Here is a 72,089-nt window from a genome sequence, read left to right as displayed (position 1 = left end):
GACGGTGTGACTCATGCATCTCGTATATTTGTGACTTGATCATTGTATGCCCTAGCGACATCAGGGCCGTGGCTCCACAGGTACATCGTGGTTGGCCATATCGGATACCGAAAATACTTGGTTTTAGTACTGTGGGCACTTAGGATGTCCTTGGGTGAAAATTTCAGAACCTTTTTGGTACGAGGAGATGCTCCAACGTCTAGACTGAGTGGATACACGAGCACTAGAGTGCTGAATACCAGTAGGCCGTGTCTCCCATTATGTCGTGTGGCCTTATCCACCCGAGTGAGGGGGTCATAAGCTAGGCTGAGTTTGACCAGCTCGCAAATGAATCCGCTATCGATGAGCCGGGTAGGTATTGGCAGGCTACTAGTCAGGCGGATAGGAAGGTCTATTCCGCTCACTGGGCTGTGCGGCTTGAGAGGCGGCAGTCAGTGTGGAGTGTACTAGACCCCGGTGATATCCTTGAGAGGAACTGTATTGATATGTATACTTGATGAGTACTGGCATGCTTACTTTGCATCTCACATATGACATTTGGCTACATAAGCCTCGCATCGTATGGCCTTGGTATGGCCGATAACATTCATGCCTTGCATCACATAGCTTTGGTACAGTTAATAACAATCATGGACTTACCACAATTTTCGTATTACTCTGATATTGTACACTTTGCTCTTGCCTTGCACACACACTTACACCACCCTCTAAGCTTTTGTAAGCTTATGCACGACCGTTGCGTGCATGTGGCATTGGATCGTAGCAGCGCTGAGCGCACATCAGATTATTTTGAAGTTTTTAATTACCTTCTATTTTCCTTTCTGCATTGTACTTAAAGTTTTTGATATAGTGGATATGTGGTAATGTTTTTTTGTGACTTGGTTATACTTGTGGTTATGCTCCATTACAAAAAAAATTCATACTAAAAATTCTCCTTGTAGGATCCCAGGATCAAAATCTGGCATGTGAGTGCCGGGATCTGAGAATGGGGCACTACGGAGGCTGTTGGCACCGGATTCGGTGTTCGGGAATTTTATGAGCCCGTTTTTCAAGTTTGGGGCGTGACAGAAGTTGGTATCAGAGTATAACTTGGGAATACCTGAGGATCACATCACATATCTACTATGAATTTAGAATGAATAGGTTTTGAGTCCGAGTGACTTAGCGATTTTCCGACATAGACCCTTGACATTTATGCCTTCGAGAATTCTCATGGCTGATAGGCCCTTATTCCTTCTTGTAAGACGTGATGCCTAGAAGAGCAACCCGAGCGAATCCTGCTCCACCACCTGCAACTCTCGCTCTACCACCTGCGATTCCCGCTCCACCACCGGATATTTCTACTTTCCAGCCTGAGGATGTCACTCCTCTACCTAAGACCGGTGCGGATTCGACCGTACCTGTGAGTGCCGCCTAGCTTTAGCAGATGTTGTAGGCGATGACCGCTATTCTTCAGGGGTAGAGTAGGCGTCCCACTGTGACACCAGTCAAGGCTGAGCAGGAGCGTGCGAGCACCCTTCTCAAGGACTTCCAACAGCACGATCCCCTGCGTTTTCGAGGCGAGCCAGACCCTACTGCAACAATGATATGGTGCTTCGAGGTGGAGAAGATATTTGACACCATGAGATGTATGACCCAGCAGCGAGTCCCATTAACCGTATTTCTTCTCCAGGGTGAGGTTCAGCATTGGTGGGCATTTGTCCCCGATCGGTAGCGGCCAATTTTTTTAGACTTGAGAGGACTTTGTAGACCGGTTTGACCGAAAGTTCTTTCCCGAGCATATGTAGCATCAATGTGCATTAGAGTTTGAGACTCTGGTCCAGGGAGACATGACTATGTCCTAGTATGAGGCACGTTTCATCGCGCTATCGAGAATCACGACGTATCTTGTTGATGATGAGGGGCAGAAGGCCTACCGTTTTGAGAACGGCTTGCGTCTTGTCCTCAGGAGCCATGTGATCGGACACATGCTTCCAACATTTGAGCAGATTATAGAGAGGGCCCAGATCTACGAGTCAGATTGGGCCAGTTTGCAAAGAGCCCGTGACCAGAGGGGAGATCAGAAGAGGAAGGCGCCCTCTGGTAGTTCCCACCAACATCGTCGTTCACAGTAGTGGCGCACGACCTGCCTAGCATTTCAAGCACCAGTAGCACCCTCAACACCACCTTCAGGACCATTCACAGGTACCTGCTTTGGATGCGGTAGCACAGGACATCGTGTGCACTAGTGTCCCCATCCGAAGGAGCCGAGGGCACCACATCCACCTCCGCGATAGCCACCACAGCAGCAGCAGCGACTGTAGCACCAGCCTCCGGAGCCTCCCCTACAGTAGTAGAGGCAGTAGATCAGGCCGCCACAATAGTAGCAGCAGCATTAGCAGAGACCTTAGAGGGGACCTGCACCTCTCCATCTGGCCCAGGGCAGATTTTATGCTACCCAACAGGACCCTCATCATTAGGAGGGGTCATCGAGGGTACTCTCCCTATTTCTGCATGCATTGCACGTGTATTGTTTGATTTTGGTGCATCGCATTCCTTTGTGGCCAATGATTTCTGCCGATCGATCGGTTGCCGATGGAGTCTGCTCGTGAGGGTTTGTAAGTATCGACGCCCTTGGGGAAGACTGCAGTGTTAGACCGATTTTACTCATCTTGCCCCGTTCTGATTGGGGATATCTTTTTGCCTGCCGATCTATTCGTATTGCCGATGTTTGAGTTTGATGTCATCCTGGGCATATATTGGCTTACCGAGTACCACGCTATATTAGACTGCTCCACGAGGACAGTCACGTTCTGTATACCCAACATGCCAGAGTTCCAGTTTGTTGCTAAACCCAGACAAAAGCATCTTTCTTACCTGTTATCATATGCCATTGAGGAGTCAGTTGCTTTGTGTATTGACTAGCTGCCGGTCATTTGTGGTTTTTCCAATGTGTTCCAGGAGATTCTGGGGTTACCACCTCATCGGCACACCGAGTTTCAGATTGATCTCGTGCCCGGTACCATGCCTATTTCGAAGGCACCGTATCGTATGGCACCGTTGGAATTACGAGAACTGCAGAAGCAATTGGATGAGTTGCTTGAGCTAGGCTTTATCCGTCCGAGCAGTTCGTTATGGGGAGCACCGGTACTCTTTGTGAAGAAGGATGGCTCGTTGAGGCTCTGCATGGATTATCGCAAGCTCAACAAGGTCACGATCAAGAACAAGTACCCACTCCCGAGGATCGATGAGTTGTTTGATCAACTGCAGGAGGCGCAGTTCTTTTTGAAGATAGACTTGTGGTCCGGTTATCATCAGGTTTGGGTCCGAGATGAGGATATCCCGAAGATAGCCTTTAGGACCCGTTATGGTCATTTTAAGTTTCAGGTCATGTCCTTCGGATTTACCAATGTACCTGCAGTATTCATGCAGTTGATGAATGAGGTCTTTCGTTCGTATCTCGACCAGTTTGTTGTGGTGTTCATTGATGACATTCTGATATATTCGAGGACCCGTGAGGAGCATGAGCGGCATCTGGAGATTACCTTATAGACCCTCCATGCACACTAGCTTTACCGAAGCTGGATAAGTGCGAGTTCTGGCAGGAGGAGGTGAAGTTCCTCGGTCATGTGGTGACGAGGCAGGGTGTCACTGTAGACCCCTCGAAGATTGATGCCGTGCGTCAGTGGGGCCAGCCCATGAACGCATCTGAGATTCGTAGTTTCCTTGGTTTGGCAGGCTACTACCGACGTTTTATTGAGGGATTCTCTCGTATTGAAGCCCCGTTGACCAGGTTGACCTGGAAGGGTGCAGAATTCGTGTGGAGTGTGTTCACTCCCCAAGTATAGGGTTATGATGTAGTAATAAACTCGGTAAGACCGAGGTCGAATCCACAGGGACTGAAACTTGTACGTTTCCTGAAACTAGGTAGAAATAGAACTAGACTAAGATGTGATCTAAACCAAATAGAATTTCAGAAATAATTGTGGAATAATTATCTAAAACTTTAAGGAATTCAGAGGAAGGAAACTAGGGATTCAGAGGATCCACTTGTAGAGATCAGGGAGATCTTTTGCCTGCATTAGGAATCATGGGAGTTGGCCAGGCACGTCTCTAGAGAGTCAGAGGATAAGGTTAGAGGTGTCATATCTTCCACGAAAGAGTCAATCATGTTAATGTCGTGGAAATCGTCAACATCCTCTGAGTTGCTGCCGTTATTGAAAAAAATATTTGACTCCAATGTCAAATTTCCAAAAGACATAGTCATGACACCATTCCTGCAATTGATAATTACATTTGACGTGGCAAGGAGTGGGCGACCAAGAATGACGGGAATCTGAGTGCTCATGTTATTGATGGGTTCGGTGTCCAGGATGATAAAGTCTACAAGGTAGTAAAATCTATCGACCTGGACTAACACATCCTCAATTATCCCTCTTGGTACATGAACAGAGCGATCAGCAAGTTGTAGTGTGGTTAGGGTAGGTTTTAATTCACCCAAACCTAACTATTTGTATACCGAGTAGGGAATCAGATTGACGCTCGTTCCTAAGTCAAGAAGTGCGTGATCAATTCGATGGTTCCCGATTACACATGATATGGTTAGGCTACCGGGATCCTTGAATTTCTGCGGCACGTCTTGCTTTAGGATGGCACTCACTTTCTCAGTCAGGAAGATTTTCTTTTGAATAATTTTTCGTCGTTTGGTCGTGCATAATTCTTTTAGGAATTTGACATATGAAGGTATCTGTTTAACGACATCAAGTAGAGGAATGTTGACTTTCACTTGTTTCAACACCTCTAGGATATCCTGAGAGTTAGAGAGAGGTTTTCGTGAAACCAACCGTTGGGGGAATGGAGCAACTGACTTTTCTAGAAGTTCCGGTTCTACTTTTTGTGGGGCATCACTGGATCCATCATTGTTGTCCTCTTCTGGTTCTTGAGGCTTTTCGGGCCTAACCGGAAGAGTTTTATTAATGATCTTCCCATTCCTAAGAGTGGTGATGGATTTAGCATGCCCCATCTGATTTGAAGAGCTGGGATCATTGATCTCGTACTGCGGTTTAGGATTAGGGAGAGGTTGTGCAGGAAGCATCCCCTTTTCTATAACCGTCATACGAGAATCTATCTTTTGCATAAAATCCGTAATTCCCCGCATTGCTTGAGCCAGTTCTTGTATGAGATTTTGAACCGGTTCCTCTTGAGGTTTCACTTGATTTGGATTTTGATTGAAGAAACCTGGAGGAGTCGCCGTTTGTCCATTCCTCCAACTAAAGTTTGGATGATTTTTCCAGCCAGGATTGTATGTGTTGGAGTTAGGTCCAGTAAAAGGTCTTTGATAGTTGTTTACGGCATTAGCTTGTTCATTCAACACTCCTCGAAAGGCAGGTATTGTAGGACAGTTTTCAGTTGTGTGAATGTTGCAATCATAGATGCCGCAAACAATTTCATTGACCTTATCCTTCTTTCCTTCCATGGCCTCAACTTTCCTTATGAGCGTAGTCACTTTACACTTGAGATCATCCTCTTCTTTCAAGAGATATAATCCACCTTTCTCCTTTAATTGAGTCGGCCTAGACGTGGTGTTCGCCATTGGGTAATAGTCCCATGATTGTGTTTTTTCAGCGAGACTATCGAGGCAATCCCATACTTCGTCAACATCTTTATTAATGAACTCTCCATTACACATTGTCTCGACCATTTGCGCATGGAAGATGTCAGTCCATCATAGAAAAAATTTGTAATGCGCCACGTTTCAAATCCGTGTTGTGGGCATGAACTGACCAAATCTTTGAACCTTTCCTAACATTGGAAGAATGTTTCATCTTCCTTTTGGGCAAAGTTCATGATCGCTTTTCTGAGGGTAATCGTTTTATGATATGGGAAGAATTTTTTTATGAATTCCCTCTGCATGTCGTTCCATGTGCCAATGGATCTAGGACGCAGTGAATGTAACCACGTCTTAGCTTTCTCTTTTAAGGAAAAAGGAAAGAGTTTCAGCCTAATTGTATCCTCATATACATTAGGAAAACATAATGTAGCTATAATTTCATCGAACTCTTTCAAATGTAAATATGGACTCTCTGATTCAAGTCCATGGAATTTGGGAAGGAGTTGGATAACTCCTGGCTTGATGTCCATTTGTCCTGTGTTTTCAGGAAAAATCATGCATGAGGGCATACTCACTCCCGTCGGTTGTAGAAAATCTCGTAAAGTACGAGGCGGGGGTGCCTGTTGCACCTCATTCTCATCTTGGGTATCCTCCACCATGGGTGGAAGTAGAGGAGGTTGGTCTTCAGCCATAACTTCACTTAACTTAGGGGATTTCGAATGGTGTCTAGTCCTGCGATGGATAGTCAACCCCTTAACCACTCCTCCTTCAGTCAAGAGACGTCGAGTGTTGTCACGGGCCCACTTGGGCATGAAACACTCGCAGCCCTCAATTAAATTCAAAGCCTAATCCTAAGAAAGGAAAAAGAAAATCTAAAAAGAAAGAGAGGGAGAGTTGGAAAGGAATTACCAAATTGAAGCTCCTAAGTTAAGGACCTGCAAAATAAAACAAAAATAAGTTAGATTCTAAAAAGGAGAAAAACAATCCTTTAAAAGAAAGATAACAGTAAACTGATTTCTAAAGGAAAGTGGAAACTACTAAAATAAATTAGGAAAGTCCTAAACTAGAAAATAAATTACTAAAAGAGAACTGAAAAATAGGAAGTAGAGAAGGAGCTTACCGAATTAGAAATTTCTATTTTAAAGGCCTACAAAATAGGAAGGTTAGTTTCTAAACAAAAATTCTAAAAATAAATGAGGAAACAAATTAGATTTAAAAAGAGTTAAAAATAGAAAGTGAAAAACAAAAGAGAAAAGTTTCTAAAATTAGAGGATTTTTCTAGAAAGGGAAATAACTAACCGAGTTTCTAAAAATAAACTGCTTCCTAAAAATAGAAAAAATACTAGAATTAAAATTTTTAAAATTTAAACCCTAATTCTAAAAGATAGAAAAAGTAAAGAGATTAGGAAGGAATTACCAATTTATGGACTTAAGTCAGGATCCTACAAAATATGAAAACAAGTTAGTTTCTAAGAAATAAAAACTTTTAGCCTAAAGTTAGTAAAATCCTAATCCTAACCTAATTCTAAAACTAATTAATTTCAGAGAATCGTAACCGTCAATCCCCGGCAACGGCGCCAAAAACTTGTTCACTCCTCAAGTATAGGGTTGTGATGTAGTAATAAACTCGGTAAGACCGAGGTCGAATCCACAGGGACTGAAACTTGTACGTTTCCTGAAACTAGGTAGAAATAGAACTAGACTAAGATGTGATCTAAACCAAATAGAATTTCGAAAATAATTGTGGAATAATTATCTAAAACTTTAAGGAATTCAGAGGAAGGAAACTAGGGATTCAGAGGATCCACTTGTAGAGATCAGGGAGATCTTTTGCCTGCATCAGGAATCATGGGAGTGGGCCATCATCATCGCAGATAAACCTCATCTGGACCGACCATTTGTTTCAGAAGGTCAAACCGACCGTACACATGAGGCTTTTCCAAATCGATGCTTGCATACACAGGATAATACCATTCAAACGCAGGTTGAACGGTGATATGGAAAATCAGGTGGGCCGCTTCAGCGTCGATCCAAAACTGACCATATCCGAATGGTTTTGTGAGTAGAATACAGTGGACGTCATGGATCCCTCGAACCAGCAGTGAAGTGGTCCCCACCAGCAGTACAGCGCTCTAACCTGCTCCTGATCACCGTCGGATTGATTATCCAGACCATCCACATGCTTCAACAGATGGTCATAGCTCTAGCCAAGGTGGAACAGAGGCGCGCACATCCGAGCGCTGTACTGCTGGTGGGGCCCACTTCACTGCTGGTTCGAGGGATCCATGACGTCCACTGTATTCTACTCACAAAACCGTTCGGATATGGTCGGTTTTGGATCGACGCTGAAGCGGCCCACCTGATTTTCCATATCACCGTTCAACCTGCGTTTGAATGGTATTATCCTGTGTATGCAAGCATCGATTTATAAAAGCCTCATGTGTATGGTCGGTTTGACCTTCTGAAACAAATGGACGGTCCGGATGAGGTTTATCTGCGATGATGATGGCCCACATGAAGTCACCCGCAACTCCCTGTTGCAAACAGAGACGATTTCCGTTTCCTTTTATAAGGTCGGTCAAAACCGACTTTGACCGCTCTTGACGGTCCGGTGCACAGCGGGTGTACACTGGCTGTGCACATTCGACTTTTGAAGTGAGGTCTATCTTGATGTTTGTGGGAAATCGGATCCACTCGTCCCTTTTCTCATCTCATTTAATGAATAGAGTCCAAGTTTGAAGCATATCTGAATATCAGGTGGGCCTCAGATCAGTAATTCGTGGGCTGATCTAACCGTTGGACCACTTTTTTAGGCCACTTGAGCTTCAATTTCTCAGGTTTTCTTAGATCCTTGGCGTGCAAATCTGTCGATCTTGGTCTCCTAGGGTCCGTCGCTTGAAATGGTGCCTTCAGATCGTTAAATCCATGCTTTTAGTACCCTTTCCTAGTCCAGGCTCGTGAATATGCCCTACATCACAAACATGATTAAATCAGGCCGTTAAACAATACTATGTTTGTAAATCCTTGTAACAACTGGGGTCTGATATGCAATATTCGACCCTCAACAGAGTGATGCTTGTGAGCAGGCATTTGTGGAGTTGAAGGACGGCCTCACGTCCGCTCCTGTCCTCACTGTTCCCTCTAGGAGTGATGGATTTATTGTATTTACCGATGCCTCATGAGTCGGCTTGGGTGTTGTCCTGATGCAGCATAGGAAACTGGTGGCTTATGCGTCTCGCCAGCTTAAGGTCCATGAGCTAAAGTACCCCACGCATGATTTGGAGCTGGCGGCAATTGTATTTGCCCTGAAGGTGTGGAGGCACTATCTTTATGGGGTGAGGTTCGAGCTCTTCTCCGACCACAAGAGCTTGAAGTATCTATTCTCTCAGTCCGAGCTGAACATGAGGCAGATGCATTGGATGGAGCTCCTGAAGGACTATGATTTTGATCTCCAGTACCACCCAGGCAATGCGAACGTGGTGGCGGATGCCCTCAACCGTCAGCCACGAGGCCTGGTGGCGCAAATGATGATTCAGGAGTGGAGGATGCTCGAGGATATAGTAGAGTACGACTTCGAGTTTGGTCTGCAGTCTTCTATCGTTCAGTTATCGAGCCTGTCGATTCAACCCTCACTTGTCGCAAGGGTGATCAAGGCCCAGCAGATAGACAAGTCATTACAGGATTTCTGAGCAGAGGCAGCATCTGAGAGTCAGACAGATTGGCAGATTAGTTCTGATGGTAGACTTCGCTTCAGAGGCGAATGCAAGGGAGGGCTCATAGTGGTGGAGCCCTCCATCACACGTGTCCCTCTTCTCTCTCTCTCTCTCTCTCTCTCTCTCTTTCATTTTTCCTATTGTATGTGATGATGAGGTCGTGTGGCCCACCCGGATGGACCCCACCAAGAAGTATGTATTTTATCCAAGCCATTTGTAGATGGGGCCCACTTTATATATGTGTTGTATCCACACCATCCACCATTTGGTGGCCCACCTTTGCAGGGCCCACCTTAAGCATGTGTTATGCCCAAACCGTCCAGCGTCCAAGGACACTGGATGTAAATTAAAAAAAAAATATCAGCTTGGTTCAAGCTTTGGGGTGGCTGCTCATGCAGGACCCTCCTTGACGCATGGTTGTAATCCACATCATTAATCCTATTCTTCAACTCATTTTAGGCGTTGAGCCGAAAAATGAAGCCAATCCGATTATCTAGTGGGCCATAGTAAAGGAAATAGTGTCTTTACCGTTGGAAACCACCCTGATGTTGCCATACACCAAAATATACTGAATATTGGGCTCATTTAAACTGTCTTAAGCCGTATGATTGAATGGGTGGGGTGGATTCTCTGGATGCAAACCGTACCACGGAAAAACCTCAGAAAAACCCCTCTTCTTAAAAAAAAATATGTATAAGGCAGCAGGTGCTGCTGACGTTGCAGTAGCGTCCTGCCGCGTTTGATGGTCAGACAGGCAGGGACCCACGGTCCTAGCCATGGGCCCCACCATGATGGGTGTTGATGATCAACACCATGCATTTGTTAGGTACCCTCTGATTAGTGGGCCACCCCAAAAATCAGCTGTAGGTGGGACTCAGGTGGCCCACGTCATAGAAAATAGTGGCATTAAACGTCTGCCCTTGAAACTCTTTTGGGTTGTCACAGAGGCTCTAGATCATTGTGAAATTTGTTTTTCCTATTCATCCGGGTCTGTGCGACCTTATTAACAGATTGGATGGAAAACAAACGTTATGGTGGGCCCCAGTGGGACCCACAATGATGTATGTGTTTTATTCACACCGTCCACAGCATGGGATGGTGAAACCCACCATGGTTTGTGTGTGTTATCCACACCATCCATCCTTATGGGACCCACCATGATGCATGTGTTATATCCATACGTCCAACCATTTTGAAAGCTTATTTTAGGACTTGAGACTAAAAATAAGGCAGATCTAGGATTAGGTGGACCACACTATAGAAATCAATGGGTTTGACCGTCCACCATTAAAACCCCTTTCAGGTGATTGTGACCTTATGATCAGATGGGAAATAAATGTTATCGTGGGCCATGGAAATTTTAATGGTGGAAATCATTATCACCACTTATGTTGGGTGTGGCCCATTTGATATGCATGGGGCCCAATTGGTGTGGCCCATTTGATATACATATGGTCCATGTGATGTGACTCATTTGCCATATGAGGGCCCATTGTGATGTATTCAAAGGCCCATGGGATATGGCCCATTGCAATGTACATAAGGCCCATTGATGTGGCCCATTTGATGCATCTTAAGCCCATGGGTCAAGGCCCAATGAGATGTATATAGGTCTATTGCAATGTGTAATTTCACCGTGGTATATATAATGATGTTTATGGCGGGCTGTGCCTTGGGAACAATGATGGTTTGACGTCCACATTGTAAGAATAATGTTGGTTAAATGTCTACATTATAACTCTCCTTATGGCCCATTGATAGGCTCGTACTTGTTGTGTGTAGGCCATCTAGGCCCATCTTCATTATAAGGATAGTTCATCACTTTATAACATGCTTAGTGTAGCTCCCTGATTCATGCTCATACGCATCATATGTATGCTTGATATGAGAAATATTTGATCATAGCATCAGCCGTTGGGCTGAGACATTTACGGGACTCCTTATAAGACAGAGTGCCTCACATGAGCGCGCAGTACGCGCCGAATTGCTGCATGATTTGACGGTGTGATTCATATATCCCGCATGTGTGACTTGATCATTGTACGCCCTAGTGACATTAGGGCCGTGGCTTCACAGGTACATCGTGGTTGGTCGTATCGGATACCAAAAATACTTGGTTCTAGCACTATGGGCACTTAGGATGTCCTTGGGTGAAAATCTCAGAACCTTTTTGGTACCAGAAGATGCTCCAATGTCTAGACCGAGTGGATACACGAGCGCTCGAGTGCCGAATACCAGTAGGCCGCGTCTCCCACTGTGTCGTGGTCTGTTGGAATGGGGTGTAGCCTTATCCGCCCCAGTGAGGGGGCTATAAGCTAGGTTAAGTTTGACCAGCTCGCAAATGAGTCCGTTATCGACGAGCCCGGTAGATATTGGCAGACTACTGGTCATGCGAATAGTGAGGTCTATTCCGCTCACTGGGCTATGCGGCTAGGGAGGCGATAGTTAGTGTGTAGTGTACTAGACCCTGGTGATATCCCTGAGAGGAACTGTACTGATATGTGCACTTGATGAGTACTGGCATGCTTACTTTGCATCTCGCATATGACATTGGCTACATAAGCATCTCATCGCATGGCCTTGGTATGGCCGATAGTATTCATGCCTTGCATCACATAGCTTTGGTATAGCTGATAGCATTCATGGACTTACTGCATATTTTTGCATTACTCTGATATTATACACTTGGTGCTTGCCTTGCGTACACCTTACACCACCCTCTAAGCTTTTGTAAGCTTCTGCACGACCGTTGCATGCATGTGGCATTAGATCGCAGCAGTGCTGAGGCAGGAGCGCACATCAGATTATTTTAGAGTTTTTAATCACCCTGTATTTCCCTTTCCGCATTGTAGTTAAAGTTTTTGATTTAGTGGATATGTGGTGATGTTGTTTTGTGACTTGGTTATGCTTGTGGTTATGCTCCATTACAAAAAAAAAAATTCATACTAAAAATCCTCCTTGTAGGATCTCAGGATCGGAATCTGGCATGTGAGTGTCGAGATCCAAGAATGGGGCACTACAGTAGCTGTAAGCACCGGATTCGGCGATCAAAAATTTTGTGAACCCATTTTCCAAGTTTGGGGTGTGACATCATGCAAACGCCAATTACAGGTCGCGGGTTGTCGGAATTCGATCGGGAGGACCGAGGAAGCTTACGGAACAGTACGACTATGATACAGGCCTTACAACTCTCCCCTCTTAATAAAAATTTCATCCTCAAAATTTACACAATCATCACAATTAGACATAACTCATAGGGAAAGAGGAAACATGACATCATCATATAAAATCGGAGACAACATATAAGATACAACATATACTCAATCATCAAAGAGATGGGGATAGCGCTCTCGAATCTCACGCTCACGCTCCCAAAACACCTCATTAACAGAATGGTGACCCCACTGCACCTTTACTAAGGGGATGACCTTGGTCAGGAGGACCTGCTCCTTCCGATCGAGGATACGAACTGGCTACTCAATATAAGAAGCATCCTCACGAATCTCCAATGGCTGCCAATCAATAATAGCAACGATGTCTGACCCAAACTTCATCAGCATAGATACATGGAAAACGTTGTGAATGCCAGACAACTGATATGGCAAGGCAAGCTGATAGGCCACGGTGCCAACGCGCCTAATGATCTCGAAAGGTCCAATGAATCTTGGGGCAAGCTTGCCCTTCGCTCCAATTCGAACTATGCTCTTCATGGGTGAGACCTTGAGATACACTCTGTCCCCTACTGTAAACTCCAATGGATGATGCCGAGGATCAGCAAAACTCTTCCATCGGCTTTGTGCTATGTGCATCCTCTGCCTGATGATATCGATAGCCTCTAATATCTACTATACAAACTCAGGACCTAGGAGATACGCTCTCCAACCTTGGTCCAACAACTTGGAGATCTGCATGGTCTGCCATATAGTGCCTCAAAAGGAGTCATGCCAATGGTCACCTGATAGTTGTTGTTGTATGCAAACTCAACCAATCGCAGATGCTCATCCCAGCTACCCCCGAAGTTAATCATGCAGGCCCAAATCATATCCTCAAGGATCTGGTTGACCCTCTTGATCTGGCCATCGGTCTGTGGATGATACGCGATGCTGAGCTGTAAAATAGACCTCATCGCTCTCTGAAAGCTCCCCCAAAACTGAGACGTAAACCTCGAGTCTCGGTCAGAAACGATCGAGACTTGAATGTCATGTAGTCTCATAATCTCCTCAATGAATAACCGTGAAAGCCGGTCCATAGACTAAATCGCACAAATTGCAAGAAAATGTGCCGACTTCGTCAGACGATCCACAACAACCCAGATGCGTCACATCGCACTGAGTCCTCGATAAGCCTATAATGAAATCTGTCGACACATGCTCCCACTTCCACGTCGGGACGCTCAATGGCGGCAATGAACTAGGAGGTCTCTGATGATCGACTTTGACACGCTGGCATATGTCACACTCAGCTACAAAACTAGCGATTTGACACTTATTAACGTCTAAGTCTGATCATCCAAAACGTCCATCTACGTGGACCCTATCAGATGTATGTGTTGTATCTGCACATCGTCCATCCACGGTGGGGCCCACCTTGATGCAATGTTGTATATCCAGCCATCCATCCGGATGGTGAGCTTGTCTTAAGGCTTGAGCTGAAAATAAGACAGATCTACCTATCAGGTGGACCACACTGCAATTATCAGTGGGGGGTTGAACGGATACCATTAAAATCCTTTTGGTATCGTAGAAGTTCTGGATCAATGTGAAACTTGTTTTTCCTCTTAATACAAGTCTTGGTGACCTTATGAACAGATTGGATGGAAAATAAACATTATGGTGGCCCCTAGAATTTTAAACGGTGGAAATCATTATCTCCACTGCTATTTTTGGTGTGGTCCAGATAATCTTCCGATATGATTCATTTTTGTGGGTAATGCTCTAAAATAATCTCTAATAATAGATGAATGGTGTAAATGGTCCAGCTAGGACGATGGGCCCATCTTAATGTACATAAGGCCCATGTAATGAGGCCCATTGTGATGTATATGCAGCCCGTGTTTGAGGCCCAACGTGATGTATGAGTGGCCCATGTAATGAGGGCCCATTGTGATGTATATGAGGCCCATATTTACGACCCAATGTGATATATTTGTAACCCATTTGGCGAGGCCCATTATGTTGTGTATGAGGCCCTTATGTGAGGCCCAGTATGAGGCATATGTGGCACATTTGGTGCGGTCTACTATGATGTATATTAGGCCCGTGTGAGTGACCCATTGTAATGTGTTTTAAGCCCATGCAATGCGGCCCACTTGAGACATATCAGGCCCACGTGATGCAGCCCATTGTAATGTGTATAAGGCCCATGTGATGCAGCCCATTGTAATGTGTATGCGAGACCCATGTGATGAGGCCCATTGCGATGTATAAGACCCTTGTGTATGGCCCATCGTGATTGTATAAGGGCCATTATGATTGTATGAGGCCCATTGAGATTGTATGTGGCCCTTTATGTTGTGTATAAGGCCCTTGTGTGAGGCTATGAGCCCACTATATGTTAAGCTCTATGTGGGCCACTCCTTGGGAGCAATGTTGGTTAATTGTCCACATTAATGGGCAATGATGGTTAAATGTCCACATTATCACCTTCCCTTAGGTCCTTTATTAGGCCAATTATCGAGGCTGATTATCGATGTCGATTATTGATGTTGATTATCGGTGCCGATTATCGATGCTGATTATCAGTGCCGATTATCGATGCTGATTATCAATGCCGATTATCGATATCAATGTTGATTATCGGTGTCGGTTATCGATACTGATTTTGAGTATGTGACAACATAGTATCATGATACATGCCCATAAGCATCATCTGCATATTTGTTATGAGATGTGGTTGACCATTGCATATGTCATAGGGCAGGTTGTTCATGGGACTCCCTGATAGGCGGAGTCGTCTCACATGAGAACGTGGTACGTGTAGGTTTGATGTATGATTGGATGGTATGACTCATGCATCTTGCATTTTGTTATGTGACTACTGTACACCCTAGCGACATTAGGGCCATGGCCTCCACAGGCATATCGTGGATGGTCAAATGGGATATTAAAAATCTTTTTCTACATGGGGTGTCATAGATGTCCCTGGGTGAAAGTCTTTAAACATCCGTGGCCAGGAGACACTCCAACGTCTAAACTGAGTGGATACATGAGTGCCCGAGTGCCGAATACCTGTAAGCTGCATCTCCTACTTTGTCGTAGTCGGTTGGAAGGGGTGTGGTCTTAACCGCCCGAGGGTAGGGGGCATAGCTAGGCTGAGTTTGACCAGCTTATAAATAGGTCCGCTATCGACTTGTCAGGTAGATATTGGCTGATTACTAGCCAGGCGGATAGTAAGGTTTCTTCCACTTGTATGGTTAAGTGATTCTGTAGATGAACCATACTGATAAATGGTACAAATTGGTATGCTTGAGCTATATTTTATTCACGATATTGGCTATGTAGGCCTTGAATCACATGGCCTTGGTATGATCGATAACATTCATGCCTTGCATCGCATAGCTTTGGTATGGCTGATGACATTCATGGACTTACCAGTATTTTCGCATTACTCTGATATTTCAAACTTGCATTTCTACCATATGGACACACTTTCACCACCCTCTAAGCTTTCTATAAGCTTATGCATGACTGTTGCGTGCAGGTGACGCTAAGTAGTAGCTGTTCAGGAGTAGGAGCGTGCTGCAGAGCTTCCAGAGTTTTGGCTTTATTATCATTGTATTTCCCTTTATTCACATTGTACCTTAAAGTTTTTTTTATCATAGTGGATTTTGTGATGGTGTCTTGGTTATTATTCATGGGTTATGCTTATGGTTATGCATATTACGAATCAAATTCATATTAAAAATCCTCCTTGTAGGATCCCAGGATCGAAACCTGGTGTATGGGTGCTGGGAGCCAAGAATGAGGTACTACAGAGGCTATGACACCAGATTCGACGATCGGGAATTTTGTGAGCCTGGTTTCCGAGTTTGGGGTGTGATAGTTAGTGTCTAAAACTTAAAAAGAAAGTTTCAAAAAAAAAAAAAAAAACAACAACTAGTTTCTAAAAACGAAAAAGGAAAGTTTCTAAAAACAATTTAGGAAAGTTCCTAAAAAAAAATTAGGAAAGTTTCTAAAAAAGTAACCTAGTTTCTAAAAACAAAAAAGGAAAGTTTCTAAAAACAAATTAGGAAAGTTTCAAAAAAAAAAAAAAAACAACCTAGTTTTTAAAAACGAAAAATAAAAGTTTCTAAAAAAGAAAAAGGAAAGTTTCTAAACCTAGAAATAGAAAGCTAAGTTAGTTTCTAAAAACAAATTAGGAAAGTTTCTAAATTTAGAAATATAAAGAAAAGTTAGTTTCTAAAAACAAATTAAGAGAAACCCTAACCTAAAAATAGAAAATAAATAAATGTTAATCTTAACCTAATTTCAAGACTAATTAAATTCAAAAAATGCAATCGTTAGTCCCTGACAACGGTGCCAAAAACTTGTTCACAACCCCCAAGTATAGTGTCGCGATGCAGTAATAATCTCGGTGAGACCGAGGTTGAATCAACAGGGATTAATCTCGTGTGTATTCTGAAAGCAACTAGAAGCAGTACTAGAAAAATATATGAATCTAAATCTAAAATTAAAGGGAGTAATTGTGAAGTGTGCAATTAGAAACTTAAAAATTCAAAGGTTGGAACTAGGGTTTCCAAGGATCCACTTATAGCAATTAGGGTGATTCCTTACTTGATTCAAGTAACACAATTGGAATTGGAGTCCTATCTTGTCCAATTGGAAGATATAACAATTAAGATTAAATATGAACTTCCTTTTACCTAATTCTCAAAAGAAGAGAATTATGATAATTGGCAGGGATTCCATTACTAAACCATGCCCATGAGACGATGGCAAATAACAAGATTTACGAATCCTATAATCTCAAAACAAGAAAAGAAGATACTCAAAGCTATTGCAGATCTACTGTAATTTAAGTCACAATAAATCATTAAAAACTAAAAGTATTCCTTAAATATCAAACTAAAATCAAAGTAAGTCCAACAGAAACATGAATCAAAGTAATAAAAACATTTCATCACGCTACAAGGTTCACCTCTTAGCTCTAGCTAATAGGTTTAGCCAACCATAGACATGATTGAACCACAGTCTCTTAAGAAAAATATAAAAACAACTAAGGAAGAAAAAGAAAAAATCTTGGTAACGACTTCTCTACCCTTTTTGCTCCACTCTTTAAATCATAGAAGATGCCTTGGAGCATCCTCGGGAGTCCTATTTATAGTTGTGAAACTCCAACTTTCACACCTAGTTGGAAAACTTCAGAAACCGCCTCAAATTTACACAGTTTCCTAAAATAGACTTCACTCTGTGCAATTTCACACAATGACCAGAGTTTCAGAATATGCTTCTTCAAGACAATTTTAGAAATATGTTTGTTTTCAGGACAATTTCAGGATTCCTTTTCTTCACTTCAAATATTTGATTCTCTTCATTCCTCACTTGATTTTCTTGGATCTTTGGCACGTGAATTCTTTAATCTTGGTCTCCTAAGATCCATCCTTGCCTTGGTGATTCTTGAGCATTATATCCATGCTTTTAACACCCTTTTCAATCCAAGCTCTTAAATTCACCTTGCAACACAAACATGAGTAAAATAGAACACTAAGCATTATCATGTTCATAAAAACAAGATATAAATGGGGGATTATAAGTAATAAACACAATTGGAATTGGAGTCTTATCCTATCCAATTGGAAGGAAAAGTAATTTAAATCAAATCTGAACTTTTCATTAACCTAATTCTCAATGAAGGAGAATTGTGATGATTGGAAGGGATTCCATCACCCTACCATGCCCGGGAGATGATAGTGAACAACAGGATTTACCAATCTCTCAATCTCAAAACAGGAAAAGAAAATATCCAAAGTTATCACGGCATCTATTGTAATTTGAGTCACAATAAATCATAGAAAATTGAAAATATGTCTTTAATATTAAACTAGAAATCAATGAGGTTCAAGAAAAATAAGAATCAAAGTAAGAAAATCATCTCAACGCGCTACCAGCTTCTCCTCTTAGCCATAGCTAAGTAGTTTAGTCAACCATAGACATGATTAGATCTAAAACCCTAAAAGAAAGCAAAATAAAAAGAGAAGAAGAAAAACTCTTAGGAGGCTGATCCACCTTTTAGCTCTACTCTTTGAACCTTAATTCATCCTTAGAAATAATTAAGAGACCTATATTTATAGTAGTTGCTTAGACCGACTTTAAAACCGCCTTAAATTTGTGTAAAAAGTTACGCTTCGGTCGGACTGAAGTTGGGTTCGGTCGGACCAAGTTAAGGCTGAAAATCGCACTTTTTCACTAGACAATTTTGTTCGATTTCGGTCGGACTGAAATTGGCTTTGGTCAGACCGAATTGAGGCTGAAAATTCTATTTCTCACTGGACTGTTTGGTTGATTTCAATCGAACCGAAATTGTACTTCGGTCGGACCAAAAGTCTATTTGAGGACAATTCTTCTTTAGACTATGAATTCCAGAATGTGTTTTTTTAGGACAATTTTAGGAATATGTTCTTTTTCCAGGACAATTTCAGGATTCCTTTTCTTCACTTCAAATCTTTAATTCTCTTCATTCCTCATTGAGTTTCCTTGGATCTTTGGCATGTGAACTCTTCATTAATGACTTTCAAATCTCCAAATCTTTATTTAGTAATCCTTTGAGTATAAATCTTCCTTTTGGCATCAATTTCACCTTAAGCTCTCGAAATCACCTCGCACATGAAAACATGCATAATTCGATCGATTAAGTACTATCATGTTTATAAAACCAAGGAATAACTAGGAAAAAAATATGTAATATTTGACACGTAACAAAAATATTTGAACAGATAAGGATCATACCAGAAATACTTACATACCTTGACAAAGAATTTTTTTCTTCTCTTACGCAATCTAATATGTTAGCGTGAAACCTGTGGCAAGAGAATTCGCAATGTCGGCAAACCAAGGTAATTAGGAGACTGTAAACAATTGTTCGTCAGGGAACATATTATTTATCGGTGTACGCTCAAGTGAATCGGAGAGATCAAGTCTAGAGAGATTTTCAGCCATTAAGTTCTCTACTCCTTTTTTGTCTCTTATTTCTATGTCGAATTCCTGGAGTAGGAGGATCCATCTTATCAGGGCCGGGTTTAGCATCATTCTTAGAAAGAAGGTACTTCAGCGCCACATAGTCTGTGTAGATAATGATCTTAGATCCGATCAAGTAGGACTTAAACTTGTCCAAAGCGAACACTACACTAAGAGCTCCTTCTCCGTAGTAGAGTAGTTCACTTAGGCAGAATTTAAAGTTCTACTCACATAGCGAATCACATAGGGCTTCTTTGCTTTTCTCTGGCCTAACACCACCCCAATAGCATAGTCAAACACGTTGCACATAATCTCAAAAGGGATGCTCTAATTGGGTGGTTGCATGATAAATGAGAGCTTGGTGAAAGCTTCATCGCATTGCTCAGTCCACTCGCATGGTGCATCCTTTTGAAGTAGATTGCATAAAGGAAAAGAAAGATGACTAAAGTCCTTTATGAATCATCTATAAAATCTTGCGTGTTCTAAGAATGATCACACATCACATATGCTCTCGGGTGGAGGTAAGTTAGAGATAAGGTCAATTTTAGCCTTGTCCACCTAATTCCCTTGGACAAAATTATATGTCTAAGAACTATTTCCTTGGGGACCATGAAATGGCTCTTCTCCCAATTCAAAACCAAATTAATTTCCTCACATCACTTCAGTACATTTTTAAAATCTTCTAAACACTCGCTAAAGGATGGGTTAAAAATAGAGAAGTCGTCCATAAAGACCTCTAAATATTGCTTCAACATGTCAAGGCATTATACAGTCCAAATGGCATCCTTTGGTAAGCAAAGGTGACAAAGGGACATGTGAATATATTTTTCTCTTAATCTTCAAGGGCTATCTCTATCTAGTTATAGCCTGAATATTTATCAAGGAAGCAGTGGTAAGAGTGACTAGCCAGCCTTTCTAAAATTTGATCAATGAAGGGCAAAGGGAAGTGGTCTTTCTTTGTGACACTATTTAACTTTCTGTAGTCAATGCACATTCTCCAACTAGTAGTGACTCTAGTTGGTACGAGTTCATTGTCGGCATTGGCTATGATGGTGATTCCGAACTTCTTAGGAACCACTTGAGTTGGACTCACCCTTCGACTGTCGGATATGTGGTAATGATACCCACATCCAATAACTTAATGACCTCTCCTTTAACCGCTTCCTTCATGTAACGCCCCGAAAACCAGGGGTCGAGCAAGGCTCAACTCCCAAGTTCCAACACATCACTCATGCAATATAGATAATGATGTTTAAATGTTGATCATATTAATGCATTAAACATGAGTGAGATTACACTAAAACAGCATATCATACTCCAAAGACAATTAGATTACACAAGCGCAAGACTGTGATAAATATATAAAGCATATAAGTGGTCGTAAGTCCCCAGAGTATGAACATGTCACTAGGTTAAATAATTACATGTATAGTTTCAAATTTTACAAATGATACTATATGATGGCATCTAATCCGTATCCCTGTAACCCTGGCGACGCAACTCCAGGTCTACATAGACCTGTCAGAGAGTTGCATGTAGGAGAACTCCTCGTCATTGTCGTAGAAGTCAGGCTTCACTTTGTAAGCCTCACCATCATCTGTAGCTAAAACAGAGTCTGGTTAGTATTTTAAAACACCGTCCCAGAGTGGGAGTGAGTATCAACTCAGTGTAGCTACAAGGCAAAGGTTAACATGTTATCAATTCAGTTAAGAAGTAATGATAAAGCAGTACAATAATCATGTCCTAACTACTCTAGTTAATGCAAGAATGGTATGCGATAATGATGCATGCCCTCGCCTACACTCCCTCAACGACATCATCTCACAGTCGTGCATGCTAAGCTCCCACTGTGCTCTTCCTCGCCAAAAGCACATGCAATGCGGTGCATGAACGTGTTAGCTAAGTAATTTATTAGAATTATTCATACAGCAGATTCAAAAATCTAAGGTACCTCCCTTTTATATCATTTACCCAAACGATGATCCGTCTAAGGTCGTCAATCCTAGTTAATCACATATGATAGGCAAGTTATAGAGCAATATTACCCCTGATTTAAAAGCAGTGGATAGGCAAATTCGGGTTGCTATGGGAGGCTTGTCACCTCAGCGTAAGCCTAGTTTATACTCGAGGTCACTACGGGAAGGCTCGTCACCTTAGCGTAGGCCGACAGCTCGAATACAGTGTCCCATACCACCGTATTCGACTCACGAGTTTTTTGGGTTGCTCAATGGACACTACGGGGAGGCTTGTCACCCTAGCGTAGGCCGACAGCTCGACCACGATGTCCCATGCCACCATGCCCCACTCATGAGTCTTAGCAGATCGTGGTACTAAGGTTAAACGGGTTTTTCATTGGTAAGTGGTACCTTAGATTCAAGTAGTAGCGTCCATACATGGTAAACACACAATATGTCAATCGGGTTATTTGACAAGTTCAATTAGTACCAGCGCATGTTGAATTAATTGACATAGAGTGCGTGAGCACTCCACGTGACCTGACCACTGTCAATAATCATTATAGGACTCGGATTCACCGAACGTATCTGTTGTAGCAAAACTAGTTCGGCCACTGACCGTAAACCATTACCGATTGCCTAGACTATGTATTAGTCCCAATCATACTCAAATACAAGAGGCATTCATATGTGATAGTCAAAACTGCATGTGACAACCAATTCAAATGTAAATCTCATTTGAGCATTTTAACAAACACATAGTGCACATGTTATCATACATAGGCATTTCATCCATAAATCATGTAGTAGCAAGATAGGTTACATGAAGAAAACTATAACTATAGATACGGTAATTGAGAATCCTCTCTCAACGCCCTTACTAAATACATTTCAACAAGCAACTTCTCATTCAGACATTTTATCAAACACATGGACTACACATATCAACATACATGTGATAAGTTAGTTATAACATATAATATAGCAAATCCTTTCACAAAGGAGTTGTCACACATACAACAATCATGTATTCACAATAAAAAATCATGGCAAGCACAAATCATAATTCCATATTCATTCAAACATTTCAACAAACACATGGAATGCATTATATTTAATATAATTCATATATATGTCTAATACATGGGAAACATCGCATCTAAGTACATGTGACAGCAATCAATTCAGTCATAAATCATTAGCTGACATTGAAAGCCTTGAAAACTATAACCTAAACATTTATAGTCTGCACCTTTCGTCGGTTGACTCGTTATGAACCCGGTTCGTACACTACGGCTCCGTCTACAGCACAACAGTTACCTAAATCATAAAATAGATTAGCTATTCCACTAAATTCTCTATTTAGATTCCTAAAACAGATTAGGGTTAGGATTTCTTACCCAAAAATGGATTTGGATTCAATGGTGTAGCGACACGGGAGAGATGATTCAGCTCGTGAAGTGGTGGGAGTGAATCCAAGCAATAAACCATAGATCTCTTACACTTCTTCCCACTCTTTAGGGTGGGTTTAGGGCATTATATAGGCCCAGAAATGATGTCAATGGCCCCAGGGCCACAGTATACTTAGGATATAGCCAAAAAGCATCTATTTCGGACCAACGGATCTCATTTAGAGGTCCATTACCTACATACAGTCTGGAGAAAGTTCCCTGACAATGGATATACGTCAGATTAAGATTTTGGTCCGATCGGATTTGTGGATTGACCGTGGAGGACTAGTTTCAGTTCAACGGCTATCGTCACTCGATCAGGGCCACAAGTACACTGACATATGTAGGAAAATTTTCCTGATCTAAGGGTGTAGTTGAGTCAGAATCAGACGGTCCGAAACCTTAAATTTGGCTTGTAAGTGAATGGCCCAAATCACTCAAGTTTGAGTTCATTTTTTAAAGATATTCGCGTTTCTCACATACTTTCTACAGGCTCAAGTTGTGCGTTTCTGGATACTATTTGGGCTTGATTCTCGCGATAGTTGTGAAGCCCAGTAAGGTGGTCGTAACCGTATAGTTTCACGGTTATCAGACTTTCGACGAGCGGTTTAGGTCCGATACGGAGTTTTAATGCGCTCCCAAGAGCAACTGGGTTTTGAGACTAATCGTAGGTTTCTAAGTAATGTTGGGTTAGTGATCTTAATGGTTTTGGGTCTCGCAGTTCGCAAAGAAAGTGGTTCAAGCTAATTCCACTGATTATTTAGTTTAACACTTAATTAATTTATGTCTAATTTTTAAAGAATTCTGTCCTTAATGATTTCTGCCTGAGGTGGTACTCGGGTCTTTGTACGAATTTTTTCGAGACGTTACAATCTAACCCTTTAAAGAAAAATTTCATCCTCAAAATTAGTACCTTTTCGTATTCCTTGAGAATCTGAGGGTAGTTCTTATGGACCTCGGCTTCTGTTTCCTCGGTGTGGTGTGTCCACAGTACCTTCAGAAGCGAGATAACTTTACTGCGCAGCACTTGTTTCTTCATGTCTAGGATACGCGTCGGTTACAGTACATAAGTAGCATCTTCACTCAACTGTACCTGCTCCCATTTGATAATATGGGAAGGATCAGGAACATATTTCTTCAACATCGATATGTGAAATATGTTGTGCACGCCTACGAGTGGTGTGGGCAAAGCAAGGCGGTACACTACCACACCCACTTGGTCTAGAATTTGAAATGGACCAATAAATCATAGCATGAGTTTTCCCTTCTTGCCAAATCGAAGGACTCCCTTCATGAGGGAAACCTTAAGAAACACATGGTCCCTAACCTCAAACTCTAGCGGTCACCGTTTCGTATCGACATAGCTCTTCTATCTGCTTTGTGGTACAAGAAGTCAACGCCTGATAATGTCGATCTTCTCTAAGGTCACCTGCACTAACTCTGAGCCAATCAGACTCTTCTCACCAGCCTCTACCTAACAATGCAACGCTCTTAATGGGCGCCCATACAATGCTTTGTAGGGGGTCATGCCAATGCTCGCTTGGAAGCTATTATTATAAGCGAACTCAGCATAGGGAAGACAGTCATCCTAACTATCTTTAAAATCAAGCACACATGCCCACAATATATATTCTAACACTTGATTCACTCGTTCCATCTGCCCATCGGTCTGTGGGTGGAATGCGGTACTGAACTTCAGTTTCACACCCATTGCTTCCTGGATGCGAGTCCAGAAGATAGATGTGAATCGCGTGTCTCGATCTAACATGATCTCCATAGGCACTCCATACAGATGTACTATCTCCTTGATATACAGCCTGGCCAAATCATCTGCTGAGTTTGAGACTCTAATCGGGAGAAAATGAGCCGACTTCGTCAACCGGTCCACGATCATCCAAATGGAGTCATGTCCCTTCCTCATCTTTGGTAATCCTGAAATGAAATTCATAGAGATGAAATCTCATTTCCATTCAGCTTTAGGTATGGGCTGAAGTAATCCAGGAGGTCAGCGATGTTCAGCCTTGACCTGCTGGCATGTGAGACAACAGGATACATAGTCTGCTATGTGGGCCTTCATGTTGTCTCACCAGTACGAGCGCTTCATATCTTGATACATCTTTGTACTACCAGGATGCATTGCCATCTTCGAATTGTGAGCAGCTTCAAGAACTTCCTTCCTCAAGTCATGAAGATTCAGGACGCATAGGCGGCCATGATAACATAAACCCCCATCTGAACCAACTCTTCATTCAGAGTCTTCATCGTCACTAGCTCGCTTCCTCAACTCTACCAACCCTTCATCTTCCCTCTGAGCCACAATGATTCGGTCTTCGATAAGTTTTGCACACGAATATGTGTGATGCTCTCGAACGACTCCTCTACTGTAAGCATCTGCTCAAAATCTCGCACAAATTCTACCATATTCCATTCCCCTATTATTAGCGGAGCTGGAAATACTATCGTCTTCTTGCGACTCAACGTATCTGCCACAAGGTTGGCCTTGCTAGGATGGTAGGAAACCTTAAACTTGAAGTCTTTCAAGGTTTCAATCCATCGTCGATGCCTTATATTTAAGTCTCTCTATGTGAATATGTACCTAAGGCTCTTATGGTCGCAAAAGAGCTCGAACTTATCTACGTAGAGATAATGTCTTCAGAGCTTTAATGCAAAGATGACTGCCACTAATTCCAGGTCGTACGTAGGGTAGTTTTCCTCGTGTTTCCTCAACTGTCGCGATGCATAGGCAATCACCCTGTCCTTCTGCATAAGAACACAACCCAAACCAATGCGAAAGGCGTCAGTGTATATGATATATTTGACCCATTGCTCTGGTAATACTAGCACAGGGGCGGATGTCAACTTGTCCTTCAGTTCTTGAAAGGCTGCTTCTGCTTTCTCGTTCCAAGAAAACTTGAGATCTTTCCAAGTGAGTTGAGACAATAGTCTGGCTATCTTGGAAAAGTCCCTAATGAATCGATGATAGTCACCTGCCAGGCTGAGAAAACTCCTCACTTCAGTAACCGAACCTGGTTGTTTCCAGTCCTAAACTACGGTCACCTTAGCAAGGTCCACAGCTATTCCTTCTTTAGACATCACATGTCCCAGGAACTTGACTTCTTCTTTCCAGAAGTCACACTTCTCATACTGAGCAAACAACTGGTTCTTCCTAAGAGTATCAAAGACTACTCATAGGTGCTCCTCGTGATCTTCCCGACTCTTAGAGTATATCAAGATGTCATTTATAAATACAATGACGAATTGGTAAAGATACGGCCGAAACACCCGGTTCATAAGGTCCATGAACATGGCCGGTGCATTTGTGAGTCTAAATTAAATGAGATCACGAGGAACTCGTAGTGCCCAAAGTTAGTCCTGAACGTTGTCTTCTGCACGTTCTCATCCCTGACGCATAACTAGTGATACCCTGACTGTAAGTCGATCTTAGTGAAGTACTGTGCCCCTTTCAACTGATCGAATAGATCATCTATCCTTGGTAACGGATACTTGTTCTTCACTGTCACTTGATTCAACCTGCGATAATCAATACACAATCGCAGCGATCCATCCTTCTTCTTCACAAATAACACAGTGCTCCCCAAGGAGATACACTCGGTCGTATGAAGCCTGCATCTAACAGATCATTGATCTGTCTCCTCAGTTCCTCCATCTCACATGGATGCATGTGATACGTCTGTAGACATATAGGTGTCATACCAGGCATAAGGTCGATAGTAAAGTCAATCTCGTGCTGAGGAAGTAATCCAGGGATCGTCTTAAACACTTCCTAGAAGTCCTGGACCACAGGCGTGTTTCCAAGTGTCGGACCATTATGATCTTTCAATAGGGAAGCATAACAAAGAACCCGAAAGGGGCAACTGACCTGAACGGGGAAAGTGAAGGTCATGTTTTCGGGCCCGTGTACCGTCACCAGTCGGGTCTCGCAGTCGATCTTGGCCTTCATTTCAGTAAGCTAATCCATACTGAAGATGACGTCGTAATGGTATATCGTGGTGACAATCAAGTCAATGCGTATCATTCTGCTCCCCAAATCTATTAAGCAACTCTCACACAACTTAGTGGCATCTGTAAAAGTTCCTACTGCTGTGATAACTCTCACCCCAACCATAAGGGTCGTATTCAGCCCTAATTGCTTGAACGTAGAACATGCTATCATCGAAATAGTGGACCCAATGTCCACTAACAGAAATACGGGTGTACCTTGTATGTGGGCAATAACTTCGAAGGCTAAAGGCATTGTAGTTGCTGACTCAAACGCTTCAGCTGCAAGCGCATACACTCGCGCCTATTGAGAACAGTTCGGTTGCAGTGCCATAGGTCGTTGAGGCAACCTAATTCTAGGTGCAGGTGGCCTGTAAGATGGTTGTACAGGTGGTGCTAATCGTAGAGGTGGAGCTGAGATAGCCTGAGGTAATTAACGGTTGATCTTCTGGGGAGGGGCGAAGCCGTTGTCCCTCATCTTGGTGAAGCAATAAGTGTCGGTATGGCCCGACCTCTTGCAGTAGGTGCACTATACATCAGATTGTCTAAGCTGTATCAGTGGAGCTGTAAGCCGAGGAGGAGAATCTACATGTGGCCTCTTGCGGAGGAACGGTTTGCTCGATAAATCTGGTCAAGGCTTCGAACCCATGGGTACACGTGTACAGGATAGTCTATCCCCATCCTGCTCAGCTCATAGAGACATGTTCACTATCTCAATATAGTTGGGAATGCTAGCGCAACACATCTTTGTACATATCTTAGGTCGCAGACCCTCAGAAAATCACCGCATTCGTATCGGCTCGTCTACTAATATCAAGGGAGCATATCTGACCAGCTCCGTGAACCTATTCTTATACTCAGCCACAGTCATTCATCCCTAACGGAGGCGAAGGAATTCACCCTCCTCATTACGGTAGGTGAGGGTGAAATACTTTCAGTGGAAGCAGGTCTCAAAAGCATCCCATGTCCACACATACCCCTCGGGAATGGTCCGAAGGATGCTGTCCCACCAGAGACTGGCCTCCTTCTCAAACATATATGTGACCAACTCAACCTGCTCTGCCTCAGTGCAGTGCAGCGATTTTAGCATCTTAGAGATGCGGTCAAGCCAATATTCGGCCTCCTCAGGTCCGTGAATACCCGCAAAAGTGGGAGGTCGGAAGTGCTAGAATCGCTTAAATAAGCCGCTGGCATTCAGGTTTCCAGCAGGGTGCATAGGTGGTGTAGGCGGAACCACATTCATGTTCTGGGCAAGGGCCCCAGCGATAGTGGTCCAAATCTGTTGTTGCTACTGTATAAGGCGCATCATCTACTCCAACCTATCAGGAGGAGAAGCCGCTTGAGGCATGTGTGCCGCCAATGAAGATGCATGGTTGTGTTCTGGATCCGGTGGTTCAAAAGGCGTCAAACCTTTTGTGGGTCCAGTGGCTGACTGAGAATCTGACATAGTCTCAGTATACGGGCCAAAGCTAGGGTCCATATGGCTATCGCTTGGGGGAGGTGCCCTATCAATCGATCCGCCAAGTGCGTGACGTGCAGTACTCCGAGTGTTCTTAGGGGGCATTCCCTATATACAACATAAGGTGCAACATGCGTGAGATTTAGCATAAGAACACTCAATTTCTCAGGCATTCTACACATTCCATGACAAAAGAAGCTTCATGCATTTCATTTAACCAAAATTGTCACAATACATGAGATGTAGTCTTACATGGATCATGATAGAAGATACATGTGAGCTAATTTAAACAATGCTTTAAACACTAAACCATACCAACAACTCTACCATACTACTAAGCCTACCAAGGCTATAACATAGAAAGCAAGAAAACAAGAAAACCCAAAGATAACTACTACATATGACTAGTTGTCCGACTCTGGTGATGGAGGAGGAGCACCCTTGTCCTACTTGCAGCACAGGAGAGCCTTCAAGGTGTGAAACACCTTCTTAAATTTCTGTTTCATGTAAGCCCTATTCTCTTCAAGTTTGGCCTGGGTCTCCTTGCCCTCCTGTCGCTGGGTGACTTGGCCCTCCTCAATCTGAGCCAAGAGGGCTTCTAAAGCAACCTAATCATGGTGGCGCTCATGTGTAGCAGGAGAAGAGCCCCCATCAGAGTCTTGAGCCTCTTCTTCCTCTTCCTGCTCTCCCTCTTCCTCAATTCTTTCCTCTATTTCATTTTCATCCTCTTTTTCATCACTTTCTTCCTCTTCACTTCCCTTCTCATCCCCACTCTCATCGAGTCGGGCTTGACGTTGTCGAGGGCCAATTCTCATGTTGTTGAGCGTAGTGTCGTTAATATAGTGGATCGGCATAAGCTCCGCGTCAAGTTGGTAGCCAAACTCTCGAGCAAGCTTGCAAATGAGTTAGCTAAATGAGGGTAAAATATCTCCCCTAATAGAGCATCCGGTCTGTACTATTTGTAGCAGGATAAATGTAGGCAAGCACAGCTTATCTCCTTGCCCAGCTTTGTATAGGAAGTCCACCATCAAACGCATGTATTCGGATCGATTACTCCACCTAGGATACACATTGTGTGTGAATATGTGGTGGAGTAGGCAGAAGTCATGAGTCATCTTGGTCGCTGGGAGGCAGTTGCCTCGATTCCAGTGGATCAGTCGGCCGCAAAGAAATCACGTACAGTGATCTCTTTCATGCACACTCCTGAGATTCTTCTCGCTAACATGAACCTCACCACACTCCATCCCCATAATCCGAGCTATCACACTAACATCAACTGTGGCTTCCCGCCTTCCCACGGGAATAGTGAACTATAGAGGCTCCAGCAATGGGTCCTATATGTGGGCGTAGAAGGCTCGGATAGTGCTCTCACACGCACATGACTTGCCTTCAAATATGGGACCTCATCCGACGTTCAACAAGAGGTCCATCACCGGATATAACCCAAATAGTTTTTCATCCACGTGTGCTTCATAGAGAACTCTATGACCCTGGAACCTACCATGTGCGATGCCCGGCGGTAGGGCCCTTTTAAGCGGAGTTTGGGGATCGAGATCCCGCTTCATCCTCAGCTCTCGTACGGCACTTGTACTTGATTTGGCGCCTGATTTCTTCCTTGGACGGGTTGGGCGGCTAGGCCCAGCTTCATCTATGGAAGCCCTCTTCTTTCCTATGAGGGAAAGAAGTGTGGAGAGAGAGAAGATCACAGCCACTAGCTCAAAAAGAGCCATGGAAGTCGGAAAAGCTTGGGAATAGGGTGGATTGTAAGGCTTGTGTGTTATGAGACATAAAGGTGTAGGCTTTTTGCTCAAATAGGTAGGAAATAAGGAAAATAGGGAGTTGTATGAGATGAGTTTGAGGAATATGATGGAGGGTGGGTATTTAATGAAGAAGATGAAGAAGATATAAGAATAGAGGGAGACTTGAGAGAGAAAAATCAGATTTTTGAGAGCTTGGAGAGGTTTGAAAGCTTGAAAATGGAAGAATAAAGCAAAAGGGGGCATATAGAGTGGTCCCACACGTGTTTCATGGCCCCCACATGAGTGCACACGGTCGGCCCGCCACGGCCCACTACAGCCCGCCCAACCTGCTGGACCTGGACTGCGAGGCCTTGCGGTAAGTGCGATGCCATCGCGGTCCCCTAAACCTGTGGGCGATGGCTCACCCTAAGGGCGATGGCATCCCCCTCTCGGGGTGTTGAAAATGCATGGGGGCCACTTTGGTTCACCCCGATTTGTGTCGTTTGGGCCCCCAAGTCCGTTTGAGACGTTTTCGGAGTTCATCTCGCGCATATTCACGCGTTCCGATCATTTGAGTATGGAATAGGCTAAATTGTCATATAAACCCATCGATTGATGGTCTAGAGAGGAATTTGAGATCATCTCACGTGATCACAGATGTATACGGGTCCCGTTTCAACGGTCAGTTTCGTTCGTCAGCGAAACTTGGAATCCTACGTTTGTTTCTACATTTCATCCCCCCCTCCTAACTCAAAGTACGTCAGTGTGCATCATGTTACCATAACCCAGGTCTAGTTTAATCCAAATTATGCTCTGATACCAACTTGTAATTCCTCAAAAATTGGGGGTCGAGCAAGGCTCAACTCCTGAGTTCCAACGCATCACTTATGCAACATAGATAATGATGTTTAAATGTTGATCATATTAGTGCATTAAACATGAGTGGGATTACACTAAAATAGCATATCATACTCCAGAGAAAATTAGATTACACAAGAGGAATACTGTGATAGATATATAAAGCATATAAGTGGTTGTAAGTCCCCAGAGTATGAACATGTCACCAGGTTAAATAATTACATGTATAGTTCCAAATTTTACTAATAATACTATGTGATGGCATCTAATCCATATCTATGTAATCCCGACGACGCAACTCCAAGTCTACATAGACCCACCAGAGAGTTGCATATAAGAGAACTCCTCCTCGTCATCGTAGAAGTCAGGCTCCGCTTCGTAAGCCTCGCCATCATCTGTAGCTAAAACAGAGTCTGATTGGTGTTTTAAAGCACCGTCCCAGAGTGGGAGTGAGTGATTAACTCAATGAAACTATAAGGCAAAGGTTAACATGTTATCAATTCAATCAAGCAGTAATGATAAAACAGTACAACAATCATGTCCTAACTACTCTGGTTAATGCAAGAATGGTATGCGATAATGATGTATGCCCTCGCCTATACTCCCTCAGCGATATCATCTCACGGTCGCGCATGCTAAGCTCCTACTGTACTCTTCCTTGTCAAAGGCATATGCAATGCGGTGCATGAACCTGTTAGCCAAGTAATTATTAGGCTTATTCATATAGCAGATTCAGGAAGCTAAGGTGTCACGCCCCGAACTCGGAAACCGGGCTCACAAAATTCCCGATCACCGAATCCGGTGCCGACAGCCTCCGTAGAACCCCATTCTCGGATCCCGACACCCATTTACCAGGTTCCGATCCTGGGATACTACAAGGAGGGTTTCAAATCATTAGTCTGATTCATAATGAGCATAACAAAAGCATAACCCACAATCAATAAGCACAAGAACACCACTACAAAATCCACTATGATCAAAAACTTTTTAAGTACAATACGACTGAAAGAAAATAAAATACAATGTAACAAAAGAAACAGAACTCCAGAAGCTCGGCTGCACGCTCCAACTACAACGAGACTATGGCTGCGACTGCGTCCTGACGTCACCTGCACGCATCAATCGTGCATAAGCTTATGGAAAGCTTAGAGGGTGGTGTAAGTGTGTGCGCAATATAAACGTGCTCAAAATGTAAGGTCAGAGTGATGCGGAATCATGGTGATGAGCACATGAATGCAATCAGCCGTACAAGGCTATGCGGTGCAAGATATGAATGCTATCGGCCATAACACGGCCATGCGATGCAAGATGCAACTCAAGCATGCCAATCCTCAACATGTATCAGTACAGTTCTCATTCTGGATAATCACCGGGGTTCAATACACTCCAAATGGCACTGTCGCTCTCCTAGCCGCACAGTCCAAATGAGCGTAAGAAACCTCACTATCCGCCTGACCAATATTCAGACAAAACCTATCCGCGACGTCGATAGCGGACCCATTCACGAGCTGGTCAAACTCAGCCTAGTATTGCCCCCTACCCTCGGGCGAGTAAGGCCACACTCCTTTCCAACCGACCACGACACAGTGGGAGACGCGGCCTCCTGGTATTCGGCCCTCATGCGTTCGTATATCCACTCGGTCTCGACGTTGGAGTCATCCTCGGTACCATCGGGTTTAGGGATTTTCACCGGGGACATCTATGGTGCCCGTATGCTAGAATCAAATATTTCCGGTCTCCAATCCTGCCATCCACGATGTATCTGTGGAGGCTATGGCCCTGATGTCGCTAGGGCACATAGTAACTATAATCACACAAATGCAAGTGCATGAGTCACATTATCAGTCATGCAACAGTCTGTATGTACCATGCACTTATATGGGGCAACTCCGCCTATCAGCGAGAGCCCATAAACAGTCTGCCCAAAGGCATATGCTATGATCGGTCACTCCTCATGTCAGGCATACATATGATGCGAATGATCATGAACCATGGATCTATACTAAACATGCATATAGGGATGGGCTCTGCGTATCACAGAAATGGGCCTAGACGGCCTGCAGAGTATAAATATGAACCTATCAGTGGCCTTAAGGAGTATGACAATGCGGACATTTAACCAACATTGTCCTTACAATGTGGACGTCAAACCAACATTGTTCCCAAGGCTTAGCCCGCCATAAAGCACCATTACACAAACCATAGGAAATCACACATTGCAATGGACTAATATACATCTCATTGGGCCTCGACCCATAGTTCTCAGATACATTAAATGGGCCATCTCCTATGGGCCTTATATAAATCAAGTGGGCCGCATTAGTGGGCCTTATGTACATTGCAATGGGTCATACTCCATGAGCCTTTGAAAACATCACAATGGGTCTCGTAACATGGCCCTTATATATATCAGAGTGGGCCTCATCATCGGGCCACCAATACGTCGAATGGGCCTGACCTCATGGGCCTTATATATATATCAAGGTGGGCCTCAATAATGGCCACAAATACACATCCAGGTGGGCCTCAACAACGGCCATATGGTTGAACAACTTGGATGTAACACTTGCATCATGGTGGGGCCCATATAGGCCCACCATCAAATATATATATATATATATATATATATATATATATATATATATATATATTATATATAATATTATTATATGTAGACATATACAATATTATATATAATAATAATATAATACAATATTATATATATATACACATATATATGTATATACATATATAGATATGTATGCCCACACACACACACTCACACACGTGCACACACACCCACATGCATACACACGTGCGAACGAACACGTGGACCCAGAAAGGGTTTCAATGGTAGAGTTCAATTCACACTGTTTCTTGTGATGTGGGCCGCCCGAGCGCTGGATTTTTCGAGGGGGGTCCATGTCAAATAGTGGCCCACCAAATGGACGGTGTGGATACGAAATATACATCATGGTGGGGCCCACGGATGGAGCCGTGGGTCCCTGCCTCTTGGCCGCCCGCTGCTGCTGCTGTAAAAATTATTATTATTATTATTTTTATTATTTTTTTATTTTATTTTATTTTTTTTTTGTTTTGGGGCCCACCGAGATGTGATTCACAATCCAGCCCGTTCATTAGGTGTGTCCCATAATTTTAAGGGTCCAAATCAAGTTTCACTTGCATTCAAAACTCAGGTAGGCCCCACCAAGTACTTTTATATGTTTAGACATGTCTTCATATGATTTCAGATGGTGTGGCCCACCTAAGTTCCATTTACTGCTAATTTTCGGGGTGGACGTGTAGACTGAGGGGACCCGTCAAATGCACGGTGTTGATGTCCGAAACGCATCACGTGGGGCCCATAGCTGGGGCCGTGAGCCCCAGCCCGGTCGCCCGTCCGTCACCCGCCGTACGGCGTGGCAGCAGCAGCGTCAGCGCTGCTGCCTCCCTTGTCTTTTTTTTTTTTTTGAAAAATAGTTTTTCTGCGGATTTTCATAGACGGGGCCCACATCCGCAAGATCCACTCCAGCCATGGGTCCTTATGGCTTGATACAAGCCCATAGAGTCCAATATCGGGCTATTTTTGATATGCAGGAGCCTTAGGGAGTAAACCGAAGGTAGGAACACTGTTTCCTATGGTATGGCCCGCCAGAAAATGGGATCAACTTCATTTTTCGGCTCAACGCCTAAAATGAGTTGAGGAACAACATGGACGGTTTGGATCTTACATATACATCAAAGTGGGGCCTGCATGAGTGGCCCACCACTCCCTTTCCTTTTTTTTTTTTTTTTAAAAGGTCCGTTGTTGCAGCGTCCAGCGTCCAGGGACGCTGGACGGTCTGTATATATTCATAAAAATGTGGTGGGTCCCACGTGAATGTGGCCCACCAATATATATATATACAGATATATTTAATATTTATCTAATATTGTATATATATATAAGTACTTATTATATTATATATCATATACATAAGTATATAAAATATAACATACATATATATATATATACCTATAAAAGATGCATCGGACCCATCCCAACAATAGAGGGTGCGGATCATCACCTATAATAGAGTGGGCCACACCGTTTGATGTAGATGGACGGAGGAGATGTAACCTATTGGTGGGATCCACACCATTACAAAGAAAGAATGAGAGAGATAAAGAGAGATACACGGTGAGATAGAGGAACCCCGCCACTATGGGCCCTCTAGATTAAATCACATACATCCAAATGGGTCCCACCAACAAGTGGGCCCTAAAATTTAAATTAATGGAAAAACACCCACCTTATCTTCCTTCTCCTAGCTCCCTTGGACACCTTAGCTCCTTACCTTCACTTTTAATGGAGATTGATGAAGGATGAATGGTTGAGATTGGAGATGAGAGGGTGGGCCACACTTGAAGTTGAGAGGGAGTGTTGGATGAGTGAAATTTCTCATGGGATTTGGAAAATTTGCTAGAGAATGAGAGGGAGAGATAGAAATAATGGATGGAGGGATGGGTGGAGTGGTGGTTGTAAGAAAGGAGTGATGAGAGGTATGGTTTAGTTTGAAATTGGTGGAGAAGAGGGATGGTTGAGGTTGAAAATGAGAAAAGAGGAATGGTGAAGTGGAAAGATGGTGGACTTTTGGAAAAAGAGGGAATGGGTGAGGTACTTTGAGGTATGGTTGCATTTATGGTTAATTAGTGGGACTAATTGTGTAGAGATTCCCTCGAAATCCGCAACGCGCGGTGTTTCTTCGGAATAAATGCTGATCGGCATCTTCTTACCTGGGTATCGGTTCGGTGCGCAAGTCACGGCGTTGGAACCGCGGCGACGACGCGATCACCAAGACATAAGTTTCGGATCGAGCCGACGTCGGTGTGCGGGACCTGGCTTAAGATCGTGCGCAAACACCAAATACGGTGCGAAGGTTGCAAGAATTTGACCGGAAGGACCGCGGAAGCTAACAGAATGGTACGGATTAGGACACGGGTCTTACATAAGGTACCTCCCTTTTATATCATTTACCTAAATGATGATCCATCTAGGGTCGTCAATCCTAGTTTAGTTAATCACATACAATAGGCAAGTTATAGGGCAACATCACCCCTAATTTAAAAGTAATGGATAGGCAAGTTCGGGTCACGACGGGAGGCTCGTCACCTCAGTGTAAGCCTAGTTTATACTCGTGGTCACTATGGGAAGGCTCGTTACCTTAGCGTAGGCTGATAGCTCGAATACAGTGTCCCATACCACCGTATTCGGCTCACGAGTTTTTTGGGTTGCTCAATGGACACTACGGGGAGGCTTGTCACCCCAGCGTAGGCCGACGCTCGACCACGGTGTCCCATGCCACCATGCCTCGCTCATGAGTCTTAGTGGATCGTGGTACTATGGTTAAACCGGCCTTTCATTGGTAAGTGGTACCTTAGATTCAAGCAGTAACGTCCATACATGGTAAACACACAATATGCCAATCGGGTTATTTGACAAGTTCGATTAGTACGAGCGTATGCTGAATTAATCGACATAGAGTGTGTGAGCACTCCACGTGGCCTGACCACTGTCGATAATCATCGTACAACTCAGATTCACCGAACGTATCCGTTGTGGCAAAACTAGTTCTGCCACTGATCGTAAACTGTTATCGATTACCTGGACTATGTATTAGTCCCAATCATACTCAAATACAAGAGGCATTCATATGTGACAGTCAAAACAGTATGTGACAACTAATTCAAATGTAAATCTCATTTGAGCATTTTAACAAACACATAGTGCACATGTTATCATACATAAGCATTTCATGCATAAATCACGTAGTACGAGATAAGTTACATGAAGGAAACTATAACTATAGATACGGTAATTAAGAATCCTATCTCAATGCCCTTATTAAATAAATTTCAACAAGCAACTTCTCATTCAGACATTTTATCAAACACGTAGACTACACATATCAACATACATGTGATAAGTTAGTTATAACATATAATATAGCAAATCCTTTCACAAAGAAGTTGTCACACATATAACAATCATGTATTCTCAATCAAAAATCATGGTAAGCACAAATCATAATTCCATATTCATTCAAACATTTCAACAAACACATGGAATGCATTATATTCAACATAGTTCATATATATGTATAATACATGGAAAACATCGCATCTAAGTACATGTGACAGCAATTAATTCAATCATAAATCATTAACTGATGTTGAAAGCCTTGAAAACCATAACCTAAATGTTTATAGTCCACACCTTTCGTCGGTTTACTCGTTACGAACCCGGTTCGTACACTGCGTCTCCGTCTACAGCACAACGGCTACCTAAATCATGAAATAGGTTAGCTATTCCATCGACTTCTCTGTTTAGATTCCTAAAACAAATTAGGGTTAGGATTTCTTATCCAAAAATGAATTTGGATTCGACAGTGGAACGACACGAGAGAGAAGATTCGGCACGTGAAGCGGTGGGAGTGAATCCCAGCAACAAACCACAGATCTCTCGCACTTCTCCTCACTCTTTCCTCCTTTTTTCTCTCTTCTCTCTCCTAGGGTTAGAGAATTCGTATGGAATGAGAGAGAGGTGGGTTTAGGGCATTATATAGGCCCAGAAGTGATGTCAATGGCCCCATGGCCACGGTATAATTAGGATATAGCCAAAAGGCATCTGTTTCAGGCCAACAGAGCTCATCTAGAGGTCCATTACCTGCATACAGTCTGGAGAAAGTTCCCTAACAATGGATCTATGTCAGTTCAAGATTTCGGTCCGATTGGATTTGTGGATCGACCGTGGAGGACCATTTTCAGTTCAACGGCTATCGTCACTCGATCAGGGCCACAAATACATTAACATGGGTAGGAAAATTTTCTTGATCCAAGGGTATAGTTGGGTCAGAATCTGACTGTCTGAAACCTTAAATTTGGCGTGCAAGTGAACGGCCCAAATCACTTAAGTTTGCGTTCATTTTTTAGAGATATTTGCGTTTCTCACACACTTTACTACAAACTCAAGTTGTGCATTTCTGGATACTATTTGGAATTGATTCTTACGATGATTGTCAAGCCTAGTAAGGTGGTCATAACCTTATAGTTTCATGGTTATCGGACTTTCGACGCATGGCCCAGGTCCGATACAGAGTTTCAACGTGCTCCCGAGAGCAACTGGGTTTTGAGACTGATCCTAGGTTTCTAGGTAATGTTGGGTTAACGATCCTAATGGTTTTGGGTCTCACAGTTCGTTCAAAAAGTGGTTCAAGCTAATTCCACTGACTATTTAGTTTTGCACTTAATTAATTTTCGTCTAATTTCTAAAGAATTCGGTCCTTAGTGATTTTTGCCTGAGTTGGTACTCGGGTCTTTGTACGGATTTTTCTGAGACGTTATACTTCATATTTAGATTTAGCCCACGTTGTGGTTGTCGGGAGGTCTTCGCCTTATCCTCGAGATGAATGCGGTAAGTACAAATCAAAGGGTCAATTCCCTTGAGGTCCGCAATCGACCATCCAAGGGCTCCTTTATTCTCAATGAGAGTAGAAATAAGCACACTCGATGGATGGGTGGATGGTGTGGATCTAAGAAATACATCAATCTAGGTCCCACGAGTGAAAACTCACTCCAAACCTCCCATGCAAAGCAAGTAATGATGATGGGTAACTCAACTCCTTAGTATTTATGGTATGGCCCACCTGGGATTCAGATTAGCTTCATTTTTTACCTTAGCACGTAAAATTAGGAGGGAAATCAGATGGATAATGTGGATGACATATATACATCATGATGTGGTCCACGAGGGAAGCTCACATAGTGGCCTTAGGAGGTAGACGATGCGAGAACTATCTTTAGACATTGTTGCGTCCAGCGACAGTACCACTGCCCCTCTCACTCTCTTGTATTTTAAGGGTGAGATAAGGCCCACCTAGGAAATCCACTCCATTCATTTGAATGGCCAACTCATGATGAGGCCAAGAAGCTTTGGATCACATCAATTTTTATTTTTATTTTTATTTTTTGTATATTTTTACCATCCAAGTGTGCTTACACAATCAATTGGTTTAAATAGAAAATAAACATAACGGTGGGCCACACAAAGTGGTCCACGCTCTGATAGCAAGCGGGACACTCTCCAATAGCGTGGCCCACTTGTGGATTCCACAACACCATGAGAATAAGAAAAGAAAGGAAAAGGAATCCTGCATCGGGGTGGCCCCCCACCACTATGAGGTCCGCCACATACTCAATACATTATCAAGGTAGGTCCCACCCTTGTGGGCCTACCAAAATATAAAAATCATAAAGAAGGGGAGGGTTTTGACCCTCCCATGCCCACCAAACTATTCTTTACCCCTAATCTTCTTTAATCAAACTTTTCTCTTTCACTTACTATCTTGATCCCTCATAACCCTCTCTCAAGCTCTCTTTCTGATCTCTCCTAAACACTCTTTTCTCTAATTCTCTCTATAATCTTTCTTTCTTTTCTCTCTTTCTCTCCCTAATCTTTCTAATATTTTTCTCTCTTAATCCCTCTCTACTCTTGCTAGAAAATGGTAGAAATGAAAGGGAGTTAAGGAGTTTTTGTGGTAGAGATTTTAGGATATGGAGGGAATAAGGGGTAAATGAAGGGGTAAAATGGGGAGAAAAAGAATAAAGAATGATGGTTAGCACAGGTAGGGGTATTTGTTGCATGAGAAAGGCATGGGCTTGTTTGACTAATGGGGAGAGAGTGACATGAGTTATGGAAGGCTTGATTGATGGATGGATTGATGGATTGATTGATTTGACAACGTTGAGATTTATGCAAGTGGGGCTGCGTGCATTAAGCGGCCCACCTTGGAATGCATCAAAATTGTAACTTCTAATCTAAGGTCGAAATGGGATGTGACTCACGATGTTGGAATCTTAACACCTACGCAGTTTGTAGGATACATGTAAGACCCATATCCTAGCTTGTACTGTTCTGTAGGCTTCTATGGTCCTTCCAGTCGAATTCCGGCAACCCTCGACCTGTATCCAACATTTGTGTGTGATCCTAAGTTGAGTCCTGCATATCAGAGTCAGCTCAACCTAAAACTTGTACCCCAGCGACCGCGCCGTCGCCATAGTTGCAACGCCGTGACTCGTGCACTGATCCGATACCCAGGCCAGGAGATGTGGGCCTACGTTCATTCCAAAGAAATGTTGCGCGTTATGAATTTCGAGAGAATCTCTACAACATGTCTCACCAATCAATCAATCAATCAATTAAGTCAAGTACACTCAATACTACAAATACAAGCAACCATCCCTTTCCCATTCCCAAAGTCAACTCTCTCTCTCTCTCTCTTCACCCATTCCTTTCTTACAACTCCATCACTCCACCCATCACCCATCACTCCATCTCTTTTCATCCCATCACTTCCCTCTCTCTCTCATTCTCTCTCTTCACTCCCAAGCAACAAAAATTCGAAACGTCCAAGCTCGTTCCCAATCCAAGTGTGGCCCACTTTTCCCACTCTCTCATCTCTCATCTCAACCATTCATTCATCATCTACCTCCATCAAAATTTAAGATAAGGAGCATAAGAGTCCAAGGGATCGAGGAGGAGTGCAATAGGTGGGTGATCCACTGTTGATTTTCTATTAGAAGGCCCACTTGTGATGGGACCCATTTTTATGTATGTATTGTAATCATAGAGGGCTCATAGTGGCAGGGTCCCTTCATCACCATCCGATCTCTCCTTTTTCTCTTTCTTCCTCTCTCTCTCTTTTCCTTTTTGTATGGTAATGATGATGATGAGGTGTGTGGCCCACCATGACGTTTACATCCATGCCATCTACCGGTGGACCCCATCCATGTGGGACACACCATGATGTTTATATGTCATTCCAACTATCCATCTAGGACGTGACCCACCCCACACGTGTGGGTGGGGCCCTCCTTGATGTATTTATTCTAATCCACTACCGTTCATCCATCCAAAACGGTGTAGCCCACCATGATTTATGTATTTTATCGATGCCATCCATCTATTTTATCCAGGCCATCTAGCAGGCCTAAATGATGAGAAAACACAAATATCAGAGCGATCCAAATTAGGTGGGCCATGTCCATGTGGGACCCACTATGATGCAGTGTTATATCCATGTCATCCAGCGTCCAGGAGCGATCCAAATCAGGTGGGCCACGTCCATGTGGGACCCACTATGATGCCGTGTTATATCCATGCCATCCAGCGTCCAGGAGCGATCCAAATCAGGTGGGCCATGTCCATGTGGGACCCACTATGATGCCGTGTTATATCCGTGCATGCCATCCAGCGTCCCTGGACACTGGACGTGGCAGCAGTGGGGTTGGCTAACAGTGTAGTGTGAACTGGAGGTGGTGGGTACTATCCAGCAATAAAAATAATAAAAATAATAAAAATAAGAATAATAATAATATTTTAATATATATATATATAGTATATATATTGAGGTGGGCCACATGTGTGGACCCACCATGTTTTATGTGTTAGATCCCCACCATCCAGAACGTCCAGAGAGTCTGAACGGTGGGCATTTAGTTATGTTAATATTACTTTATAATATATATTATTATATTATAATTATATTATATTATATAATGGATATATATATATATATATATATATATAATGAGAGAGAGGAGGGTAGGGTGGCCCACGTGCATGGGACCCACCTGATGAGTGGGATGGCTGATGTACCTCACACATCAACGGCTGTGGTGAGGACTTACGTCAGCAAGATTTAGCGGGAACCACTGATTATGTATGTGTTTCATCTGCACCGTCCATCGGGACGGTGCCACATGTGCCCCACCTTGATGGATGTTTTTTTTATCCAAACCGTCCATCCATCTGACATGCCTCATGCGCCCCACCTTGATGTATTTGTTCTAGTCATGTCGTCCATCCATCTGACATGCTCATGGCCCCACCTTGATGGATGTGATTCACCCACACCGCCTGGCCATGTGATAGGGCCCACCTGTAATATATATTTGAGGCCCATATGTGAGGCCCAATCTGGTGTATATCAGGCCCAAGTGATGGGGCCCTTTATTATGTATAAGGCCCATGTGTAGGGCCCACCTGTTGTATATTTATGGCCCATTGGTGCAACCCATGGACACGGTCTACTTGATGTGTATGAGGCCCATTAATGCGGCCCATGTTATGCAGCCCACTTGATGTATATTGAGGCCCATGGGTTATGGCCCATCATGATGTATATTAAGGCCCATTGGTCGCAGCCCATTGTGATGTATTTGGGGCCCATAGGTCATAGCCCACTTAATGTATATTAGGCCTTGGGTGAGGCCATGGGCCCACTATATGTTTGGCTCTATATAGCCCACTCCTTGAAAGCAATGTTGGTTAAATGTCCACATTGATGGGTAATGATGGATAGATGTCCGTATTGTGACCTTCCCTTAGGCCTTATTAGGCCCATTCTCACCAATTATTGAGGCCGATTGTCGAGGTTGGATATCGAGGCTGATTGTATAGGCCGATTCCGATTCTGATTGTCGAGGCTGAGTATCGAGGCTGATTCCGATTGTCGAGGCCGATTGTATAGGCCGATTCTGATTATCAAGGCTGAGAATCAAGGCCGATTTTGATTGTCGAGGCCGATTGTTGAGGCCGATTCCGATTGTCAAAGTCGATTGTTGAGGCCGATTCTGATTCTGATTGTTGAGGCTGATTATCGAGGCCGATTCCGATTGTCGAGGCCGTGTATATAGGCCGATTCTGATTGTCGAGGCCACTTATCGAGGCCGATTCCGATTTATCGAGGCCAATTATATAAGCCGATTCCGATTCTTATTGTCGAGGCCGATTATTGAGGCCAATTCTGATTTCGATTGTCGAGACCGAGTATCGAGGTCAATTCTGATTGTCGAGGCCGATTGTATAGGCCTATTTCGATTGTCGAGATCGAGTATCGAGGCCGATTCCAAGTGTCAATTCCGATTGTTGAGGCCGATTTTCATTATCAAGGCCGATTGCGATTGCCAAGACCGATTGTCGAGACCTATAGATGTATATGCAACCCGTAGTTGAGGCTCATTATGATGTGTATTCAGCTTGTGTGATGTATATGTAGCCTGTGTTTAGGGCCTAATGTGATGAATAAGAGGTCTATGCGATGAGACCCATTGTGATGTATTTGAGGCCCATGGGCAAGGCCCATTATGATGTATTCATGGCCCATGGGCAAGGCCCATTGTGATATATTTGTGGCATATGGGCAAGGCCCATTGTGATATATTTGTGGCATATGGGCAAGGCCCATTGTAATATGTATTATGCCCATGATGCATGGCCCATTTGATGTATTCGAGACCCATGTATAGGGCCCACATGTCATATATTTGAGGCCCATGAGTAAGGCCCACTTGTTGTGTATATGTGGCCCTTGAGTAAGGCCCATTATGTTGTATAATAGGCCTTTGTGTGAGGCCGTGAGCCCATTATATGTTTGGCTCTATGTGGGCCATTCCTTGGGGGCAATGTTGGTTAAATGTCCACATTGTCGAGGCCAATTATTGATGCCGGTTATTGATATCGGTTATGAGTATGTGACAACATAGCATCATGATAGATGCTCATACGCATCATCTACATGTTTATTGTGAGATGTGATTGACCCTTGTATATGTCATAGTACAGATGGTTTATGAGACCCCTAATAGGTAGAGTTATCCCAAATGAGCTTACAGTATGTGTAGGATTGATGCATGATTGGACTACATGACTTATACATCTTGTATTGTGTGATTGTGATTACTATACGCCCTAGCGACATCAGGGTTGTGACCTCCACAGGCATGTCGTGGATGGCCAGATAGGACACTGAAAATGTTTGGTTCGAGCATCTGGGCACTTTGGATGTCTGTGGGTGAAAGTCCCTAAACCTCCGAGGCTAGGAGATGCCCCAACGTCTAAACTGGGTGGATACATGAGCGCCCGAATGGCGAATACCAGTAGGCCATGTCTCTCACTGTGTCGTGGTCGGTTGGGAGGGGGTGTGGCCTTATCCACCCGAGTGAAGGGAGCTATAAGTTAGGTTGAGTTTGACCAGCTCTCAAATGAGTCCGCTATCGACAAGCCGGGTAGGCATTGGTATACTACTGGTAGGCGTGTAGTGAGGTCTTTTCCACTCGCTGGGCTACGAGGCTGGCTAAGGCAGTAGCCAACTTGGAGTATACTAGACCCTGGTGATGATCCAAGAGATGTACAGTGCTAATATGTGGACTTATTGAGCAAGAGTTGCATACTTATTCATTCATTCACTATTCACTCGGGCTAGTGGTGCGCAACTATTTGTTACGTGTACCTTCACAACGGCCAGGATTTCAATTGGAGCGCACGACTAACCTGAGATCAAGAGTTTACCACATTGAGTCTGACTATCCAAATTTAGGTATGAGACTGGTTTGGATAGAAGTCTCTTGTGATGGACCCCATAGCCTGCAATACTACCTACTATCATCTCGAATTCACTCCAGCTTGTTCATTTCATTTGCACCGCATATTGCAATGCATCCACAGCATTTAGCTTTTTAGGTTGGTATGTTTCTGCACTTATATGACCTAGACGGACTTAGCAGGATTTACATATTGCATTGTACCCTCGCCATCTGATATTTGACTCTCTTTGACTCCTCATTTGCATAACTGTTTTATATTGCTTACTCTGATACTAGATGACTCATGGACTTGTCAATATTTCTGCTTACTCTGATACTGTATGGTTTGTGGACTTATCGATATCTCCGTTTACTCTGATATTACATTCTGAGCATGCATATTCTGCTCACACACTTTCACCACCCACTAAGCTTTCTATAAGCTTATGCACGATTGATGCATGCAGGTGGCGTTAGGTTTCAGGAGCGTGGAGCTTGGAGCATGCAACAAACCTCTGGAGCTTTGATTTTCGATATATGTATTTCCCTTTCAACATTGTATTCAAATGATTATATTAGTGGATATGTGATAATGATGTTGCCCTTATGATTTGGGTAAACTTGTGGTTATGCTTCTTATGAGAAAATGTACGTTGGAAAATTCTCTTTGTAAGATCCCAGGATCGGAATCTGGCGTATAGACGTTGGGAGCTGAGAATGGGGTACTACGGAGGCGTCGGCACCGAATTCAGTGATCGGGATTCCTGTGAGTCTGATCTCCAGGTTTGGGGCATGACAGTACAAGTCTTGGGGTATTGCGGTACTAAAATGGGGTCGTGATCAAAACCCATCAATTTGGTCCGCCTGGAACATGCCGTTGTCGAAGTAGAAGTGTACCGAAGGTCTCATGAGGTTATGGGTCTTACAGTTTCCACTTTCTTCAACTTCATGGCCTTGACTTTTCTACCCTAGCATTAACATTGTCTTCTTTCCTTAAGACATAAATTCCTTATTTTTTTCTTGAACTGAGTCAACTTTGGATTGGTTTAATTATTCGAAGTATCCCAAGATTATGCGTTTTCAGATAACATATCAAAGCAGTCCCACGCATCATTAGAATCCTTGTTCATAAACTCCTCATTGTACATCATCTCTACGAATTGGCGCATGAGTGAAGTCAGTTCATCGTAAAAAAAAAAAAAAAAAGCTTATTACCCACCAAATCTTGTAGCCATTATGTGGATAAGTGTTTAGAAGTTCCTTAAACCTCTCATAGCATTGAAAGAAGGTTTCATCCTCATGTTGTGAAAATTTTATTATGGCACTTCTGAGGGTGTTATTCTTATGAATCGAGAAGAACTTTTAAAGGAAATCCCGAGTCATCTCAGCCCATTTCCTAATTGATCTCGGCCTTAAAGAGTGAATCCATAGATTTGGCCTTCTCCTTGAAAGAAAAAGGGAACAATTTTAGTCTCAAATTGCCGTTAGACACATTATTAAAGTGCGGGGTGGCTACAATCTCATCAAACTCTTTGAAATGTAGATATGGACTTTCAGAGGCTAGCTAGTTGTAAATAATCATATAAAGTTCTAGATGGTAGACCATTGTGCACATCATTCTCATCTTGTTGTGTTTATTCTTCAACATGTCGATTGGGTTGGTTCTCATCCATGTTCTCAGCCAATTCAGAAGATCTAACATGGTGATGGATCAACAATCCTTCAACTAATCCTGGCTCACTTAGAAGACGAAGAGTGTGATTATGGACCCACTTGGGCATGAACTACTCAAACCTAGTGCTAAATCTAATTTTACATATAGAGGTAAGCAATTAAAACTTCTACAATGAAAGAAAATTCAGAAATAATCTAAAGCAAGAGGGTTGGCAACGTAGTACACGATTGAGGATTCTAGGTTAGATTTTACAAAATAAAAGGATTAAAAAAACCAAAAAAAAAAAAAAATAAAAAATGTTAGTATCTGAATTTTTTAAGAAAACCCTAACTTAAAATACAGTGAAAACTAATCCCTATCCTAAACGAACTCTAACACTAAAGTATTTTAGAAAAATGCAACCGTAGTCCCTGACAATGACACCAAAAACTTGATCGATGCAAAAGGATGACAACCCCAAGTAGAAGGATGCAATGTAGTTTTAACTCGATGAAATCGAGATTGAATCCTTAGGGAATTATATTGGTATGTTCTCAGAATACTTTAGAATTAGAAATAAAACTAATTATGAAACTTTGAATTATATGAAAAAAATAATGGAAATTTAAGTATTGTAAAGATAAAATCAATAGGATGAAAAACTAGAGAGATAAGGATCCACTTCTAGATATTCTCAATGCTTAATTTACTCGATTCAATCAGATAACATAAATGGAATTGAAGTTATCTTTCCTAGCTAGATAATAGAGTGGTCAAATCAAAATTCATAAACTAAAACAAATATAAACTTCAATTAATTCAGTTCCCACATGAAATATCAAGTTATTAATCGTAGGGAATCTAAAGTATTTATTATACCCATAATCTATGATAAATCCATGAATTTATAGATCAATCCCTTACAAAATAGATAAATAAACAATCTTAGCCTTCCTAAGCATCAAAGTACCTGGAATCGACAATGGATTAAAGTAAACTAAAACCAAGGCTTTATATAAACCAAAATCAATGAATTCTTCAATATTCAAACCATAAAACTTGAATCAAAGTAAACTAGAACATTAAAACAACTACAAGTTTCACCTCTTAGCCCTAACTAAAAGTTTTAGCCAACTATTATCATAGTTGAATTAAACTCAAACAAAAATATGAAAAATAAACTAGAACCGAAAGATTGAAAAAGAAGAATGACCCTGGAGAAGGTCTGCCATCTCTTGATCTCTCTCCTAAACCCTAATTCATCCTTAGAGAAGCTGAGAACACCCCTTTTAATAAAAAATCATGCATTAACCTTGAACCGACTTCAAAATCGTGCACTTATGTTTTCATTCGCATCAAACAACACATTCAGTCGGACTGATCTAGCCGAACAATTCTTCTGTTGGAACCAAATTTCTCTAAAAGTCTCTAAACTCTCTGTCTCCTTTCGGTCGGGCCAAACCATCTTTCGGTCGCACCGAACACAACTTCGATCGCACTGAACACAACTTCAATCACACTGAACAGTCCTTTGGTCGAATTGAATTAGCTTTGAAATCCATGTTTGCTACTTGACACTTTTTTATACTCATTGTCAGACCAAACCTGACTTCGGTTGGACCAAACAGTCTGTCATTTCTATTGTCTGATTGGTTGATTTTCCAGACTTTTCTCCATCTTTGACACTTGGTTTCCTTGATCTTTTATCGCTTGAAATTTTCATCCTATAATCATAAACTCTTCAATTCTTCATACTTCATGAATTGGGCTTTAAATTTTCCTTTTAAGCACGTATTCTTCCTTGGTTTTGAAATCGCATCAGATGTAGAAAATGTATGTTATTAGATCAACTTAAAACTTGAAAGCAGTCGAAACTAGTGCAATTGAAGGGATAATATATGCAATATTTGAGTTTCAATATTGTCATAACTTCTACATATGAGTGTGAGAAAAAATCTTTAAAAAACACGTAGTAGCTTGTTGGAATGGAGGGAATGATGTTGATTACATGCTGGAAGCTCGCTGGAGTGGGTCACGAAGATGACAATATAGTCCTAATAGCTATATGGTCCCATCCTGTGTGTGTGTGTGTGTGTGTGTGTGTGTGTGTGTATATATATATATATAAACCCATCCTGTAAATATAAATAGGTGGGTTCCTTTTTCGCATAAGGAACCCACCTATTTAAACCCATCTTTACCACATAAGGAACGCACCTATTTAAACCCATCCCATGTCTTCGGGATTGTCTTGGAGCATATCCAAGCCATATCCATAGAGGGGTACTAATTTCATGCTATATGTAGAAGTTTGAGAGAAAAACTCGTCACAGATATGAGATACCACATTGGGTGAAAACAATTCCAAATTATTGCACAACATTAATGTACCTGTTGGCCACAAACACCTTTGATGTTTTCCTAAAAATAACCCTGGGTTTCGATTGTGCAATGAAAGTGGGTTAATTTCATTAATACCACACCATAGTGTATGTGTTTTATCCATGATGTATGTGTTTTATCCACACCGTCTGTCCATTTTAATAACTCGTTTTAACCCAAAAATAGTCTAGGTCAAATGGTCAAGTGGACCACACCACAAAGAGCGGGGATTAAAAGCCCACCGTTGAAAATTTCCTATGGTCCACCGTGACGTTTTATTTTCCATCTAACCTATTCGTATGACAACCTGGCTGAAGGGAGAATACAAATATAAGCTTGATCCAAAACCTCTGTGATCCCCAGGAAGTTTTCAATGGTGGACGTTTATTACATAATGACTTCTGAAGTGAGATAAACTAAAACTTTGGATCTGCATAATTTTTTCCTCATGCCTTAAAATTATCTTTAAAAACGGATGGACGGCGTGGATAAAGAACATACATCACGGTGGTCCCTACAGTGCTTGGGCCACGTGGTTAACAGGAATATCCCAACGGGCGGGTGCCACATGCACTCCACTTTCCGAAAGACTCTGCCCAGCTTTTTAATTTTCTCAAGGTGAGAGAGTACTACAACGGGCGGGTGCCACATGCCCAACAACTAATTATATCTAAAAGATTATCATCCATTAATTAAGAAATGTTCCAGAGCTAAGAGTTGTACCAGTTTCAATGCTCCTACTTGCATCAGAACATTTGGCCAGCCCAATTGATCGATCCTGACTGTACATCAGGCACACCCCACATCTAATTGACTACCAAGCAAAAATAGGCAGTCGAATTTATAGTAGGTCCCAATAAATAGACGATTCAGATTATTGAATGTGGGGTGGATATGACGCTTTGTATTGCATAACTCATTGGTATGACGCTTTGTATTGTAACATTGGTGGTAGATTTTAAGAGATTACTTACCGCATACATGCTGGGCAGTTCAAATTAATCTGCAATTGGGAGTACTACAACTTTCGGTACTCTCTACCAATTGTATCCGTTTCTTTTACAATTTTGTGGGACCCACCATGGTCTAAGAATGAAATCAACTCTGTCCATCACGTTCTCCTCGCAATCCAAAATACATATGGGCCACACAATGTAAAATCATACCTAAAACCTATAAAGTAGGTGGTTTGGCCCGCCTAATTTTTAGAAATAGCCTGATATTCATCTTTATAGACCGTATCTTATGAATGGATTGATTGGCATATAGAAAACATGGTGGACCCCACATGGAATATAGAAGGTTTCGGGGTGAGTTTTAGGATACGGGGTGAACTTGAAGGGCCCCACCTTATAGACGGAGTGGATGTGGACTCTACATCACAAAGGAGCCCACACACAAAATTGTATAAAAAATATTATTTATATACATAGTTATAGGGGAACTAATGATTAATGATAAAGTTTATCTTATCGGGTACACCTCAGCTGCCCAACATTCACGGCAGCTTACTGCTTTCCCTATAAAGTCAAACTCTACTACCCTTTTCTTACTATTCCCTTCATCCACCGTTTCTCATACTTACTCTTTCAAATTCCTCCCCTTTACTCTCTCATGGATACTCAGCCAAGGATTTTTTCAGCATTTTTTATTTTATTGCCAGTGCTATTCACACTGAGGCCGGTCCTGGGCTTGACCGAATGTCATTTTCCGGCCCTCTTCAATTTTGGTGACTCGAATTCCGACACCGGTGGATTGTCCGCGGCTTTCGGTCAGGCCCCTCCTCCGAATGGGGAGTCCTACTTCGGCGCACCTGCTGGAAGATATTCTGATGGACGCCTCATCGTCGACTTCATTGGTGAGTTTTCTTTCACACAAGATGCACATGATCGTATATTTTATTTATTTGAGTATATATATTTTCATCAATGATTTCGGCAAATTAAATTTACATTATAATCTTTAAAAAATTTTACACAATTAGTCACTGAATAAACTTATCATATATAACATGAAAGACATAAGAGGAATTTTTAAGCAATTAAAAAAATATTTAAGTAATTTATGATGCAGCTGTATTAGCAATGTTGTCTTTATAAAGGAGACCTAATTTTTACACACATTTTTTTTTTTTTTTTACTAAATTCCTTGGCTTGCACGGATGATATCATGTCATGTGTCAGTTTTGTAATTATTATTAAATTATATAAGAGGCAAATTTGCTGTTATTATAGGATGATATAAATGTCTTCTGGTTAGGAGATATAATAAAAGGTGGATCATTTGGTGGTACATGTAAATGGATAAGGAATGTGATGTATGGCTCTTAACCACCTCGTTCATAAGTGGACCATGCAGTGCGCTAGAAAGGTTTCAATAGCAAGTATCTTTATCGATGCTGCTTCCTGAAGTGTGGTCCACTTAAGCCTTAGATCTGTCTATTTTTAGTCTCATACCCTAAAATGATAGGAATGGATGGACGTCATCATGGACAAATCCATACTTCGTAGTGGGACCCACATGGCTCCTGGACCGAGTACGACGAGGCGGGGGCAGGACGCAATCCGCTTTCAAATAGAAAATGATACTGTTTTCTAGCCCGTGGGGTTTGGTGAGCCCGTGAAATTGGACCGGAATCATATCTAACACGTATCTTATACAGCACCTAAATCACATGTGGGGCCATGCTGTATATCTGAAATCTAATCCGTCCTTCCATCAGCTTCTATCCTCTATCTAGATCCTGGGGAAAAAATTCAGCCCGATCCAACCGTTCAGGTGGGCCACACCATGAGGAACAATGAGGATGGGATGCCAACCGTTGTTTGTGTGTGGGGTCATCGTGGCCTGTATCTTTCATCAAACCTGTTAACCAGTTATATCTAATAATGATGAAATGAAGATACAAAAATTAGCCAGCCACACTACACCATTGGTGTGGCCCACCCCAGTTATTCTAGGGCTGATATTTTTGTGTTTACAGTTTAAAGGTAATCACTAGATGGACGGAATGAATTTACATATTCAACTTGGTTGGCCCCACAGTCGTTGAAAGGGAAGTGGCTAGGTGCACCGACAGTCTATCCCATGCTACCATCCTATGCTACCGATGTGTTTGGTGACTTCATTCCTTGTTTTTCACGACGATTTTTCTGCCATTATTGTTATAATAGGCATGTTCCTTTTCAACTCAAGGTGTACCCCGTGGAATTGGCCTGTGATCAGACGGCAACTCGCCATACTCTATTTTGATAGGTGGGTTTTTCCTTGGACGAATGAAATGTATGTTGGACCAAATGAATGATCCAGATGCATTGATTGAACACAAGAAATATTGTAGATCACGGATATAATTTGTAGTAGATGTGCACGAATGACACACTTGTGCGAGATCTGATTTGGGCACTTCACTGTTAATACACCGACCCTAAAGTCGCTATGGGCCACTGATCAGGAGTGCCGCACATGCAAGGATGAAATGGATGGTCAGAAAAACAATAGATGGCATATAACCCGTCTTACTTGTCCAACCTGACGAGTGGTCTCCCTTGATTTTTGGGCGAGGACATGTTCTCTCGTGAGCCCACTGGATAAATGGCATCCATCCCTCAAGCGCGTTCCGGATGGCTTCGGTGTATCCCCGGATCCACCGAGGTCGATGGTCCCTGACTGTAGGCCCACCGTGACGTATGTTTCTTATATCCGGTCCGTCCATCCTTTCCCTAAGTAATTTTAGGGCATGAACCCAAAAAATGCTACAGATCCAAATCTCAGTTGGACTACACCACAGGAAGCAGTGATGATTGAACGCCCCGGAATGTTTATTTGCCATCCTACCTCGAAATCGGATTGCGTACTGAGTAACTCAGTACGCAATTATCGTACTGAGTAAACTCAGTTGGGCCCACCTTGAATGTATTTAGTTTGTACACTCCATCCATCCTATTTTCCAAATAATTTAAGGGGTTGAGCCCAAAATTGAAGCATATCAAAAATTCGAGCAGATCATATCACGGTGAACGGTGGGAATAATGGTTTCCACTGTTGAAACCTTGCTAGGCCCTACAGTGATGTTTATCTGTCATCCAACCTGTTCATGAGATAATACAGACATGAATGAATGGAAAACATAAAAATAACCTCCATCCAAAACTTATGTGGGCCCCAAAAAGTTTTCAATGGTAAATGTTCAATTCAAATTGTTTCCTGTTGTGTGGTCCATTTGAGTATTGGATATGCTTCATTTTTGGGCTCAAGCACTAAAATTATCCGATAAAATATATGGATAGAGTGGATCAAATACATAAATCATGGTGAACCTCATATAGTTTACTCAGTACACTAAACGTACTGAGTTAATCAGTACGCAATCCGCTTCCTCTCTCTTGGTAAGGTTACAAAGACGTGGATGAAACGACCACACAAATATCTGCTTGATCCAAAAGTTGTGGCGCCCGAGATATTTTTAATGATCAATTAACACTGTTTCCTGTGGTGTGGTCCACCTGAGATTTGGATTGGCTGCATTTTTTGGGTTCATAGCTAAAATAATTTGACTAAACGGATGGACAGAATGGATATAATAGAAATGCATCATGGTGGGCTCCAAATACATCTGGAGTGGCGCAAACGAGTCATATCCCTGTGTCAATCACAATTGTTGATCTGGTGGACCGTTGATCCTTTTCCTTTTGCTTAACTAATTAGCATCTACTTTATGACTAGTAATGATTTAGCTAGAGCGGTCAATTGATGTAATTTGTTTTTATTAATATCCCTCTCCCATGGTAGCTCACGGATCAACGGTTCTGATTGACTCAGAACTACAAGACAAATCTTGCCACGTTTATTTGTATTCTCCAGTCACATGCATCTCTAACAGAGTCTTGGAATTTATGGATAGTCAGCTCATCCGTCCTTTCTAAATATCAAGTCTTCTGGCCTATTTGAACCCGTGTATATAGTGGGTCCCACAGTTTTTATCATCTGGCCCTAAAACTTAGGCTGGTCTAATTTAAGTGGGCCACACCTGTACCAGAAATGATCATCAACTTGGGTGGGCCTGGTGCCATGTGTTAGAACCGTGAATGTATACTCTCTGTTAGTGTATATAATACATTTGTGGTCTTGCAGATCATATTAGGATTCATTCCATGTTTGTTTTTTCATTTCTATAGTTCTTCCTTGTTATATTCTATCCATCTCTTTAAATTAGATAAATAGGATGAAAGATGTCCCAATTCTCTTTTTTAAGGAATTAAATTTATGGCAGTCTACAGGAACACAAATGTACATACACACTAACCCTCTCTAAACGTTACACTATATCTATTCCACTGCTTATTTCTAGCTTTAAAATTAGAGATTGTTTTCGTTTGAATTCCATGTGAATGAATGCATGTTTGGGGGATCCTTACTCTTGGTTGAGTGGTAGACTCTTAGGAGTTTCAACACCCGGTCAAGGGTTCGAGTATCCATAGGTGGTGAAATTCCACTAGTGTTAGTGTGAGTGTGAGGGGTGTGTGCGCATGTGTAAAAAAATAAATACATAAATAAAAAGAAAAAAAGAATGCATGTCTGGGTGATTTCAAATTCTCAGCTAAGGGCATTGGATTGCCTTATCTCGATGTGTACCTCAACTACGTTGGGACCAACTTCACCCACACCGGTGGAGCCAATGATTATTCATGATTCCATGTTGAATCAACTCCATGCTGGTCCAAATTAGAGGAATGTTATAGTAAAGCTTCGAATTTAAATGATGTGGTAGAAAGCAACGTGGGACTTGAAGGACATAATCGGCTGTGGATTCTTGCATACACATTTTATTTTTTATTTTTTTTAAATTTAATTTTTATCAATGAAGATGCTCTTGGCTTGACATGGTTTGCTCCGTGCCACTAGGACCCCATTTTGTGGGTTTGTAAATAGTACATGATGGGAGCTAACTTGGCCATGGCCGGATCAACAATAAGAGAACAAAACAGAACCTTATTCCACTCAGGGTTCAGTCCATTTTCCTTAGATGTGCAGTCATGGCAATTTGATCAGTTCATAACAAGATTGCAACCCAAATCTCTTTTTTAAAAGGAATGAATTTTATTTTGGTCCGCAGGACCATAAATGTATATACACACAAACCCTCCCTAACCGTTAACACTATATCCATTACAGTACTTATTTCTTGCTTTAAAATTAGAGATTGTTTTTATTTGAATTCCATTGAATGAATGCATGTTTGGGTGATTTCAAATTCTCAGCTAAGGGCATTGGATTGCCTTATATCGATGCGTACCTCGACTCCATTGGGACCAACTTCACCCACGGAGCTAACTTCGCCACAGCCGGATCAACTATTAGAGAACAAAACACAACCTTATCCCAATCAGGGTTCAGTCCATTTTCCTTAGATGTGCAGTCATGGCAATTTGATCAGTTCTTAAATAGATCACAAACAACGGCCAAACGGGGTAAGTACTAATACTACTTTAGTAGCATTTGGAAATGTGAAAGATGAAGATACTGACTTATGTTGTTTTGGGGTGCATGAACTCCATATGCAGGAGGAGTCTTCAAAGATTTGTTACCAAAGGAGGATTATTTCCCACGAGCTCTGTATACATTTGATATAGGACAGAATGACCTGACTTCAGGCTATTTTTCTGGCTTGACCACAGATGAAGTTATAGCATCTATACCTGATATTCTCAACAAGTTTACCATTGCGGTTCAGGTAGAAAGGAAATTTTTTTATCTTAGATGTCCTCATAAGTTTATGAGGTTTTTTAGGCCCACATGCATGTAGAGTCTGCTAATGCCCGCACATGCCATGACATATGTGAATGTGACACAAATGTGAAATATCTAAGACATCCATTAGAAGAGTACCACCATGTAGGTTTCCTATTCCAAGAATAAGGTTGGTCCACTATTTGGGTGGGCCACAATTAGCTCAATAAATGTACCATTGCGAAAAATTAACTGAACAAATGCACGGTTGGTGAAAGTTAATTTACTGAGGCATCCGTTTATTTCTGATATCAAACGGACCACCATTATCTTTTGGTAGTATCATTCACTTGCCGAGGGCTGCTTAGATGTTGTAACTATCTGCCACGTTGGCATATGTGGTGATGCATGCATTAGATAAACTTGTACATACCTATGAGCTTTGTGAAGCTCTAAGTTCTAAATTTTGAATATTACATGCATGCAGTGAACCAAAAATCAGCCATATACGGAACTCAGGTGGGCCATACCATCTAAAACCATGTGAAGACATGGCTAAAACATATAAAAGCACTTGGTGGGGCCCACGTGAAATTTGGATGCGTATGAAACTTAGTCTGACCCCTCATCCAAGTGAGACACACATAATGGATGGGCTGGATTTGTGAACCACTTCTCGGTGGGCCGAACAAATGATTATGAATGTTTTAATGGAGGGTAACCCCTCTCAACTTTTGTATATGGTGTGGCCCACAAAAGTCACGGATTGACTTGATTTTTAAGCCCTAGGCCCACACAGCTCAATCTCATGGGAAGTTCCCATGAGCTCGACAGTATAGAACCTTTCCACACACACACATATATATACACACTTTTTTTAAATGACTTATGTAAATATTTAGGGCCCGTTTGGACACCACCAATTAAGTTATTTTTTTAAGCTTTTTTACTCTTCACTTTTCACTAAACATTGAGCTTTTCTTAGCCTCTATGAAAATGACGAGAGTGATCATATGGTGGGGTCCATGGCCCACCACATGCAAGGGAGGTTAGGACCGCAAAATCATTGCTCTGCTCACTCTCTCTCTCTAGCTGAGAGATCGGTCCCAACGGAGGTTATTCATGACCTGAGTATTGATACATGAAAGGTAATTTGGTGACGCAGAATATATACTGGCAAGGAGGGAGGTCGTTTTGGATCCACAACACAGGTCCTTTTGGCTGCCTTCCCTACGTTTTGGATAGACTCCTCGTTAAAGCTGCTGAAGTGGACCCTGTTGGTTGTGCCACTCCCTTCAATGATGTAGCCCAGCAATTCAATCGCAAATTGAAAGAAACCGTTGATCAGCTAAGAAATGACTTTCCATTGGCGGCATTCACCTATGTCGACATATATTCAGCGAAATACTCCCTCATCCACCAAGCCAGGAAGTATGGTAAGTCCTTTCCAACACTCCCCATTTAGTCTATCCTTGCTTAGCTGTCTGGTTTTATCATCTAAGAATATTATTAATGGTACATTTGTTCAAATGGTAGACCCCACAGAGAGTGGGTTTGTAGACCATTCTTTTATCATATTATTGTTATTTCTTTTAAAATTTTAATGCAATGTTTATATTTGATATTTAATTGAATAATTCTTTTATTCATTTTATTTACTACATTTTACGATTTCTTATTTTTCTCAACCTTATGAAATATTAAAATCCTTATTTTTGTTGCAGGATTTGATCACCCTCTTAGAGCTTGTTGCGGGTATGGAGGCACGTATAACTACAACCAGCAAGTGGGCTGTGGAGGAACGATTGTTGTTAATGGAACTGACATTATGGTTACATCTTGTCAAAATCCGTCAACTCGTATTAATTGGGATGGAGTTCATTATACTCAGGCAGCTAACAAATGGGTGTTCGACCAGATTGTTAATGGTGCACTTTCAGATCCACCTATTCCATTGAAAAGGGCATGCCATAGGGAGGCCCATTGATTTACATTCAGTTAATACCCCTATTCCATTGAAAAAGGCATATGCCATAGGGAGTCCCATTGATTTAGGTTCAATTCGGTCGAGTCATCTTGGTTTTTATCTTTTACTTTGAAGCTAGGATTTATGAATTTACATTCCTTTTGAAGCTCTAATAGAGGACTAGATTTCTAAAGTCTCACGTTGCCTTGTTTTAATGAAATGCGTTCATAACATCCCAGCCACCATACATGTGGTTCATGTTGGATCATGATCATGTTTCAATGATCCAAACCAGAGATCGAGGAGACCCAAAACTAAAACTCTTCAATTGGGTCATTTCATTGATTAGCTGAATCTTTTTTCCTTACTTAGCTGGACTTAGCCTAGCACATTGCCACCCCTAACCACGAAGAACGGGTTAGTCTCTCGATGTTTTTGTGCCTGGGGATCCTCACTTTTCATCTGATGGCCCCTTTGTGGATTGGCCACACCCCAGTTCACCTTGGATCAGTCAATCCTAATCATCTGGGCTGATAACTTGGGTAGGTGCGCCATCAGGAACACCGACCACAGGATACAATGCACATAGCCCAAGTTACCATGATCCAATGATCAGAACCATTGGACAAAGGGTATGTACAAAATGGCGGACAGTCTATTTTTAAGGTAGTTGATTGGGTAGCTGTGATAATCTAAAGTGGTTAGTTATGGCTTAATGTGTAATCCGTGGTAAACTATTCCATTAGCAACACTCCACTTGATTGTAGGTCGGTCCACTTGGGTCCCACAAGAACTCGAGCTATAAGCTTTGATACCATGTTAAACGACGGCGTCTGTGAATCAAATGATGAATGGTAGTAGGCCATCATTTATTGTCTGATGTCTTCAATCTATACAAGGGATAGGGTCGATTGATCGACTAAGTCCCAGGGTATACAGATTGGTCTCCAAACAGCTATGAATAGTCTTAATCAATCAAACTCTCGATCGATCGACATAATTTGGAAAATACTTGCAAACTATCTAGACACTTTTGAGCATGTTCGAGCGATTGAACATTCGATGTTGATCAATTGATGGTTAGATCGATGATGCGTACAATTTTGTATAATTGCGCGATTAGTTTTCTATTCTAGGTGTTATGCTATATATGGGTGTAGTTGTGGGATTAGTGTCCTATTATGATGTTATGCTATTAAAGGTGAAGATAAGATGCCTTCTAATTCAACAAGGGCTGCAACATGCACTCCATGGTGTAAAAAAGTGTCCAGTGTCTATGTGCAATGAAGAGTGAGAAAAATTAGATGAGATAGCTATTGGAGCACAAAAAAATATAAAAATTTACATTTGATTATCCTGTTGTCAGTGTCTATGTGTTATGAAGAGTGAGAAAAATTAGATGAGATAGCTGTTGGAGCACAAAAAAATATAAAAATTTACATTTGATTATCCTGTTGTGTGACTGCGCAATAGAGTTGTGTTACGAGGGGTTGATCCTTCCATCGCCCCTACTGGCCCGAGAGAGCGAACCAAGAAAGCGAACGGGGATTTGATCGCCTACTGAAATGTCAGGCCGACGAAGGAAAGAAGGAGCGGGAATGGGAGTGAGATAGATATCTGATAGAAGTATATGTTGGACGTCGAGTGACATATTCCCCCTCCTTCCGATCGAGTGAGAGGGGTTACGGGCCACCCTTTCAGGATGTTTTTTTTTTTTTTTTTTTTTGGGGGATAATGTTGCTCTGTTGTGCAACCACACAACATCACTTTGTATTGCACCTATAAATACCTCATTCTTCCTCTCATTTCATTCATTCACAAGTGAAGAGCTTTAGAGAGATTAGAGGTATCTTCGAGAGCATCATTCAGGTATCCCATGGCGCAACACGAGAGAAGCAAAGAGGAAGAAGGAGATGCAGAGAACAGTGCAAAAGACTGCTTGCGCGGCCGCACAATAGGAATTCTCCACATATATATTGCGATTGTGTCTTCCCACGAGATCCAAAATCTCCCATGACTCGATCTCTTATGCATATATTCTACATTGGCCCAAAGCAACGGTTTCAACCTGCACAACTCTTCTCATTGCGACAGATGCCATATAAGTCAAGATGCTGATGAAACTATTATTAAATTATTCCTTATTACATTAAATAAATGTATTTTGTTTTAGAATCAAGGAAAATGAGGAAAATGAGGGATATAATAACTTTAATTTTCATTTGTTATTATTGAATGTAGATATTCCAATCCCTAATACTTGTGGGGGAGTAGCAGTAAATTCAGCAACATGAATTTCAGGATATTTTTGTGTATTTTGTCATGAATTTGGCAAAGGGGGAGATAGTAAGTGCTATATTGTAAAGCAAGTACGTTGTTTGTCAAATTTTGTTTAAACAAAACAGCTTGAGTTATAGTCCGTCTAATGTGGATCAAGATGGAAAGTTCAAGTCTCAGGTCTCAAGTCTCAAGTTCATCATCTACTGTGGAGACCAAGCTTAAAATATAAGTCATGAAATTGGAAAGTACAAATTACCTTGGACTAAGGGTTTTTTTGAAATCCAAAAATGGATATTTTTGGTGGTTTCTGGACCAGTTGAGCAGACTACTCGACCAGTCGAAGAGAGATTTTCGACCAGTTAAGGGTTGCTCGACTCGAAGTCTAGGAACTATTTTTTATCACCCTTGACCAATCGAAGAACTGTTTTATCCGATCGCACCCAAAATTTGAAATTTATCTAGATCTCAGACGAGTCAAAGGTGACCTTAGACAAGTCGAAGAAACAATTTTTCAACCTATAAATAGAGATCTTCTCTCAATCAAAAATTACTCATCCAAGATAAGAAATGCCTTCACTTAGAAAGAGAGAAGTCCCTACTATCTTCAAGCTATTACCCAGTATTTTGATATTTTGTTTATATAGCTTTTGTTTTGATTCCTTGATCTCTTTTCATGAATCTTACTTTTTAAAAGAGAGTAATCACTCTTCTTTGAGATCTTAAGGAATTCAAACAAGTAGCCCTTGGTTTAAATTAATTTAAAATCAATCTAGAACCTAGAACCTTTGTTTGTGTTACTGGACATTGAATGTTCTACTTCAAGCAAAGTGGTTCTACAGGTTACTTAACAAATTTGTCGTCAAAAAGAAGATAAGTACATTGTTATATTCTGTATTTTTGGTTTCTTTGAGATAATCAGAAAATCTCGTGTTTTGGTTTTGATTGAGACAGCCAGAAAATCTCAACGTGGGGTTTCTGTTTGTGATAGCCCTTATAAAATCATAACTGTATAAGGTTTTAAGGTGAACCTATGAAAACCTTATTTTTAGTGAACGCCAATATCACATGAGTTGTGATTATTGGGAGTGGAGTAGGTGTGGCTGTATGATAATAGTTGGTGTATACACCGAACCACTATAACTCCTGGTGTTTATGGTGGATGTTTAGTTTTTGCATATGTGATGAATGATTGTAATTTATTTATGTAAATGTGGTAAATGCTTGTAATAGAGAGTTCTCTTGTTTCTTGCTTGGTTTGAGATCTTGATCCTTATAAACGTTCATAAAATCAGGTTGTCCTACCTAAAACTTTGTTTTTGATGTAAGATTGTCCTATAAACTAAGTTTGAATTAATTTTTCAATACTAATGCTATTGAGATTTCTGATCTATTCTGATTTATTTATTATTTCAATACTTTAAGTTTTTATTTGGCATAGTTCTATTGAAACCCCCCCCCCCCCCCCCCCCCCCCCTAGGACTATTAGCTCACCTTTTTCAAGTGGTATCAAAGCTAAGTTGCTCATATTTTTAGATTAAGTTCCTTGTGTTTAAAGATCTAGAGCTTTCGCTATGTCAAATTTCAATAGCTTGTCTATTACTAGGCCTCTACCTTTTGATGGCTCCAACTATGCTTACTGGAAGCCAGAATGAAGATTTTTTTAAAATCCTTAGATGAAAGTGTGTGTCAAGCCACTGTAACGAAATGGAAACCACCTATGTCTGAAGTTCTAGGCCATGATGGAACTAAGTCCATGAAAGAAACTCCATTTTATTTATGGACTATACCTCAAAAAAGCGAAAGCAGTGCAAATGCTAAGGCCTTAAATGCCATAACTTGTTCTTTATCACTTGATGAATTTAAAAGAATCATTTCATGTGATACAGCTAACCAAGCATGGGATATTCTTGAAATAACATATGAAGGAACTACTATAGCCAAGGAATCTAAAATTCAAATCCTCACTATAAAATTTGAAGAAATACGTATGGAATAAATTGAAACTTTCATGGACTTGTATACGAAATTAAATGATATAGTAAATTCCATGTGGGGTCTAGGAGATGAAATCCCAGAGAGAAAGGTCTGTGCTAAAATACTGCGATTTCTTCCTGAGAGATTAAATTCCAAAGTAACTGCCATTCAGGAATTAAGAGACACTGATCTAATGAAGGTTGAGGAGTTAGTTGGTTCTCTCCAAACGTATGAGTTAAATTTCAAAGCTCCTAAAGGTAAGTCCATTGTTCTTAAATCATCTAAATCTGCTTCAAAATATAACTATGATAATTCTGATGTTAAAGATACAGAAGATGATATGGCTTTACTTGCTAAGAAATTTTACAGAATTTTCAAAAATAAGAAAAGAACTGATTTTCAAAAACCATTTGAGAAAATAAAAGGAAAATCTAAATCTTGGAAATTTATAAAAGACAATCAATGTTTCAACTGGCATGAATACGGGCATTTGGCGAATAAATGTCCTAAAAGGGATGGATAAAAAAAAGGGCATGATAGCTACTTGGGATGAATCATCCGGCTTTGAAAGTTCTTCTGAGTCAGACGAATCAGAACAAGAAAACTCAAATGAAGCAAAAGCCCTGATAACTATAGCCAGAGTCACCTCCTCAAATAGTTGTAACTTATCTGATCATGATATTCTTAGAAGTGACCCTGAAAATGAGAATGAAAATAATCTTCAAGACGCCTACAATGCCCTATATAGGGAAAGTTGCAAAAGTGCTGTCAAACTAAAAATTTAAAAGGAAAAATATCTTAAACTAAACAAAGAACTTAAAAACAATATTTTGGAAAAATCTCATCTTTCTGATTGTTTTGAAAAAACAAAACTTTATTTAAATTTCAAAACCTCAAATTCAGAAAAACTCGGAATTGAAAATGAGAATATAAAACTCAAAGTTTCTTCTCTTTTGAGTTCTAAGGATACTTGGAGATATGCCCATAGAGACCCTAAGCTACAAAAACTATTAACCACATCCAGAAAATGTGGTGATAAATTGGGTCTAGGCTATACCAAAGATAGTTCACTGAAAAATAAAATGCAACTCCTATATTTATAAAAGGTGAATCCTCAAACTCAAAAGGTAAGAATTTGAAAAACTATAGCCAAAATGATTTCAAAAATCCAAATTTTTTTCAAGCATCTAAGATTAATTCTAATGCCATCAGTTATAGAAATTAAAGATATAATAAACATCCTTTAGTTGAAAAAATAGTGGACTTACTTAAAGAGCTTCTTAAATCTAACTCAAATAAAATCGGAGTTAATAGACTGGAGAAATTCTAACTCCCAAAAGCAGAGAAAAATCAATGGAACTCCTAAACCCATAACCATAATGAAATGGGTTCCAAAAGTTACATGTCTTGTTGCCCACACAGCCTTCAAAGCTTCTAGCCATTCAAAATCATACTTGGATAGTGGATGTTCAAGACATATATCAGGTGACAAAGCAATATTCATCAACTTCAAAGAAATCAATGATGGTTCGGTTACTTTTGGTGATGGAAGCAACTGTAGAATTATATGCCAAGGTACTGTTCAACTCTCTAATATTCCTCCTTTTGAAAATGTTTTATATGTTGAAGGACTTAAACACAATCTCTTAAGTATTTCTCAAATCTGTGATAACAAACACAGCATAAATTTTATTAATCACGAATGCAAGATTACAAATGAGAAAGAATGTGTGATATTAAATGGTCGTAGGACTTCTAAAAATTACCATATTATCAATGAGTCATGCTCTTTTAACTTTTCATGTTATATAGTCCAAACAGACAAAATGGAACTATGGCATAAACGTCTTGGACATGTTAATTATCGAAATCTTTATACATTGAGCAAAATAAATCTTATTCAAGGTCTACCTCAATTAAAAAAGATAGAAAAGATATGCGGCGCATGCCAAATTGGTAAGCAAACTAGAAGTAGTAACAAGAAAGTGAACTCTTTAGCCACAACCAAACCTCTTAAACTTCTCCATATGGATTTGGTTGGACCAACAAGAATGGAGAGTAGAGGTGGAAAGAAGTATTTTCTGGTTATCGTTGATGATTTTACCAGATATACTTGGGTAGCTTTCTTGAGAGATAAATCTGAGACTCTCGATGGAGTCGAAAGAATTCTGAGACGAATTCAGACTGAAAAAAATTAAATGTAATCAAGATCAGAAGTGATCATGGTACTAAGTTTGAAAATAGAAATTTTAAGAAGTATTGTATAGATCATGGTATATCACGTGAGTTCTCTACTCCTAAAACACCTCAACAGAATGGGGTTGTTGAAAGAAAGAATAAAGTGCTACAAGAAATGGCCAATGTTATGATAAATAGAATGAATTTATCAAAAAACTTATGGGTTAAAGCTATTAATACCACATGTTACATTATAAATCGTGTGTATGTTAAAAAATCAAAAGATAAAACAGCTTATGAGTTATGGTTCAATAAGAAACCAACTGTCAAATACTTTCGAATTTTTAGAAGTAAGTTTTTCATATTACGTGACCGGAAATTTTTGAAAAAGTTTGAAACCAAGACTGATGAAGGAATATTCTTGGGTTATGCTCTGAATAGTCGACCATATCGTGTTCTTAACAAAAGAATAGGAGTGATCCAGGAATCTATTAATGTTGTAATTGATGATCACATGATCACACCCTCATCAAGTATAGATGATGATGAAGTCAATTTTATCAAGAAACATGACTCTTCGTCTAATCAAGTTAATGATGATCAAGTTACTGATGAACTAAGATCAGTCAAAAACCATCCTACTGATTTGATATTAGGTAACCCTCTTATTGGTGTTCGAATAAGAAAACATTTAGAGAATATCTGTAACTACGTTTGCTTCACTTCTCAAATTGAATCGTCTAATGTAAAAGAAGCACTTGCTTATGAAAATTGGATAGTAGCCATACAAAAAGAGTTAAATCGATTTGTACGAAATGATGTTTGGTATTTGGCTTCAAGACCATCTGATAAACATATAATTGGAACCAAATTAACTTTTAAGAATAAATTTGATGAAATGAGAAATATCATTAGAAATAAGGCAGGACTGGTTATTCAAGCCTACACTCAGATAGAAGGAATTGACTATGATGAAACCTTTGCACCAGTTGTGTGCCTTAAATCCATTAGATTATTTATTTCTATTGCTTATTATAAAAAATTTAAAATATATCAAATAGACGTCAAAAATGCATTTTTAAACAGTGATCTACATGAAGAAGTTTATGTTGAACAACCTACGGGTTTTGAAGACCCTAAATTTTTAAATCATGTATATCATCTTAAAGAGGCACTTTATGGTCTAAAACAAGCTCCCAGGGCATAGTATGAAAAGTTGACTAAGTTCTTACTCAGTAACAACTTTATCGTGGGAAACGTTAATAAAACATTATTTGTCAAAAAATATAATGAACACATATTGATTGTACAGATCTACGTTGATGATATTATTTATGGATCTACAAGCACTAATTTGTCCATTGAGTTTGTAGAGCTTATGAAATTCAAGTTTGAAATGAGTATGGTTGAAGAATTGAATTACTTTCTTGGTTTACAAGTAAAACAATAGGAAGATGGTATTTTCATTTCTCAAACCAAATATGCTTTAAATTTGGTAAAGAAATTTGAATTCAAGAACGGTAAGAAGTTTGATACTCCTATGAGTACAACTCTTAAACTTTCAAAGGATGAAACAGGAAAAAGTATAGACTCTCGCTTATATCGAAGCATGATTGGTAACCTCTTATACTTAACTGCTAGTAGACTAGATATTGGTTTTAATGCTGGACTCTGTGCTAGATATCAGTTTGATCCAAAAGAATCTCATCTCATTGTTGTTAAATGTATAATTAGATATGTTGCAAGTACTGCTAATTTCGGTCTATAGTATCCTCATGATACAACTATACAACTAGCTAGATATACCGATGCTGACTATATAAGAAACATTGATGATAGAAAATCTACCATTGGTGGATGTTTTTATGTATGAAATTGCTTAGTTTTCTGGCACAGCAAGAAATAGAGTTCCGTATCTTTATCTACAGCTGAAGTTGAATACATCGCAGCCGGTAATGCTAGTAACCAGCTGGTTTGGATGAAAAGAATATTAGTTGATTACGTAATTACGCAAGATAAAATGATTTTGTACTGTGATAATTCCAACACAATTAATATTTCAAATAATCCTATTCAACATTCTTGTATGAAACATATAGACATTATATATCACTATATTTGAGAATTGGTTGAGGATAAAAGCATTTTATTAGAATATATCCAGACTAAAAAAATAGCTTGCTGACATTATGACGAAACTGCTTGACAGGAATAGATATTCCAAATTAAAACATGATATCGGTATGTGTATTTCTAATTAATTCAATGATGTTGTTTATTTTTGTATTTGTATATTAATAAAAAATGCAAAACATTAAAAAATAATAAAAATGATTTTTTTTGCTCGACGGGTCAAGTACGTCCTCAACCAGTCGACCCTCGACGAGTTGAGGATCACTCTTAACTGGTCATGGATCGCGGGCTTCCTCGTTAAAAGAGGAAAAAATACCTTTTTCATCTCATTTCTCTATTCTTCCTCGACTTGCCGTGGCTCAACTCGTCAAACTCATCTCCATTCCCTCCATGTAAGTGGTTCATTTCACTTTTTCTTTTAGATTTGGGTTTATTTTTGCTAGTTAATCTTTCCTTTGTGATTTATTTTGAGTTTCACACCCTCTCTATAGTGGGTTTTGTGCAAAAATCTGATCCTTGCCAAGCTCATCTTTTATTTCTAATTTTCTCTATTGTAATCTCTAAGTAGAGCATTGCACTAAGAGAAAAGTAACTTGTGTTTCTTCCTCCAGGTCGACTCCAGTTAGGGTTAGAACCCTAAGATCTCTCGAAGAAGATTCAGAGCATGTTAGGGATCTCCGTAATTGAGAAATTATCCTAGAGAAGACGGTGAATGTTGATCACATTGCTCCATTCCCGCTCCTTCCTATCCTTACCTCAGTCGGTTAGGAAAACATTCTTAATTGGGGTGGAACATCACGCCTCTCTATAGTGTAAGGGATGTATGTTTCGATAGGTGAACTGTCTCTAGATAATCTGACATTCTCTATTAATTTTAGAAAATAGACATTCCCTATTGATAAGCATCTTATTTCAGGGTTGATGGACATTTGTATCAATAACGAAGGTATTCTCATACCTACCCTTGCTGAAAGGATGAATGAAACCGAACGTCGGGAAATTACCTGTAAATTGTGTCATTTTAGTGCCGAATGGAGTTCGGGTAATGCCCTCCGTGGCAATAAGGTGTTGCCCAAATATAGAGTTCTTCATCGTATTTTCACTTCCAATGTCTATCCTAGGTTCGGGAATAAGTCTGAACTTACTCCCTTTATGTCCCATGTTCTTCATGTTGTTGTGTCCAACATTCCTATCCGTCTTTCCTTTCTAATTTGCTACTTAATTATTCAATTTCATATCCATCCTGGCCATGAGTTTCTTCCTTTTGCTTATCTCATGACTAGCTTACCATTTATTGTAATGTTGTCATTCTTCCTACTGAGGCACTTGAGGCAGCTCTTCCATTTGATAATACGAACATTTACAAGATGAATCTGGATTACCTACCTGACCAGAGAGATGAGGATGAAGTTGAAGAAGAGGACGCACCTTTGCCTAAAGACACGTCCATGGATGACATTTTTGCTGAGCTAGAATCAGACGATGAGGATGATCCTGATTATTAGCCTTCTCAGGTTGATGATCAACTTAGATCTTTAGAAGAGAAAGTTGTTGAGTTGAAGGTATCTTAGGATACTTTGGCTGAAAGTCACAAAGCTTCCATAAAATACATGCGTAAATATTTTTGTCGCATTACCAAAGGACTTCACCAAATTGATCCTTCCATACCTCTTCCATCTTCTTCTGGGTCCGATTAGTTTAATTGCTGTGCATTTTCTAACTGACTTGAGTTGTATTAATTTTTACTATGTGCTTGGTTGACTTGCTAACTCGTGGATTATACTCTCGCTATGCTCTCTTTATACTTTCGTAACTCCTTTTTCGGACTTAATTATAATGATTATCTCCTGGTTCAGTTATGCATTTTCTAGTTCTTATTTTTTAATTATATTGTGTTCACATGCTCACTCTTTCCTTTGTCAATTTGTGATAAAAAGGGGGAGAGATTACTTAGAACATGACTGGAATGATGAATATGATTGATGCTATTATGCTATTTGTTCTGAATGAATGAATAGAAAATGTTGTTGGAATTGTGTATTGGAAGTATATGTTATGATTCAGGTATTGAACAAAGCAAAGAGAAACCCACTGATCCGGGACGATCCTAACTGCATTTTTGCACGTTGCTGATTTGTTCCGGAATGAAGAAGCCCACTACGTGGGACGTGGTGGAGAGCATAACAACTAACTCCTAAGTTGTAGGAGAAGCCCACGAATGGAGAGATTTGTGGAGAAGTATGTTATGGTTCCTTAGATTAAGGGATCACTACCAAGTAAACCATAAAAACACGGAGGTAGATAGAGGGAAACGGAAGAGTGATTGTAATACTTGAGGATTTCTGTTTGTATTCAATTACTAATGAGAAGAAGTAGTCGAACATTTTCTAAAATTCTCAAGCTCTCTCATTTTATCTACATTGATCTTTCAAAATTCATAGTGTTATATTATTGGGTTTTGTTTCAGATCAAGTTTTGGTATCAGAGCCAAGTTTGGCACAATCAAAAACACTGCGTTGAGTCTGTATGTATGGTACTGACTAAGTTTGGGTTTCAAAGAACAAGAGAGTCTTTGTCCATTTTGAGAGTTCATAGAAGACAACCAAGCAAGACAGTAATGTCAGCGGACGAAGAAGTCACTGCAGAAAACACAGACCTTGCTACAAAGGTCGACAGATTAACAGAACAATTGGGAGCAGTTCTCTCCTGGATTCAAGGTCAGCCGTCTACATCAACTAAGAAGGGAATGAACAATGAACAAAAATCCACTCCTCGGGCTCCGCTGACCAATGAGTCAGACAAATTCAAGGAGAATTTTAACCTGAAGGGTGAAGATAACAATGTTGAACGAGATGATGCCAGCGTTATCTCACTTGCAAAAGGAAAACTTCATCCTTTCAAAGTTGAAGCTAGGTTGGAAATTCCCACTTTCGATGGCACAGTTGATGCAGAAAAACTAGATTCTTCGATTGATCAGCTCGAGACTTACTTCACCCTCTATGGGTTTAGTAGTACAGAGAAGATTTCATTTGCTCGTCTGAAATTGACTAATCACGCACTAACATGGTGGAATGCGTATCTGAAAAATGGAACTAAAGAAGAAATCACTTGGAAGACATTTACACAACTCCTTCGTCAAGAATTCTACCCGATGGGCTATTCGCAGGATTGATGGGCTCATTGGCACAACCTTCGGCAAAGGCATGAACAAACAGTACAGGAGTATACTACGGAATTTCGGAGGCTAGCAGTGGCCCTGGGAATTGCTCTTGACAATGAGGAGGTCTTCACTAATATCATGGCTGGTCTGCACCGTTCAATCCAGGGTGAGATGCGCTTATACCAGACCATGAACATCTCACAGGCAAGCCATATTGCTTTGGTGATCGAAAGAAAGAATCAAACTGACACGGCGCGAACCACTGGCAATGGAAAGAAAAAAGAGACTAGCAAGCCTAGCAAGAAGCAATCTCTCGGTAATTCTTCCTCTTCCTCTAAATCTAACAAATATTGTGATCATTGTAAGATTTCAGGGCATGAAAAGGGGAATTGTTGGAAACTACACCCAGAATTGTTTCCCGCAAAATGGAAGAAAGATGAGAAGGGAAAACGCACGATGACGGTCACCACAACAAGTGACCAGATCGAACTTGGACAAGTTGAGGAGGCGGATAAGAGTTTGTCTTTGATGGCAATGCCGAAGGAGACAGGCTCCAGTTCACCTACCCCAACCGACAAGAAGGAGGAGCTCTTTAATGTGCGAATCCAGATTAAGCAGGAGGTCATTGGAGCTATCGTGGATACTAGCAGTTAGAAGAACTTGATTTTCGCCAGTTTGGTACAGAAATTGAGGTTGGCCACGACAACACATCCCAAGCCGAATCCATTGGGGTGGATTCAGAAAGATATGGAGCTAAAGATTGATAGGCAATGTACATTTCAATTTGCAATTACTAATCAATATATTGATGAGGTAACCTGTGAGGTGGTTCCTCTTGACATCTGCCAGGTGATTTTTGGGAGTCCTTATCTGTGGGAGAGGGACGTAATTTACTATAGAAGAGCACAGAAGTATGAGTTTACCAAAGATGGGAAGAAGTTCATTGTCCACAAGGACAAAACCGACTCAAGAGTGGATATAGTGACTGCATGTCAAGCCAGAAGGATGGTGAACGCCTGCCAAAAATTTGTACTGTTGATGGTTCGATCTTCTGAAGCCGATGCTATAGTCTCAGCCCCACCTACACCACAAGCTGCCTATTTGACAGAATTGATCGAGAGTTTTTCTAGTCTATTCGCTGAGTCTAAAGGCTTACCCCCAAAACGGATCATTGACCACAAAATCCAACTAATTTCAAATTCCACATTGCTGAATGTAGCCATGTATCAGAATTCAATGATGGAAAATGATGAGATCAAGAAGCAGGTGACAGAATTGTTGGAGTTCAGAGTCATCAAACCCAGCAGCTCGCCTTACAGATCCCTCATTGTCCTAGTGCCAAAGAAAGATGGTGGTTGGCGTATGTGTATAGACTACCAGGCGCTTAACAAAATTACAATAAAAAACAGGTACCCTTTGCCTCGAATTGATGAGCTATTGGATCAGTTAAAACATGCAGCAGTGTTCATGAAGCTAGATCTCAAATCTGGGTATCACCAAGTGCGAATTCAAGAAGAAGACACTTGGAAGATGCCGTTTAAGACGCACCAAGGGCTGTTCGAATGACTTGTCATGCCTTTCGGATTGTGTAATGCGCCATCGAACTTCATGCGCCTCATGAACGATATTCTCCACCCTTATCTTGATGACTTTGTTGTCGTCTATTTGGACGACATTCTCATTTTCAGTCCTTCCTGGGAGACTCACGTGCAGCATGTGCGTATGGTGTTTACTGCTCTGGCCGAGAATCAATTGTTACTCAATCAAAAGAAGTGTATTTTTGGGCATATCTCTTTAATTTATTTGGGCTTCATCATAGGCAACGGTTCACTACAAGTCGATCCAGCTAAGGAACAAGTAATCAAGAACTGACCACGGCCCAAATCAGTTTATGAAGTGCGCAGTTTCATGGGTGCCTGTCAATACTTGCGCAAGTTCATTTGCAATTTCTCTATTTTTGCTGCACCGCTCCATGCTCTCACCAAGACCAACCAGAATTTCTCATGGGACAAATCACGTGAGGACGCGTTTCACTTACTGAAGAAGAAGATTAGTGAGGCGCCTGTACTCACTCTACCCAATTTACAGAAATCATTTGAGCTCGAGGCCGATGCATCGAGGTATGCAATGGGGGCGGTTTTAATGCAAGAAGGAAGACCAGTAGCCTATCATTCTGAGTTATTCCAAGGAGCAGCCAAGAATTATTCCACTTATGATAAAGAGATGTTTGCTCTTCATCAAGCAGTAAAGCATTGGAGGGCTTATCTTCTGGGAAAGGAGACCATAGTACATACTGATCATCATCCCCTTTAGTATCTACAAACTCAATCATGACTACAACAAGCCCGACATATGAAGTGGATGACTTATTTGCAGCAATTTAACTTGGTGATTAAGTACAAACAGGGGAGCCAAAATAAGCTAGCTGACATGTTATCATGACCACCAATGGCTGCATTATGTTTAACTGTACTTATGCAGGTGCAGCCCATCCTTCATGAGGAATACAGGGGCTGGTACGCAGAGGATCCCAAGTTTCAACCGCATTTAGCTGATATACAGAGCAGTAGACCCATAGATTTTATTCTACATAATGGGTTGTACGAGGGGACACTTCTATGCATTCCTCAAACAGCAGAGAGACTGAGATATATGCGTGAGGCACATACCTCCAAGGTTGCAGGTCATTTTGGAGTAACAAAGACCCTACAGAATCTGTCGCGCCATGTTTTCTGGTCGAAAATGCTGCAGGATGTGGCTTGGTTTGTGAGGGGCTGTGTACTTTACAGCACATCCATACTAGCGAATAGGAAACTCGGGCTTTACACGCCACTTCCAGTGCTGAGCAGACCATGGGAGAGTATTTCCATGGATTTCTTAGGAGGTTTTCCTAGTACTCGAAGAGGACATGATTATTTATTTGTCATTGTCGACAGGTTCTCCAAGATGGTGATTCTTATGCCATGCAAAAAAAAAAAAAAAAACATTACTGGAGGAGCAGCAAATCTTTTCTTTGAGAATGTGTGGAAGCTATTTGGACTTCCAAGTTCAATCATCTCCGATCGGGAGAGCCGATTTTTGATCAAATTTTGGTGTACATTGTGGGAAAAGATGAACATAAAGCTGAAGCGGAGCACAACTTTTCACCCCCAAACCGACGGCCAAACCGAAGTGGTTAATCGGATAGTGGTTCACATGTTACGGGGTTACAATGCTAAGCATCCAAAAACATGGGATGAAAGCATTCCATTCCTGCAATTCGCTATTAACCACACAGTGCATAGTTCTATAAA

The 72,089-nt window shown here is 41.2% G+C and overlaps 1 protein-coding gene and 2 non-coding genes across 4 annotated transcripts; all 3 read left to right on the top strand.

Annotated features, from left to right (window-relative positions):
* Positions 1–5,737: 5,737 nt before the first annotated feature.
* On the top strand, positions 5,738–5,844 carry LOC131257078 (small nucleolar RNA R71). Its single transcript, XR_009177098.1, has one exon. It is a non-coding gene; the product is annotated as a small nucleolar RNA R71 (small nucleolar RNA).
* A 39,724-nt stretch (positions 5,845–45,568) lies between these two features.
* LOC131257243 (small nucleolar RNA R71) lies at positions 45,569–45,675 on the top strand. The gene has a single exon (XR_009177255.1). It is a non-coding gene; the product is annotated as a small nucleolar RNA R71 (small nucleolar RNA).
* Positions 45,676–49,897: 4,222 nt separating this feature from the next.
* Positions 49,898–57,264, top strand: LOC131254858 (GDSL esterase/lipase ACHE-like). Of its 2 annotated transcripts, XM_058255560.1 has the most exons (5): positions 49,906–50,234; positions 54,637–54,846; positions 54,940–55,109; positions 56,271–56,541; positions 56,830–57,264. In XM_058255560.1, the coding sequence occupies exons 1-5, from the start codon at positions 49,991–49,993 to the stop codon at positions 57,090–57,092; spliced, it is 1,158 nt and encodes a 385-aa protein (XP_058111543.1). In that variant the 5' UTR covers positions 49,906–49,990; the 3' UTR covers positions 57,093–57,264. The 2 variants fall into 2 exon arrangements, with proteins under 2 accessions (XP_058111544.1, XP_058111543.1); XM_058255561.1 differs by lacking the exon at positions 54,637–54,846 and having other exon boundaries at positions 49,898–50,234.
* Positions 57,265–72,089: the final 14,825 nt, after the last annotated feature.

The sequence above is a fragment of the Magnolia sinica genome, chromosome 9 (assembly GCF_029962835.1).
Source record: "Magnolia sinica isolate HGM2019 chromosome 9, MsV1, whole genome shotgun sequence".
Lineage (NCBI taxonomy): Eukaryota > Viridiplantae > Streptophyta > Magnoliopsida > Magnoliales > Magnoliaceae > Magnolia > Magnolia sinica.
The sequence above is the reverse complement of the archived record's forward strand: the minus strand, read 5'-3'. Positions and strand labels throughout refer to the sequence as shown.

Bases quoted from the DNA above. Each gene is read 5' to 3' on its own strand.
- LOC131254858 (XM_058255560.1), top strand. From the start codon at position 49,991: ATGGATACTCAGCCAAGGATTTTTTCAGCATTTTTTATTTTATTGCCA. The intron at 50,235-54,636 runs GTGAGTTTTCTT...TCAAATTCTCAG, and splicing joins CCTCATCGTCGACTTCATTG to CTAAGGGCATTGGATTGCCT. The intron at 56,542-56,829 runs GTAAGTCCTTTC...TTTTTGTTGCAG, and splicing joins CCACCAAGCCAGGAAGTATG to GATTTGATCACCCTCTTAGA.